Here is a 72,089-nt window from a genome sequence, read left to right as displayed (position 1 = left end):
TTGACACTCTAGTGTTCTCGGAAGAGTTATAGCCGCTTTTTAATTGCAACTATTCTCTCTCAAGTCCTCCATTGTTGGTGGTGTTGCGTGATTCCATTTAAGGTGCAACATTTAGGGCACTAAGTTAATATGATAACTTCCCTCACAAGTCTTAGTGAATACAAGTATTATGTTATTTTTTCTATATAAGTTCTCTCATTTCTTATGGGTTTTTTCCTCTTCGTACAAGATTTGACGACTTCACTATCTTTCAACAATTTCGTGCATATGTTCAAAATCAATTTAAAAAAAATATACAACTTTTTCAGTGTGATAACAGTCGTAAATTTGATAACCAGTTTTCCCTTAATTGTTTTAAAAATAATGGTATTGAAATATGGTTTTATTGTCCATATATCTTTCAACAAAATGGAAAAGTTGAATACACCACTCGTATCATAATTAACATTTTCTATACCCCTCTAATCCAAGCCTCTCTTCCTCCCAAATTTTAGGTTGATTCCTTACTATGTTTGGTTCACACATATAAACTTTTTCCCACCACCATTTTATCATATAAAACATGTTTGAACTTATGTTTGGGTTTTCCCCTACATGCACTCAATTGCGTGTGCCAGGCTATTTGTGCTACCCCAACACTACATCTACTTTGACTCATAAACTAGCTCTTTGCTCTTCTGATTGTGTTTATCTATGTAACGCCCTGATTCTCAAGTATTGTTTTAAATAAGATGTATTGGGTTAAGCTCTACTCGACGAGTTGATTGCCCTACTCATCGAGTAGCAGCGGGTTGGGTCGCGTGTTAAGTGACCTACTCGACGAGTCCATATTGGGACTCGACGAGTAGGAGCTGGCAGATGAAACCCTAAATCCCGGGGATTGTACCCCTATGTAAAGGGACCTCAGCCTCCCTTGGACCTCTTTACGGTTCTAAAGAGTACTTGAGAGCCCTTATTCGTGTGTGTGTGCCTTGTGTATGTGTTGAAGCTTGAGAAGAGCATTTTTGGAAGGACAAGACTTGGAGGAGAAGGAGATTGGAGCAATTGGAGTGTGGAAATCAACATTTATCTTAGATATCATCTTCCAGAGGTACCTAAAATGTCATTTTCCTTATATATCTTCTCTATTGGTTGAGTTTTAGGGTTTTCTTGGAATATCAAGTTGGTATGATGAGCTATGGGCTAGATCTGAAGTTGTAACTTCAGATCTGGACCCTCTTCGGATTCTAGAAGCATAAAGTTACAGTTTTGGTCGTGATTGAGGTCCCTCTTGGGCATGAAGCCCCATTAAGAGCATAGATTTGGCATTTTGAGCATTTAAAGGCATGCATGCACGTAAACTTTGCAACTTTAGGTGATAAGCATGCCCTAGAAGCTTGGATCTATGAGTTGGAGCCGCTGCATGGATTAAAATAGGTCTGTATGGAAAAAGGACTGAACGGACTCGGCGAGTCGCATGGTTGACTCGGCGATTCACATGAAGATGACCATGAACTCAACGATTTGGATGAACAACTTGACGAGTCCGATGATGATTGCCATAGACTCGACGAGTTGAAGAACAACTCGGCGAGTCGGATGAGTTTTCTCCTGGATATGTATGCATGTGTATCCGTTGAGTTGCAAGGAGGGAACTCGACGGGTGGCCTTAAAGTTTGATCGAGAATCGAAGGAACTCGACGAGTCACCCTAATGACTCGGTGAGTTGGAATGTGCTTTATGGAACTCGGCGAGTCGAGGTCAACATGGATTGTTGACCTTGACTAAGGACTTTGACTTTGATCAGGAGTTAACTAGTGGGTTACGGAGTACCTTATAAGGTTAAGGACTCACGAGCATATTGTGCTATAGGTGGTGGAGCCTATGTCAAGTGACTCGAGAGTTGGAGCTTACCTTCCGATTCGACATCTGCGAGGTGACTTATCCTCACTATATCGATAGGGTCTATGGCACCAAGGCCGACCCTTTAGTTGTTATTGTTATGTTATGCTATATGTGGTTATGATATGTAAGATCGGAATCATGGTAGACAATATGCTATGATCTTATGATCCGTAGGGATTGGTATGTTACTGACGTGTTAGGTCGGTACTCTAGTTACGAGAGAATTCTATGATTGACGACCGGTGGTAAATATGCTTGATGTTTATATGTCAGTATATGATAGTTATGCGCACATAGTATTTGCTTGTTGGTTGGGTTGAGGAGGTCCTGCTTTGTGTTGTAGGCCAACACACCCTATGAGCGGTCGGAGAAGACTGTAGGCCCGCGTGGCGGACCAGTCATGCCGAAGGCTCGGGATTGATCCAGATAGACTGTAGGCCCTGTAGGGAAGTCCAGTCAGGCCAATGGCCCAGTATGCATGTTGATTGATTGATTATTACTGATATGGTATTGTCAGTGTGGTATTGGTATTTTGGGGGTAGCTCACTAAGCCCTCGGGCTTACAGTTCTCAGTTTATTGTTTCAGGTACTTCAGGAGATCATGGAAAGGAGAAGGCATGACCGTACCGCTCCTCATCCTTATGTTATGATTTTTGGGACACTCTGATGGAAAATGATTTGAAAACATTTTGTAAACAATTCTATTTGGTTTTTATTTATGATTGAAAAAGTTTAAATTTGGCGTAAAATTTATGGATGTTACAAGTTGGTATCAGAGCCTTGGTTTAAGTGAATTGGAGGAACACTCGTGTGAATCCAGTCTCAAATCAAGGAGATTTTCGGAAAGTAAGTTTTAAAATGGTTTTCAAAATTAAGGGTAGAGGATGCAGAGGGTACGATCAGCCGAATCCTGTAAGTAAACCCCAAAATACCACGCAGCTATTTGATATTTTGATATGTTAGAACAGCATGCTAGTGCTAGGCTAGGGGTCTTCAGGAATCGCATGATAGATTTGCCTGATTACATGATGCCTATTAGCCTAAGGTTTTTTGTACGTGGAATTGACATCATAACTGTAAATGTGTAGTGTATGCATCACGGTTGTGCATAATAAAGACCTTATAGCCTGAGAATGTTGATTCGGCCTTCAGGTAGGATTGGATATTCGAAAGTCTATTGGGTCCAGCGTTATGTGCAGCTAGCGTGCACTGGCGCTGCAGGGGATGATGGAAGTTTCATGGATGTGTGAGTCGTGATAAGTGGTGAGACTAGATGCGAGATAGTTGGTATTCCCCTAAAAGTGAGAGTTGAGTGCATTTCCTATGTTGATGATATTGTTAGGGAGTTGTGGTCATACTTGAGACAAATATGGGTAGGTGAGGAAGGTAGTATGGGCCCATACTACTAAAAGCACATAACCCATATACATACCAAGGAAATCACAACCCCTAGTGTTTGTGGGTTTTGGCCTCCCGACATTATGTTATTTATCTGATGACTTGTATATATATTTCAGTATGGTGGTGACGACACGTGTTGCTGCTGGATCCGGATCAGGATCAAGATCAGGATCGGGGTCAGAAGACGGAGGGTTGGAGGTGCCGGTAGCACCTGAGCCCGTGGTACAGATAGGGACCAAGGAGTTGGATGCCAGGATCTGGGAGATCATGCACGACGAGATTGCTGCTACGTTCCGAGCGCAACTGCCAGAGATGTTTGGGTCGATTAAGACCGCGATGGTTGAGTACTTTGATGAGCGATATGCAGCTCTAGCAGAGACAGCTGCCGCTGCAGCCACTATGGCTGTAACTGCGGCAGGGGTTGCAGGAGGTTCGATAATATGAAGCCCTCGACATTTGATGTTACATAGGATGCAATCGGGGCTATGCAGTGGTTGTCTGACGTGGAGGGCTGTTTCTTCACGTGCTCATGTCCTGCTGACCAAAAGGTCATGTGTGCTCTGAACCTGTTTAGGCTCGGGGCAAAGGACTGATGGAGATTGACGACATGTTCATATTCTGATGATCAGCGGGCTGCTATTACTTGGGAGCATTTACGTGATATGTTTCACATCCGCTACGTTCCACGCGTGGAACGGGAGCGGCTTGCTCAGGAGTTTTTGACATTGAGACAGGATGGGGAGTCTGTGATGGAGATCACCTGGATGTTCACTGAGAGCACTATGTTTTGCCTGGAGTTTGCGCCAGAGCAGTCTCATATGACTCGTTATTTAAGTATGCTCAAGACGGATATACAGCAGTTTGTGGCTACACAGCGTTGTGATACCCTCCTGGACCTTCAGGAAGTCGCGAGGCGGCGTGAGTTGAAGATAGAGTTGCAGCTGAAGGAGCAGCGCCAGGCACCGGTACAGTCTTAGCCGGTGCCTAAGCAGTCTAAGACCGCTGATACACGGTCTAGGGGCCATCAGAGCCGCACTTGTGGAAAGTGTGGCAAAGCTCATTCGGGGGTTTGTCGAGCAGGAGGTGGGTGCCATAAATGTGGCAAGGAGGGGCACTATGCTAGGGACTGCCGTTAGTCCACCCCTCCAGCATATATGAGGATTTGTTACCAGTGTCATTAGGTTGGTCATGTGAAGACCAACTGTCCGTAGCTCGCCGCCAAGCCGGCATAGGGTTCCGCACCAGCCACTGTGAGGATTCGAGATGGGGCCAGTCAAGGTGGAGCCTCCGAAGGCTCAGGTCTGCGCCTTGTAGCTCACGGCCGAGGAGGCCAAGTCAGCACCGGATGTGGTTGCTGGTACATTTCTTTTCCCGGTCTCAATTATTGTATTTGTGTTATGCTTATCGATCGTACCTATGATTAGGTACGTTTTTAGTGAATTCTTTGCCCGCTTTGGTATTATTTGACTCGGGGGCGAGTCGATCGCTTGTATCTCAGACCTTCTCTAGAGGGTTCAGTGTGCCAATGGATGATCTTGAGTGCCCGTTGCGAGTTTCGATCGCCAACGAGCATGGGGTTTCTGCTTTTTCGGCCTACCGGGGATGCGAGTTGGAGATTTTCGGGGTGTCCTTCCCGATAGATTTGATTCCTATCCCCATGGGGAATGTATGCGTGATTGTAGGGATGGATTGGCTTAGCCGTTTTGGCACCATGATCGACTGTGAGGGACAGCGGGTGGTTGTTAGAACCCCAAGTGGGGGAGAACTTGTAGTATATGGTGAGGGCACCAGGCTGGGATCAGGGTTTTGTTCGGCAGCCAGGGCTCAAGAGTATATTCAGCACGAGTGTGCCGGTTATTTGGCGTATGTGGTAGATACGCGGGTTAGAGAGTAGCTATCAGTTTCTGAGGTCCCGGTAGTGAGGAGTTTGCTGATGTGTTTACAGAGGAGTTACCCGGAGTGCCTCCGGAGAGGCAGGTTGAGTTCAGGATTGACCTAGTGCCAGGTGCGGCCTCTATCGCCAAGGCGCCGTACCAATTGACACCGACTGAGATGCATGAGCTATCATCTTAGTTGCAGGAGCTGCTGGGTAAGCAGTTTATTCGTCCGAGTAGTTCACCCTGGGGAGCACCGATCCTTTTTCGTCAGGAAGAAGGACGGTTCACACAGGATGTGCATTGACTATAGGGAGCTGAACAAATTAACGGTGCAAAACCGTTATCCGCTCCCGAGGATGGACGATCTTTTCAATCAGTTGTAGGGTGCATCTTGGTTTTCCAAGATTGACTGGAGATCACGATATCACCAGGTAAGGGTGAGGGAGGAAGACATGGAGAAGACCACGTTTCGGACTCGTTATGGTCATTACGAGTTCATGGTGATGCCCTTTGGGCTCACCAATGCGCCGGCAGTGTTCATGGATCTGATGAACCGAGTCTGCATACCGATGCTCGATCGCTCGGTAATTGTGTTTATAGATGATATCTTGGTGTATTCCAAGACCCGAGAGTAGCATGAGGAGCATCTCAGGGAGCTGCTGGAGGTTCTGCGACGAGAATGGTTGTATGCCAAGTTCTCGAAGTGTGAGTTTTGGTTGTGAAAGGTCCAGTTCCTCGGACATCTCGTAAACCAGGAGGGGATTTTGGTCGATCCGGCCAAGGTTGAGGCAATTATGCAGTGGGAGACTCCAAAATCTCCCTCAGACATCAGGAGTTTCCTGGGTTTAGTAGGGTATTATCGGAGATTCATTCGTGATTTCTCCAAGATTGTCGTACCCCTCACTCGTCTAACGAGGAAGGGGGTAGATTTTCGGAGCGGCCCTGGGTAGCAGAAGGCATTTGAGACCCTACGACGATGTTTATGCGAGGCGCCGGTGTTGACACTCCCCGAGGGAGTTGAGGATTTTGTGGTGTTTTGTGATGCGTCCATCACAGGTTTGGGGGCAATCCTCATGCAGAGGGGACGAGTGATAGCTTATGCATCGAGGCAGTTGAAGCCACATGAGACGAGATACCCCACACACGATCTTGAGTTGGGAGCGGTGGTCTTCGCTCTCAAGATTTGAAGGCACTATCTGTACGGGGTCCATTGCACTATATACACGGATCACAATAGTTTGAGACATATCATGGATCAGCCGAACTTGAACATGAGGCAGCACAGATGGCTGGATGTGGTCAAGGACTATGATTATGAGATCCTTTACCATCCTGGTAAAGCGAACGTGGTTGCGGATGCTCTGAGCCGCAAGTCAGCTGGGTCCTCTACCCCAACCAACTGTATGAGGATAGCGGTGGATTCCCCGCTGGTGGGTTTTATCAGGGATGCTCAGATTGAGGGTATGAGGCCGGAGAACTGGAAGTTGGAAAGGACTAAGGATGAAAGCACCCGGTTTGTTCAGGATAGCCGCAGATTGTTGACCCGTTACGGTCAGGTTTGGGTTCCGATGTCCGGAGGGGTCCGGCAGACAGTGATGCAGGAGGCTAATAAGTCTCGGTTTTCTATTCACCCGCGAGCCACCAAGATGTACCGAGATTTGACTTCGAGTTATTAGTGGCCTGGTATGAAGCGAGATATCGCTTGGTTTGTTGGGAGGTGCTTGACCTGTAGGATGGTCAAGGCCGAACATCAGAGGCCGCACGGTAAGTTGCAGCTTCTGGAGATTCCCGTGCGGAAATGGGAACGGATCGTAATGGATTTCATCATGAAGCTGCCAAAGACGGAAAAGGGGTTCGATGTTATATGGGTCATCATGGATCAATTGACCAAGAGTGCCCATTTCCTAGCCATACGGGAGAGTTCGTCGGCAGAGAAGTTGGCCGACCTGTACGTCCGCGAGATTGTCTCTCGCCATGGGGTCCCAGTTTCCATTGTGTCCGATCGGGATGTCAGATTTACTTCCCGTTTTTGGCAGAAGTTCCATGAGGAACTAGGTACGAGACTGCATTTTAGATCGACGTTCCATTCGCAGACTGATGGGCAGAGTCAGCGGACCATTCAGACCATCGAGGATATGTTGATAGTGTGCGTCATTGATTTTGGTGGGGGTTGGGATTCCCACCTACCGCTTGCAGAGTTCGCCTACAACAACAACTATCATTCCAGTATTGGCGCCCCGCCTTTCGAGCTGTTGTATAGGTGGAAGTGTAGGACTCCAGTCTGCTGGGAGAGGTTGGGCACAGGGTAATGGGTCGGATAGAGGTAGTTCTGCATACTACCGAGATTATACAGCAGATTAGACAATGACTGCAGACCGCTCAGATCCGGCAGAAACGTTATGCCGATCGACGCCGATCCAAGCTGGAATTTCAGGTGGGTGACATGGTCCTCATGAAGGTCTCGCCCTGGAAGGGTGTGATCCGCTTCAGTAAGAGGGGAAAATTGGGTCCCCGTTACATTGGGCAGTTCAAGATTGTTGCCAGGGTTGGCAGGGTGGCTTATAGGCTAAATCTTCCGGAGGAGCTCAGCCGGATCCACAACACGTTTCACGTTTCACAATTGCGAAAATGCATTATGGATCAGGAGGCAGTGGTATCGTTGTACGACATTCATGTCGACGAGCGCCTGAACTATGTGGAGACGCCTGTGGCTATTTTGGAAAGGAAGAAGAAGATTTTGCGGAACAAGGAAATAACTTTGGTAAAGGTACAGTGGAACATCGGAGGGGATCCGAGTGGACATGGGAGCTGGAGGCAGAGATGCGCGAGCATTACCCGGACTTGTTTATTCCAATGGACTTCAAGGGCGAACTCTAGTTCGAGTGGGGGAGAGTTGTAACGCCCCGATTCTCAGGTATTGTTTTAAATAAGATGTATTGGGTTAAGCTCTATTCGACGAGTTGGTTGCCTTACTCGTCGAGTAGCAGTAGGGTGGGATCACGTGCTAAGCGACCTACTTGACGAGTCCATATTGGGACTCGGCAAGTAGGAGTTGGCAGATGAAACCTTAAATCCCGGGGTTTGTACCGGTATATAAAGGGACCTTAGCCTCCCTTGGACCTCTTTATAGTTCTAAAGAGTCCTTGAGAGCCCTTATTCGTGTGTGTGTGTGCCTTGTGTATGTGTTGAAGCTTGAAAAGAGGATTTTTGGAAGGAGAAGACTTGGAGGAGAAGGAGATTGGAGCAATTGGAGTGTGGAAATCAACATTCATCTCGGATATCATCTTCCAGAGGTACCTAAACCATCATTTTCCTTATAGATCTTCTCTATTGTTTGAGTTTTAGGGTTTTCTTGGAATATCAAGTTGGTATGATGAGCTATGGGCTAGATCTGAAGTTGTAACTTCAGATCTGGACCCTCTTAGGATTCTAGAAGCATAAAGTTACAGTTTTAGTCGTGATTGAGGTCCCACTTGGGCATGAAGCCCCATTAAGAGCTTAGATTTGGCATTTGGAGCATTTAAAGCCATGCATGCATGTAAATTTTGCAACTTTAGGTGATAAGCATGCCCTAGAAGCTTGGATCTATGAGTTGGAGCCGCTGCATGGCTCAAAATAGGTTTGTATGGAAAAAGGACTGAATGGACTCGGTGAGTCGCATGGTTGACTCGGAGAGTCACATGAAGATAACCATGAACTCGACGAGTTGGATGAACAACTCGACGATTCTGATGATGATTGCCATAGACTCGACGAGTTAAAGAACAACTCGGCGAGTCGGATGAGTTTTCTCCTGGATATGTATGCATGTGTATCCGTTGAGTTGCAAGGAGGGAACTTGACGGGTGGCCTTAAAGTTTGATCGAGAATCGAAGGAACTCAATGAGTCACCCTAATGACTCGGCGAGTTGGAATGTGCTTCAAGGAACTTGGCGAGTAGCCGAGGGTACTCGGCGAGTCGAGGTCAACATGGACTGTTGACCTTGACAGAGGACTATAACTTTGATCAGGAGTTGACTAGTGGGTTACGGAGTACCTTATAAGGTTAAGGACTCACGAGCATATTGTGCTATAGGTGGTGGAGCCTATGTCAAGTGATCCGAGAGTTGGAGCTTACCTTCTGAGTCGACATCTGCGAGGTGAGTTATCCTCACTATATCGATAGGGTCTACGGCACCAAGGCCGACCCTTTAGTTGTTATTGTTATGGTATGCTATATGTGGTTATGATCTGTTAGATCAGAATCATGGTAGACAATATGCTATGATCTTATGATCCGTAGGGATTGGTATGTTACTGACCTGCTAGGTCAGTACTCTAGTTACGAGAGAATTCTATGATTGACGACCAGTGGTAAATATGCTTGATGTTTATATATGCCAGTATATAATAGTTATGCATACATAGTATTTGCTTGTTGGTTGGGTTGAGGCGGTCCTGCTTTGTGGTGTAGGCCAACACACCCTATGAGCAGTCCGAGAAGACTGTAGGCCCACGTGTCGGACCAGTCATGCCGAAGGCTCGGGATTTATCCAGATAGACTGTAGGCCATATAGGGCAGTCCAGTCAGGCCGATGGCCCAGTATGAATGTTGATTGATTGATTATTACTGATATGGTATTGGTATTTTGGGGGTAGCTCACTAAGCCCTCGGGCTTACAGTTTTCAGTTTATTGTTTCAGGTACTTCAGGAGATCATGGAAAGGTGAAGGTGTGACCGTACCTCTCCTCATCCTTATGTTATGTTTTTTGGGACACTCTGATGGAAAATGATTTGAAAACATTTTGTAAACAATGCTATTTGGTTTTTATTTATGATTGAAAAGTTTAAATTTGGCGTAAAATTTAAGGATGTTACAATCTAGGTCCCTTGTTGGAGTATCGTAGATATCAATTCCTATATCTTATCACTTAGAAAGTGATTTATTTCATGGCATGTCATATTTAATGAAACACACTTCACCCCACCCACATCTTCTGTAACACCGTAAATTTCAAAACAATTTTTCGCATTTTATAAAAACAGAATTCATTTATTACTCATAAAAACATCATTGTTTAAAACTCAATTCATAACATATAACAATCCCAAGATCTCATAGCATAAAAATCCCGTGTGTGTACTGATCAGGCCGGCGCCTTCCCGCGATCCTCACTAGTACCTGAAATAAATAACACAAAACACTGTAAGCACGAAGCTTAGTGAATTCCCCAAAATACCATATATAAAACATATTAGCCACTCGAGGCTATAACTCTGTGGGTCCGTGCACCCAACTCTGTGAACCCTCATGCTCTATCTCTGTGAACATTCCGGTTCTAACTCTGTAGCATGCACAACATAAATCACATAGAATAATTCAGTGCAACACATAACACATATATAACATACAACACTGTATCACATAACTCCATTTACCTAATTAAGTTAAAGTATAGTGAGAAGACTCACCTCGCGTATCTCGGTAACTCGTAAATCCCGGAATCACTAGTGCTCGATCTCCCGAGCTATCGTCCTCCTATAACACAAGTATATCTCTACTTAACACTATCCCAACTATTGTTGACTAATTCTACCAACTCAACACCGGTCAGCTCTGGTCAATGGTCAACGGTCAACCCAACTCGTCGAGTCTGGCGTGGACTCGTCGAGTCCCTACGGGGACCCGATTCCTCCAAATCCCTTCCGACTCACCGAGTCACTCACCCAACTCGGTTACTCAACCCCTGGTTCGAAAACACAGAACAACCCGCTCCAACTCGTCAAGTCTGCCCATGGACTCGACGAGTGCATTCCATGCACAACCCCAAACAACCTCCTGAGGTTAGATCTGTTCCTTTAACTCATAGATCTAGTCTTTCCAAGCTTATTTATCACGTAAAGTTTATGTCTTGGCGCTCATATCACACCTATTGACTCATAAATGGTGTTTTAACCTCAAATACAATGATCCCAAACCAAAACCTCCGTAGACTCATATAAAACTTGGACAAACAGGCACTCTGGACCTCCATGGGTCCAGATCCAGAACCTTAACTCACTAAGGGACCATGGGAGCACTACATCTAGTCACAAAAAGGGCTCAATAAGCCCTAAATTAACATGAACATCGCCACAACAACAAATGGTTCGAAAATGGTACCTCAAATGTGATGTTCTGGACCTTAGATCTTCAGGAAATTAACTCGCTTGCTTCCTCTTGGCTAGAGCTTCCTTTTTCTTGCTAGACAACACCTCCAAGGTCAACAATTGCTCCTTCTCTCACTCAAATCACTCAAGCTCACTAGGGTTTCGCTCTGGGAACTGATGAGCAAAAATGATGGCCATAAGGCCCTATAAATAGGTCCCAAACCCGAGAAATGAGGGTTCATTAAACAGCGCGGACTTACCGAGTCCACCAATGCGACTCGTCGAATCCGGTCATTAACCTGGGTGAGAAATCGTGTCTTTACTCGGCGAGTCTACGCACCAACTCGCCGAGTTCTTCCATAAAACTTGAAATACAATGAATAAATATAATACCTGAAATTCCGGATGTTACAATTCTCCCCCACTTGAATCAGACTTCGCCCTCAAAGTCTCATCCCTGAAATAGCTTCGATGTTGCTCACGCATCTCCCACTCTGGCTCCCAAGTCAACTCGGATCCATTCCGATGTTGCCACTAAACCTGTACCAGAGGCACCTCCTTGTTTCTCAGAACCTTGATCTTCCGATCCACAATCGCAATTGGTCTCTCCGCGTAGTTCATGCTCGCATCCACCTGAATGTCCTCTAACGGCACTACCACCGACTCCTCGGCTATACACTTCCTCAACTGAGACACGTGGAAGGTATTATGAATCCGCTCCAACTCCGCAGGTAGCTCCAGGCGATACGCTACCCTACCCACCCTCGCGATTACTCTGAACGGCCCAATATACCGAGGCCCTAGCTTGCCCCTCTTCCTGAATTGAATCACTCCTTTCCAAGGAGATACCTTCAGGAGAACATAATCACCGACCTCGAACTCAAGCTCGGATCGTCGCCTATCCGCATAACTCTTCTGGCGGCTCTGAGTGGTCAACAATCTCTTCCTGACCCGCTGTATCTGCTCTGTCGTCTGAAGCACAATCTCCGTGCTACCCATCACTCGTTGCCCTACCTCTCCCCAACAAATGGGAGTCTGACACCTCCTCCCATACAACAGCTCAAAGGGTGGCATACCAATGCTCGAATGATGGATGTTGTTGTAAGAGAACTCCACTAAGGGAAAATACGTGTCCCAACTTCCGCCAAAATCCAACACGCATGCTCGGAGCATGTCCTCGAGCGTCTGAATCGTCCGCTCGCTCTGACCGTCAGTCTGTGCGTGGTATGCGGTACTAAAATGCAGCCTCGTACCCAACTCATCATGGAATTTCTTCCAAAATCTGGAAGTGAAACGCACATCTCGATCTGACACAATCGAGATCGGCACCCCATGCCGCAATACCACCTCTCTCACATATACCTCTGCTAACTTCTCCGCAGAAGAGCTCTCACTAATGGCGAGAAAGTGAGCGCTCTTTGTCAAACGGTCTACTATCACCCAAATCGCATCGACAACCATCGCCGTTTTTGGCAATTTGGTGATAAAATCCATGGATATCTGCTCCCATTTCCATTCTGGGACTTCCAGTGGTTGCAACTTACCATGCAGTCTCTGATGTTCGGCCTTAACCCTACGACAGGTTAGGCACCTCTCAACAAACCACGCCACATCTCTCTTCATACAGGGCCACCAATACTCTCTTTTAAGATCCAGAAACATCTTAGTGGCCCCGAGATGGATTGAAAATATCGATCTATGTGCCTCCTCCATCAAGATGGTACGCGTTCCTCCAACAAACGGTACCCAAATCCGACCCTGGAAGGTCATAAGCCCTCTGCTATCGGTTACGAATTCTGAAACCTAACCGATAACTCGCTCTCTCTTACGGTTCTCCGGTCTTACTGCCTCAGCCTGAGCCCCTCTGATGGTGTCCAACACCGGAGTCATCACCGTCAATCTCATACAAATATCCCGAATCGGGGCACTCTCTACCCTAGGACTCAGGCGTCGGCTACCACATTAGCCTTGCCCGGGTGGTACAGGATCTCACGATCATAATCCTTTACTACATCCAACCATCTTCCCTGACGCATGTTTAGGTTTGGCTGATGCATCAAATACTTCAAACTCTTGTGGTTTGTGTATATCGTACACTGAACCCCATACAGGTAATGGCGCCAAATCTTGAGGGCAAACACCACAGCCCCCAACTCTAGATCGTGGGTGGGATACCTTTCCTCGTGGGGCTTCAGCTGCCTTGATGCGTACGCGATCACATGCCCTCTCTACATCAACACCGCGCCCAACCCAGATATCGATGCATCACAATACACCACGAAGTCCTCCATTCCCTCTGGAAGAGCCAACATCGGGGCTTCGCACAATCTCTAGCGAAGAGTCTCAAATGAGGCCTGCTGCTCTGGGCCCCAGCTGAACACCACACCCTTCCGAGTCAACCTGGTGAGAGGAACAACAATCTTGTAGAAATCCCTGATGAACCTCCGATAATAGCCGGCCAACCCTAGAAAACTCCTGATCTCGGAAGGAGATTTCAGCACCTCCCAGCTCAACACCGCCTCGATCTTGGCCGGATCGACCAAGATCCCTTTTTGGTTAACGAGGTGACCAAGAAATTGCACCTCTTGCAACCAAAAATCGCACTTCGAGAATTTGGCATAAAGCCTCTCCGATCTCAGCACACTGAGGATTTCTCTCAAATGCTCCTCATGCTGCTCCCTGGATCTCGAATACACCAAAATGTCGTCAATGAACACAATCACTGATCGATCCAGCATCGGTCTGCATACCCTGTTCATGAGATCCATGAACACTGCAGGCGCATTGGTGAGCCCGAATGGCATTACCATGAACTCGTAATGCCCATAACGAGTCCTGAACGCGGTCTTCTGGATATCCACCTCACACACCCTCATCTGATGATATCCAGATCTCAGATCAATCTTGGAAAACCAAGATGCTCCCTGCAGCTGATCGAACAAATCATCGATCCTCGCCAAAGGATAACGGTTCTTGACCGTTAGCTTGTTCAGCTCTCGATAATCTATGCACATTCGGTGCGAACCATCCTTTTTCTTCACAAAAAGGATCGGTGCTCCCCACGGCGAGCTGCTCGGCCAAATAAACCCCTTCCCCAACAGCTCCTGAAGCTGCGAGGATAACTCCTGCATCTCTGGAGGTGCAAGGCGATAGGGCGCCTTGGCAATAGGTGCTGCCCCCGGAACCAAATCAATGCGAAACTCAACCTGCCTCTCAGGAGGCACACCCGGTAATTCCTCAGGAAAGACATCCGGGAATTCCCGCACTATCGGAACCTCCTCAACCACACTCGGTCTCTCTGCACCAACTTGCATATCCATCACATATGCTACAAAACCACTACAGCCCTGCTGTAGACTCTGTCTCGCTCTAGCAGCCGAACAAAACGCTGAATCGGGACAGGTACCCTCACCGTACACCATAAGAACTCCCCCACTTGGGTCTCGTATAGTCACCAGCTGCCGCTCACAATCGATAACGGCTCCAAATCTGCTCAACCAATCCATGCCTACGATGACACAGACGTCCCCCATCGCAACCGGGACCAAATCAATAGGAAACTCTACACCGAAGATCTCGAGTACACACCCTCGAATCACCTCTGTGGCATACACTGCTCTCTCGTCGGCGATGGAGACTCTCAGAGGTCGACTCAACGCCTCCCGACTAATACTGATGTGCTGACTAAAAGCCAACGATATAAAAGATCGACTCGCACCCGAGTCAAATAACACCAAAGCAGGTACAAAACTCACAAGAAAAGTACCTACACATATCATTATATAAGCACAAAATCTCAAACATTAAAATAAATACATGAAAGAATACATACCAGCCACGATATCGGGCGCTGTGCGGACCTCTTCCGCAGTCAACTGGAAGGCTCTCCCCCAAGCCTTTGGCGTCTCGGTCTTCACCGGCTGACTATCCGAAGCTCTAATCGTAGCAGGGGCAGACCCCTGAGAAGATCCCTGTGTTGAACCTCGCAGCAGCGGACACTCGGCCTTCCGGTGTCCGGTCTGGTTGCAGTGGAAACACACTGCAAACCCCTTGGAGCAGTCCTTGGCCATATGCCCCTCCTTGCCACACTTGTAGCAAGATCCAGCTCTACAAACTCCATCATGACCCTTGTCGCACTTTCCACAAGTGCGGCCCTTCTGGCTCCCTGCTCTGGGATCAGCGGTCTTGGCCCGCTTGGCTGCCAGCTGGGACTGTGCCGGTCGCCGATCCCTCCCCTGGGACTCCGCCTCCTCCCTAGCCTGAGTCTGTAGCTCGATCTCCCTATTCCGTGCATTTGCCTGAAGCTTGGCAAATGTCCGGTACGATGAGTTCGCCACGAACTCCCGAATATCTCTCCTCAAAATACTCAAATAACGACTCATACGTGCCTGCTCAGAAGACACGTGCTCAGGGCAGAACATCACCCTCTCATGAAACATCTTGGTAATAACCGTAACAGAATCCGTACCCTGCTTGAGGGTCAAAAACTCCTATACCAACCAATCCCGTTCCACCGGGGGAACGTATTCATCACCAAACATGGCGGTGAACCTCTCCCAGGTCACCGCAGCAAGCTCTGCTGGAGAATAGTGTGCTGTCGTGAACTTCCACCAATCCTTCGCCCCCAGGCGAAGCTGGTTCAGCGCAAACCGAACCCTCAAGTGCTCCGGGCACAAGCATGTATAGAAACACCCCTCAATGTCAGATACCCATCTCATCGCTGCAATCGGATCCTGCGTCCCATCAAACTCTGGTGGCTTCGTGTTGCTGAACTCCCTGAACAACAACGAGTCACCCCCTTGCGGCCTAGCAGCAGCGATGGCTGCGGTGGCCGCTGCAACAGCTGCCTTAGAAAGAGCGGCATAACGCTCGTCAAAAGTCTCAATCAGTGTGGTCTTGATAGACCTGAACATCTCTGGTATCTCTGCCCTGATGGCCGCAGCCACCTCCTCATGGATGATCCGACGGATCTCCTCATCACTGGTCTCGGTGCTCTCTGGCGCATGACGTAACCTCACAATGATCTACCTCTGAATACAACATACGATATATTAGAAACTCACTCGAGCTTACTCGCACTCGATAACTCACCCCTCCTTGATCCCTGGCATCCCGAAGATTCTTACTTGAACTGTACACCGTCCCGGTGTTTTCAATAGTACGGGCCGAATACTACCGTCCACACTGCGTCAGTATACACCCTAAGTCCTCCTCCTAGAATCCCAAGTCCCAAGTACTCTATTATGCAAAATCCTTTCTCTAACAGATCTCTCATAAGCTCCTCACTGCTACCTACTCACTCTCAAGCATCTCAAAGCAGCTCACCTCCCCCTAGGCTAAGGCATCACAAATCAGGCCACTCTAGTCCTAATAGGAGAACCTAGCCCACTCTAGCACGAGAATACATCATATCAATATCGTAAGCATATAACATAAAGGTATCTTGGGAAATCACCGTTCGGGCGCTGACTGATCGTACACACGACTCTGCTCTGCGTTTTCCAAAAATCTTTTACTCTCTTTCAAAACTTGGTTCTCTTTTGAAAATATTTCTCAAATCCTCAGTTTGAGTTCAAATACGCCCGAAGGTGTACTCGAATCCCTCAAACCAAGGCTCTGATACCAACTTGTAACACCGTAAATTTCAAAACAATTTTTTGCATTTTATAAAAACATAATTCATTTATTACTCATAAAAACATCATTGTTTAAAACTCAATTCATAGCATATAACAATCCCAAGATCTCATTGCATAAAAATCCCGTGTGTGTACTGATCAGGACGACGCCTTCCCGCGATCCTCACCAGTACCTGAAACAAATAACACAAAACACTGTAAGCACAAAGCTTAGTGAGTTCCCCAAAATACCATATATAACACATATTAGCCACTCGAGGCTATAACTCTATGGGTCCGTGCACCCAACTCTGTGAACCCTCATGCTCTATCTCTGTGAACCTTCCGGTTCTAACTCTGTAGCATGCACAACATAAATCACATAGAATAATGCAGTGCAACACATAACACATATATTGTTGGAATAGTGTCTAAGGCTGCAACTATATTAGGCAAGTATTTGACCCGGTTGTGCATAGTCCTTTTGGGTTGCCTTCACCATAGCAACTTGATAGGATGATTTATTAAGAGAGAATAAATATTATTAATATATTATGGGAATAATATAAAGAATAATAATACTGTTATTTGATTAATATAAGTCATAGAATTAATTAGAATTAATTTGGCGACTTAAAGAGATTAAGTAAATAAGAGGGTATAAACTGTCAATTGTTTGATAGTTAAACTTTAGACTATAAATCCATATTGGATAGATGGTGGACGGATTCTAGAAGCTATGGATAGCTTCAAATCGTCCAAGGCTATCTAAGGAATGGATTTGGATTGCTTTAAGAGAAGATTATCCAATTAGGGTTTAAGTTGTAACCCTTAAGGAGTCTACAAGTATAAATAGACCCTATGGCAAAGGGAAATCGGCACTTGATCTAAAGTAGAGAACCCCTGGCCGAATTCCCTCCCCTCTCCTCTCTCCCAAATCATCCTCCTTGCTATTTGGTGTTTGTAAACCATTAGAGGTGTGACAATTGTGACTCTAGAGCTCCAAGACAACAAGGTGAAACAAGAGATTCAAAGGTATGATTCTAGATCTGATTTAGTATTGTTCTTATTCCTAATTAGTTATTAGAAGTCTTGGATTCAAAGCATGTTTAATTAGAAAGCCTAGATCCAAGCATTAGGGTTTTGCATGCGCACATAGGAAAGTTCTTATGGCTAAAACCCATCAGTGGTATCAGAGCCTAGCTTGGTTTCTATTAAATTGTTGCTTGTTTGTTTGAAACTTGTGTGCAAAATTCGAATTTTGTGTTTCTGAGTCGTAAACTCGACGAGTCCCATGGTGGACTCGACGAGTTGGCCTAACTCGACGAGTCCAGTTGGGAACTCGACGAGTTCAAGCGTCAGGAAAGGCCAGATTCGGGATTTTTCCATACTTATCTTATGGAAACTTACCTTTATCATATTAGATCAATCTTAATCCGATTTTTTGATATATATGACTATAATCTTGATTTAATTAAAGATATTTATCAACTAATAAAATATTTAATTTCCTTATGTGATAATTAATTAATTATTTTGATTAAATTGGTAATTATCTTGCAAGAAATAATTAAATAAATCAAATATGGATAATTATGGAATTAATTGTTAATTGATATTATTTGTTATTTGATCCTCCATGTTTTAAATGTTTAAAACATGTCCTCAAGTTTTGAAATTTATGTTTTGTGATTAAAAGTTTTAATTTAGACAATTTAAATTTCAAATCCTAGATTTTTAAAAGGTTTAAAATACAACCCTATACTAATATAATATTACAAGATTAATATGTATATATGTATATCTAAATGCTAGTCTTACCGTTAGTAGACCTCATTCACGAAGCCGATCTATAAGGTGGGTATAAGGTTGTGGCCTATAAAATGGCGCTTAATGGGTGTACACTCACACCCACCGATTGCTTGATCGGTGGAGGGTCGTTAGCCGAATGGATAGGATAGGGCAACCTCATCCTCTCATTAAAAGTATAATAAGTAATACAAAGTAACTACACACATTTTAAAATTTCCCAATCTTAGTTACTTTAGGAAAAGTGAATTGATGCAATCCCATGAAATTACACTTTGCACCCTTGCTAAGAAGTTAGTGGAGCGTGTGTGGTTTACCGGCACACTAATTGGTTCTAAGCAAAGGTGGAAAAGGATGATTCATTGTTTATCATAGTTCGATGGAGCGTGTGTGGTTTACCGGCACATCGAATAGGTGATCGTTACAATGAAGGCACCATGTGAATTTGCATGGTAATTCACACCCACTTTGTGATCCTCGGTATCCCAGTCACAAACAAGAGGGGCATATCGAGATTTAAACATGCCATTGAATAGTTTCAATGAATCTCATCCGAACCTAGGAATTCTCAATACATTTAAGACTTAAAGTTGTGTTTTTATGGTGGAGAATTAGTGAATCGTCATTCACTTACCTTCAATTTATTTGCATGTTAGATTACGGCATCCCTCTTCTAATATGTAGATATTGTTGTTGGATCCTAGCCCTAATTTTTCTTATTGGGTGATAATTAGGGATTCATATTCTAATCTATCTTTGTCCTTTTTCTATTTGTAGATGTCGAACGCAAACAACGCTGCTGCTAGTTCTTTCATGTTGATGAGCCTTTGCCAAAAGGTCACCTTCGATGGAACGAACTTTAGCGAATGGATAAGATACATTCGCACCATTGCTCGCTATGAGGATAAGGAGTATGTCCTCAATGAGAAGCTCGGGAAAATCAACCCCGAAATCGCTACTCCGGCAGAAATGACCACTTTTGAAACTCATGAGCGTGATGCAACGAAGGTACATTGCATCATGATAGCCACCATGAACTCCGAATTCCAAAAGTCCTATGAGGACATGTACCCGTACGAGATGCATCAAGACTTATTGGAGAGATACCACCAAAACGCGAGACAAGAGCGTTATGAGATTTTTACTAACATGATTTCCGCTAAGATGGGTCATGGAGAGTCTCTTACCGTGCACCTGAAAAAGATGCAAAGGTATGTCGACCGCCTTCGCAAGTTAAATGTTGACTTTGGGGAACACTTGGCGATCGACATGGTGCTTCACTCTTTGCCTCCGATGTACAATCAATTTAGGATGAACTACCACATGAACAAAGAAGAGGTCACCCTAAGCAAACTCCAAGGTCTCTTGAGGGTCGCTGAGAGCAATTTCAAAGACAAGTTTGTTGCACCAACTCCCAATCCACCCGCTGCTCCTGTCTTGGCTATTGGTCAAGGAAAGGGAAAGAAGAGGAAGGCTTCGTCTAAGAACTATCACAAGGTTAAAGCCCGAGATGGTGCCTCTTCTAGTGGGACCAAAGTTGATCCCACTAAACCCTGCCCTAACCCTAAGGAGGCAAAGTGCCACCACTGCCATAAGATAGGACATTGGAAGAGAAGCTACCCAGAGTACCTGCAAGCCATCAAGGAAGGAAAGATCAAGCCATCTTTCGCAGGTATATACACAATTAAATCTAACGATTCTAATCATGCTATTTCTTGGGTTCTTGATATCGGTTGTGGTTACCACATTTGTTCTAATGTGCAGGGACTAAGAAGAAGTAGGGATGTGGAGCAAGGAAGGATCAATCTAATCATGGGGAACAGAAGATCGTCGCCTGTGACCAAGATTGGAGTGTATTCTTTAGTGCTTAGGAATAATTTATGTTTAGATTTGAACAATTGTTGCTATTCGCCAAAAATGGCTAGAAACATCATTTCATTTCATGGTTTGTTTAGACAAGGTTTTAGATTTTCTTTTAATAATGAGAATGGTTCTATTTTCGCTTATCTGAATGGTGTCTTTTACTTTGAAGCTATACCATGTAATGGAATTTATGAAACCATTATGATTGTTGATAACTTAGGAAATGATGTTTAGAACACAGATTCTTCCACTAGTATGGATAAAGCATCCTTGTGGCATTGTCGTCTTGGACATGTCAACAAGAAACGCATAGCCCAACTCCAAAAGGATGGAGTCTTGGATTGATTCGACCTTAGGGAAGATGACACATGCGAGTCTTGTTTTCTTGGAAAGATGACTAAGTCACCCTTCACAAGTACGTGTGAAAGGGGTGAGGGTCTATTGGACCTAATACATTATGTGGACCGTTTAGATCAACCACGAAGGATGGGAACCGCTTCTACGTGACCTTTACCGATGATTATAGTAGATATGGGTATATCTATTTAATCAAGAAAAAGTTAGAAACCTTTGAAAAGTTCAAAGAATTCAAGAATGAAGTGGAGAATCAATTGGGCAGGAAAATCAAGATGCTTCGATCCGATCGAGGAGGAGAGTACCTAAGTCTTGAATTCCACGATTATCTCAAGGAGTGTGGAATAGTTTCGCAATTGACGCCTCCTAGGACACCGCAGTTGAATGGTGTGGCAGAAAGGCGTAATCGAACCTCATTGGATATGGTTCGCTCTATGATGAGTCGTGCTTCACTAACAATCTCTTTTTGGGGGTATGCCTTGGAGACTGCCGCCCATATCCTTAACCGAGTCCCTACTAAGAAGGTTGCCAAAACACCTCACGAGATGTGGATAGGGAAAGCTCCCTCGTTAGCACATATCAAGGTTTGGGATTGCGAGGCTTTCATAAGACGAGATACTCACGACAAGCTCGAACCTCGAAGTGAGCGATGTATTTTCATCGGCTACCCGCATAAATCCTTTGGATATCTCTTCTATAGACCGAAGGACAATGTTGTCTTTGTTGCGAGGAGAGGAGTTTTCCGAGAGCGAGAACTCATAGGCCAAGGAGACAGTGGGAGGTAAATCGAGCTTAAAGAAATTCAAGAGCCGATAGATGAAGGAACCTCTACCGCTGGCACTCAACCCGAGGAGGAAACTCCGGTTGAACCGATTGATGAGTCCTTACCTCTTTGACGTTCCGATAGAGTTAGAGTTCTACCCCAGTTTTATGGTTTTCATATTACTACCGAAGGGGACACGTATATTAGTGATGGTACACTAATAAACCTTGATGAACCTAATAGCTATAAGGAAGCCATGGCAGGCCCGGAGTCTGCAAAATGGAAAGAGGCAATGGATAGCGAGATCCAATCCATGTATGATAACCAAGTTTGGAATTTGGTTGATAATGTGCCCGGACGTAAGACCGTTGGGTGCAAATGGATCTTCAAGAAGAAGACCGACGTGGATGGGAACGTACACACATATAAAGCGCGATTGGTCGCGAAGGGCTTTAATCAAACTCCCAGAGTTGACTATGATGAGACCTTCTCAACAGTTGCGAAGATAAAATCTATTAGAGTGATGCTAGCGATTGCCGCATTTCATGATTATGAGATTTGGCAAATGGATGTCAAGACCGCTTTCCTTAACGGAAAGTTGGCTGAGGATGTTTATATGGCTTAGCCAGAGGGGTTTGTGGATCTGAAGCATCCAAATAGAGTGTGTAAGCTTGAGAAGTCAATTTATGGACTTAAGCAAGCGTCTCGCAGATGGAATCTTTGCTTCGATGAGAAAGTCAAAGAGTTTGGATTTGTACGAAGCGAAGATGAATCATGTGTATATGTCAAAGCCAGTGGGAGTATAGTTAGCTTCCTCGTTCTATATGTCGATGACATATTACTCATAGGAAACGACATCCCGACTTTGCAGGAGGTTAAGTCCTGGCTCGGGAAGTGCTTCGCTATGAAGGACCTCGGAGAGGCTTCTTACATTTTGGGAATAAGGATAGTAAGAGAAAGAAGTAAGAGACTAATTGGACTTAGTCAGAACACTTACTTAGAGAAGGTACTAAAACGTTTTAGTATGGAAAACTCGAAGAAGGGAGAATTACCGATACAAAGTAATGCCAAGTTGAGTAAGACTCAAAGTCCGAGTACCGAAGCTGAAATAGCAGAAATGAGCCGAGTACCATACGCTTCCGCAGTCGGCTCAATCATGTACGCTATGACTTGTACTCGCCCTGATGTAGCCTTCGCTTTGAGCATGGTTAGCAGATATCAAGGGAATCCTGCCAGAGCCCATTGGATTTCGGTGAAGAATATCCTTAAGTACCTTCGGATGACGAAGGAATGGTTCTTAGTCCTTGGAGGGAGTGATGACTTGAAGGTGCGAGGGTATAGTGACGCCAGTTTTAAGACCGACAGGGACAACTACCATTCGCAGTCGGGCTGGGTCTTTACCCTGAATGGAGGAGCAGTGACGTGGAAGAGTTCCAAGCAGGAAACCATAGCTGATTCAACGTGCGAATCAGAGTACATTGCATCGAGCAAAGCATCGAAGGAGGCAGTATGGCTGAAGAACTTCATCGGTGACCTTGGAGTTGTACCTGCCATAAAGGAACCCATGGAGATTTTCTGTGATAACGAATGAGCGGTTGCCTTGACAAAGGAACCGAGGGATCATGGTAGATCAAGACATATCGACAAAAAATATCACTTTATTAGACATCGTGTAGAAGAAGGACAACTCGTAGTTAAGAGGATATCATCAGAAGATAACCCAACAGATCCGCTTACGAAGAGACTGAGTAGGGTTAAGCACTTGCAGCATGCTAGGAGTATTGGGCTGAAGGATGATATTAGCATAGATTAGATAGTATTAGAAACATGTAATAGATAAATGTAATTAACATTTGATGATTAAATAAAGGAGTTTTATTTATGAGTAATGTTACTATCTTCTGTTAATTGTTTAACTATTGTTTCACTTTGCATGTTTTGACTTCCAGAATAATTGAGTTTATTAGGAATAATCGAATTATTCAAATTGTCCACAATCGTTCGTATGTTGGAAGTAGATATGAATGAAGATTGTTATGAATTGGTGTGTAGATTGTCTAAATGGTGTTAGACATAGCAATGGGTTGCTGCAACGTTCATGAGTGCTTATGAACTAGTTTTGAGCATTGGAACAAACTCGCGCTTGCTGGCATCACCTTATGGAATATGATATAAAAGGGTGATCGCAGGACGATAATATCATATAGTCTTAAAACCTAGATATATGGTTTGTTATTTGTTAATTGATTGTACATTGATAATGCGAAAACGCATCAGTAACTCGGTGTTATAAAATGTATTGTTGTGTATAATTGGTTAATGAATAAGTAAATGCATATAAGTCGAAGTTTATCTGTAACTTTTATCTAAGAAGGTAAAAGCGATATCTCGGCCGCTCGATGATTTGATTTGACTTATGTGTCGGGCCCGGTCATAACTGAATTGATGTGTTCGATTAAGTTCTATGTCAAATAAATCAGAGATCGAGAAACCTAAATGCTTGACTAACCATTCCATAGGATTGTCAGCATGATATCTAACAGCGGACTGTACGATCCCTTATCTAAAGGACAAGATTGATTAAATCAAAGTTTGACAACGTCTTTGAGAGCTACGATTGCAAATCGAATTGTACTTTTGCATATAGTTACTAGACTTATCCAAGTGGGAGACTGTTGGAATAGTGTCTAAGACTGCAACTATATTAGGCAAGTATTTGACCCGGTTGTGCATAGTCCTTTTGGGTTGCCTTCACCCTAGCAACTTGATAGGATGATTTATTAAGAGAGAATAAATATTATTAATATATTATGGGAATAATATAAAGAATAATAATATTGTTATTTGATTAATATAAGTCATATAATTAATTAGAATTAATTTGGTGACTTAAAGAGATTAATTAAATAAGAGGGTATAAACTGTCAATTGTTTGATAGTTAAACTTTAGACTGTAAATCCATATTGGATAGATGGTGGACGGATTCTAGAAGCTATGGATAGCTTCAAATCGTCCAAGGCTATCTAAGGAATGGATTTGGATTGCTTTAAGAGAAGATTATCCAATTAGGGTTTAAGCTGTAACCCTTAAGGAGTCTACAAGTATAAATAGACCCTATGGCAAAGGGAAATCAGCACTTGATCTAAAGTAGAGAACCCCTGGCCGAATTCCCTCCCCTCTCCTCTCTCCCAAATCATCCTCCTTGCTATTTGGTGTTTGTAAGCCATTAGAGGAGTGACAATTGTGACTCTAGAGCTCCAAGACAACAAGGTGAAACAAGAGATTCAAAGGTATGATTCTAGATCTGATTTAGTATTGTTCTTATTCCTAATTAGTTATTAGAAGTCTTGGATTCAAAGCATGTTTAATTAGAAAGCCTAGATCCAAGCATTAGGGTTTTGCATGCGCAGATAGGAAAGTTCTTATGGCTAAAACCCATCATATATAGCATACAACACTGTATCACATAACTCCAATTACCTACTCAAGGTAAAGTATAGTGAGAAGACTCACCTCGCGTATCTCGGTAACTCGTAAATCCCGGAAATCGCTAGTGCTCGATCACTCGAGCTATCGTCCTCCTATAACACAAGTATATCTCTAATTAACACTATCCCAACTATGGTTGACTAATTCTACCAAGTCAACACCGGTCAGCTCTGGTCAATGGTCAACGGTCAACCCAACTCGCCGAGTCTGGTGTGGACTCACTGAGTCCCTACGGGGACCCGATTCCTCTGAATCCCTTCCGACTCACCGAGTCACTCACCCAACTCGGTTACTCAACCCCTGGTTCGAAAACACGGAATAACCCGCTCCAACTCGTCGAGTCTGCCCATGGACTCGACGAGTGCATTCCATGCACAACCCTAAACGACCTCCTGAGGTCAGATCTGTTCCTCTAACTCATAGATCCAGTCTTTCCAAGCTTATTTATCATGTAAAGTTTATGTCTTGGCGCTCATATCACACCTATTGACTCATAAATGGTGTTTTAACCTCAAATACAATGATCCCAAACCAAAACCTCCATAGACTCATATAAAGCTTGGACAAAGAGGCACTCTCGACCTCCATGGGTCCAGATCCAGAACCTTAACTCGCTAAGGGAGCATGGGAGCACTAGATCTAGTCACAAAAAGGGCTCAATAAGCCCTAAATCAACATGAACATCACCACAACAGAAAATGGTTCGAAAATGGTACCGCAAATGTGATGTTCTGGACCTCAGATCTTCAGGAAATTAACTCCCTTGCTTCCTCTTGGCTAGAGCTTCCTTTTTCTTTCTAGACGACACCTCCAAGGTCAACAATGGCTCCTTCTCTCACTCAAATCGCTTAAGCTCACTAGGGTTTCGCTTTGGGAATTGATGAGCACAAATGACGGCCATAAGGCCCTATAAATAGGTCCCAAACCCAAGAAATTAGGGTTTCATTAAATAGTGCGGACTCGCCGAGTCCACCAATGCGACTCGTTGAATCCAGTCATTAACCCGGGTGAGAAATCGCGTCTCTACTTGGCGAGTCTACGCACCAACTCGCCGAGTTCTTCCACAAAACATGAAATACAATTAATAAATATAATACCTGAAATTCCAAATGTTACATCTTCACTGCCTATGACTCTCTTATACCTGAGGAGGAGCAGAGTCTCATTCATCTGTTCTAATAACCACTCCATTGAGTCCTCATATATACCTAATACCTCTAACGATATTAACTCCAATGTTAGTCATACTTTATCTAGAGATTCCTCGCATCCCTCACTTCATATACCCCCACCTCCTTAATTCTCGTACCTGCTCATCCACCAAGTCACCCAATGGTTACTCTGTCTCATATAGGATACCTTAAACCAAAATTAATCTTCAAACTCTCTATTATCTCTGATGTTTCTCCCATTCATCGGTCCACTCCATAGGCTATGTGCGATACAGATTGGCGTTCTGCTATAGATGTTGAGATATCATCTCTTCTCTCTAATCATACATAGGAACTTGTTCCTAAACCTCCTTCGGCTAACATCGTTTGTTTTCGGTGCTTGTATCGTCAGAAATTCGAAAATGATGAGAACAAATCTCAGATCGATTAGATCTTTCACAGGTAAAAATATGAAGATCAAACAAGACAAACACAATAATAATATGAACACATAATAGAATCAACGTTGTGCTTATGATTCAAATATAGTTACGCCTCAGCAGAGCTCGATGAAGAACTTCCACTGTAGAGGCGAGCTAGGGTTTACAAAACTCAATGAGAAAAAATAATGAAATCGTTAACTACAAAGACTGCATGCATGCAACTGAAATAATAAACCCTAGAACAAAACATGTACGGGTGGACAGGCCCAAACCGACAACCAAAATTGGGCTAAGGACCGAGCCCATGACGCAACATAATAATCCCAACAATCTTCCCCTTTGCGTCAAATGAGGCGAGAGATTATTTCTTCTGTGTTGGCTTCACAGTCTTTACCACCGTGAACAACCGAGGGATTATCGCAAGAAGTGTCTGCCGAAACTGGATATACCACCTCAGCATATCAATGAACAACTTCTTGTCAGCTGCAGTGTTCTGATCACATCTCTGAATAATCTCCAAAATATGCTCCAAGCAAGCAGTTGAGAAGAGGTGTTTGTCAACAAGAGCGTACAGGCATTTCTGTCCTTCGCCCTTGACGAACATCACAGTGTGGTACTTCGAATCAATCTTGCCCTTGACCATTGTATTAACATTGCCTGCTCTGCCCATAGTTTTGATCGTGGTTCGCTTGTGAATGGCAGAAGCAATCTCTTGGTCCATCTTCGCTACCTTGTGAATGTAGCACACAAGCATTCGCTTGACATGGTCAATGATTGGCTGGTACTCATGTGGATTTGACAATAAAATATTGTTGAGAAGTATCCAGTCGTGGGGATTGAGGTTCGGTAGATCAGCAAGAGTGAAGCTATGAATTGAGCCTTCAGAGCCTCGAGTCACTTTGAATTTAACATTAATAAACTTCCCTGCTGAGTAGGGCTTCAAAACCTTGACAGTTGTAATTTTCTTCGAACTCCAGGTCAAGTACTGGGGTTGAGCAAACTCTAATTAGAACTCCAACAGGTCCCTATCCACCTTCAGGCCTGGAGATGGAATGACAACAGTCGAGTTAAAGCAGTGAAAAATGAATGCCTTTCGTGTGATCATCATGTCAAATTGTGCATCCTTTGAGTTATCAAGCCCAAATGACATCACAGGCTCAAGCCAAAGTGTGCTTGGCTCATCAATGGCACACCTTTGAAGCGAATCTAGAGTCCGGTCAGGAAAAATGGACTTCTTCTTTTCCAGAAGCTCCCTTTCCTTTTGCTTCTGCTCCAGCTCAGCCTGTTGTACCTTGAATTTTTCTGCTAGCTCTTTATCAGAAGGTTTTGTTTTCTGAAAAGGCTTAGCAGGATTCTTTTCGTAAACATCTTCTTCACTGTCAGTGTCATCTTCACCGATTTTCTTCTTCTTCTTGTCTCTGGTACTGACCGAAGCTTCATTACCCTTCAGTTCAGCAGTTGATTTCGGTTCAGGAGGAGGTTGAGTTTTTGCTACCTTCTCTCCCCCTTGTTTCGGCTGGACACCAGTCACCAGAACACCCTCAATATGACTAAGGATGTCCAATGCTGGCCTGAGTTTGTCAGCCAAGTGCCGTCTGATAGTAATGGTAATGATGGGATCATGGGCTTCAAGGAGATGAAGTAAAATAGAGTGAATATGAGCAGCAGAGCTTCGTATAACCTCCCTCTCGGACTTCAAGTCATTGAGTTCAGTTGTGCCGGTTTGAAGTTTAAGATTTTGCATCTTCAGCTGAGAGGTTCTTTTGTCGAGTTCATCCATAATGCGATTCTCAACAGCCAACTCTGCCTCTAGTTGGGTCAATTGATCATTAACATTATCATGCAGAGTTGCGTTGGCAGCTTCGATTGCTTGGCGTGCAGCTTCAAGGTTGGACTATTCAGTTTGAAGAGAACGCTGAAGGTTATCCACCGAAGCATTGACAGTTTGAGAATTCTTCTGAGCAGCCGCCGGCAAAGAGTCTAAAAATAAGTGAGCCTCAGAAATTAGTTTATCAACTTTTGCGGTCACTTCTTTGCACTCCTTCGTGGAAGCCTCAACAGCAAGGGAGGCTTTCTGACATTGGGAAGTGGAGGCATCAATAGCCTTAGCTGCAGCAGAAAGCGAGGCGTTGTGTTCTTGAACGACAGAGGATAACAAAGCCTTTAAAGCAGCTTCAGAATAAGCCCCAGAGGAAGAGGAGGAAAGCAGTTGATCGAGTTTTTCGCTGACTGCTTTGAGATGACGCTTGGTAACAGGCTCATCATCATCTTCATCACTCTGTACACAGTAAGTACTAAAATAAGTGGAATCAAATTCCAAGTCCTCACCGCCTAGAACTGGGGTGGTGTCGGTAGATGGACTAGGAGATAAGGGTTTGGTAGTGGTAGGAGGTTCGATTGTTAATGGTGGTTCGGTTGTAACGGGTGGAGTGGGATCTGTAGAATGAGCCCCTGTGGTAGTGGTAGTGGTAGTGTCTGTGAATATAGGAGTCGGGATGGGAATAATGGTGGATGGTTGAGTGGTGGGGATAGGGAAAAACTGGAGGGATGGATACTGGGATGGTAACAGGTGGAGGAGAAGGAGGTTGAGAGCGAACCAGAATTTATGGGGTAGGGGAGCAAGACGGGGTTTCACCATGACCCAAAGCCTCATCTTCAGAGCTTTTGCTTTCAGAGTTTGAAGGAGGAGCAGATTTATGTTTGAGAGGAACATACTCGGAGTCTGAATCACTGGAAGATTGGAGTATAAGTTTCCTAGCGGGCTTCTTCTGCTTCTTTGGTTGAGGCTGTGATAGAGCACCCTTGTCAGACTTTCGCTTCTTAGGGGTTTACCCCTTGGTTGGTTTGGAAACCTGCGTCTCTTTCTGGGTATCAGTTTTCTTTCCCCTTTTCGCTGGCTTGTCAGCCTCTTCAATGGAGCGAACCATGGCTGGCGTAAGCTCCCTTGGACCCAAAGACGGAATCTTCCTATATTGTTGCAGAACATTACTCGCTTCAGAGACACGAGCGAGCATGGTGTCAGGGACAGATCCAATGAAGGTGTACTTGGTGGAATTTGTGACGATTATCTTGGTTGTGTGAAAAGTAGCGATGGAGGAGAGAAGAGAATTCGCCATGATTGGAACGTGAAGACGATCCATTGCCCACTTAGTGATTATAGACCAATATCGCCCACAGGAGATCTCTGAGTGCCTGGATGAAGAAACCAAGCTTTAAACCAGTTGTTGCCAGATAATGGTGCCATAATCCAAATCTATCCCATGATATAAACCATAAAGCATAGTCATAAATGACTTGCTCGCCCCATCTGATCCGGCGCTGCGCTCAGAGAGTCCTTTGAACAGCAAAGTGAAAAGACCACTCCATTGAGGAGGAAGGCAGGAATTCTTGAACTTGGTAATGGTGGTGAGGGTTTCAGTATACCCCATTTGATAAAACATAGAGAATAGTTGACCAGTAGTGATGGATTCAGGGTTTACCAGGGTTTGTTCTTGAGAAAGACCAATTAGGGAACAGAAGCGGTGCTTGGAGATGGAACTCTTCTCATTGTGGATTTTAAAGTGAATTCTTTCATGAACCTTGTCGTAGTAAGCAGTGGAGTAGACAAGTGAGAGGCTTGACATGGGAACAACCTCGACTTTGGACAGAGCATCGACCAAAGATGAGTATTTGAGACACTCGACTACATACAGCATGTAGGGTTCATAGACAAAAGGGGTGAGATCGATGATCAGGTTTTGTTGAGGTTTGATAGTGAGGAGTGTTTGGCGAACAAAAGTGTCATGAACTGAGGAAGATTCTGCCATTTTTGAAGCTTGGAGAAGATGATGAATAGTAATAGAAATCACATTTATTCTTTGAGAGAGTTTTGTAAGTGATAAAGAGGTAATGATCAGCGTGCCAAAACCTTTTATACTTACAAGGAGGAGAGAGAAAAATCCGGCTGATATCTTGGATTATTTCAAAAATAGTGCCTGAATTGACGAATGAACAGTTGTCATACCCGATGATGACACATGAAAGAGAAAGGACATTTCCTTTTTTCATGCCATTCCATAAAAATCGCTTTTTCTAATCAGCAAAACGATTGGATAATCGCTGAGTCAGTGTTCACTTTATTCCAATCATCACCCCATAATCCACTTGAATCGTCATTGCCTGTTGTACTTTATTGAACAACATTAAAAGAACCAGATTGTGAAAAATTAAAAAATTTCGTGCATAGGGTGTAAAAGATAAAGAAATAAAGCAAAATTTTTGTGATAATTTGTGATGCCTTAAAAAGACATAAAACGACTGATTCTGGGCACGAATCGCTTCCTTCAAAGTCAAGAGAGACATTAAAGTGCTTGTTTGGTTTCCCAATAAACAACAATCAATAACTTGTTAAGAAGTATTGAAAGGCATCTTTTTAGATTATATAAAGGGTGGCTTTCACTTCAATTCATGATTTCAATACTTGACATAAGACCGAAACTGAATGAAGGAGAACAAGTTGGTAGGATATATTTTATAATGACAGAAGAAATTATAGAAATCTCAAAAAAAAACTGGATCTTTAGGGGAGGAAAAGCCTTGGTTTTAGATAAATTCATAAAAGATCACTCAAAAATAAAAAGAGATTTCAGTAGGTAACAAGTAAGATCTTGAATATGATAATTCACAGTCAATTCATTATTGGTGTTGAATTGTAGGTTTCACTAAGTACATAGTGGCACGAAACTAAGATCATTAACACAAATTTTGAATAACCATAAACCTCAGTGGTAAATGCTGAAAGTCTCAAGGGTTATATTGGTGAGATGAAGCATGATGAAGAAAAATGTTGTAGGTGGTATAAGAAGCAAATGTACCTCTGCAATAAAAGAAGGACCAAGCAGAAAACTCTAAACTCAATTTGAGAAGAGTAAGGTAGCTCATCATGAGAGTGAATATAACAGCCTAGATTGGGAAAACATGATTTGTATATATCATATTATTAAGACTTCACTCAAAATCTATAGAGACTTTGGTCAACATGCAGCAGCATGCTTCTAGGGACACTTAACTAATTAATGAAAAAAAAATTTATTTTTATTTTTATTTTGTGAGAGTTATTTAATTGAACTAAACAGAAAAATATTTTTGGAGTTTGATGAAAGTACAAAAGAAGTAATTAAAAGAGTGTACAGTGGAATACAATCAAAATGCCTTGTTAAGAAAAAGAAGCGAACGAGTTTAGAAGGACTGAACCCGAAATAGAACGAACGTTCGGTTCATTTCAGTTGGTGGTCGATCTTCACCCGAAATAGACCGAACCCGAAATAGACCGAATGCTCGGTTCATTTCGGTTCGCTTTATTTTGCTTCTTAACTTTATTGAAGCGAAGGCGATTTTGGTACGGATTCTGCTTCCATCATTCCTAGGCCTTCTAGAATCTTGTTGAAGCTCGCTTCAGGTAAATCCTTAGTGAATATATCTGCCAGTTGATCAGTTGTCCTGACGAAATGAATTTCCACGTTGCCATCTTCCACGTAATCTTTGATGAAGTGATACCTCAGTGCTATATGTTTAGTCTTTGAGTGTTGCACTGGATTGTGACAAATCCTAATTTTACTTTCAGAGTCACAATATAGTGGGATTTTCTTCATGTTTAGCCAGTAATCCCTAAGCTGACTTTGTATCCATACAACTTGAGATGTGCATGATGCTGCAGCGATGTATTTAGCTTCTGCAGTGGAGAGAGAGACACAAGTTTGTTTCTTCGATTGCTAGCTAACCAATTTACCGTCTAGAAATTTGTGACAACCCAAAATTTCCATTTGTATGAACGTTATCTATTCAATAGAAGCTAGTCCAGTTTCAGTGGATTTCATACTCTTCCGAATGAGTTTGTGTACATTAGGGTCTACGTTTAAGGAGATATCAGGAGAGTGGATGCTCCTGGGTTTGTGAAATTTGAACATTCCAAGTTTCATAATGTTACAGTCCAAGTTCGAGAATAAAAATATTTTCTGTCAAAATATTTTAGGACTATAAATAGATTTCTGAATTTAATTAATTCATTATTCACAATTCCAACTAGAGAAAAGCCATTTTCTCTCTCACGGATCTTCGGGTTTTCATCCCAGAATGTGAGTCTGCTTTCCTAGATGTGTTTCAATACTTGTTATATGCTTAATAACATTATTTACATGTCCAAAATACAAGATCCGGGAGCTTACGGCCCAAGAACGTTCTTGGGGTGTAAACTCCAAAACAAGGCCTAAAAGCTACCTAGTCTCATTTCCATGTTAGGTATCTAGTTAGGGACTTTATGTATGAACATTAGAGGCTAGAAATCAATCAAAATCATATAGTTTTAGGAGTTTATGGCCAAGGATATGCTCTTGGGCCGTAAACCCCTTTTTCAAGGGCTAAGAGTGCCTAAACACCCCTAAGGCTTAAAGACAATTACCCTTTAATACTTATGACTTGAATGGGGAGTAAATTACATCAAAATCATCCCTTAAAGGGAGTTTACGGCCAAGGAACATCTCTTGGGCCGTAAACTCCAAGTGAAGGCACAAATGAGTGCCTAATGTCCCCTTTAGCCTTAAATAAAAACCTAGAAGCTATCCTTTATGTGCAAGGGACTTAAAAGAATTAAAACCAACACCCCATAGGAGTTTACGGCCGTAAACTCTAGGGGATATGGTCTTTAGGCCGTAAACTCCTCTATGGAGCATTCTAGGGCCTTAAACTACTTCAAGGATTATTCCAATAATGCTAGGCTTATTCTAGGGTTAGTATAGCACCTTAAAACACCCAAAACCACCAAGTGTGGAGTTCACGGCCGTAAACTCAAGGGTTTACGACCGTAAACTCCAAGGGTGGGGTTTTTTGGGTGGTGAACTCTTATTCAAGGTCTTTTGGTACATTAAACCCTTTTGCTTTGTCCTGTATCGACTTAGATGCAACCCTTAGGACCTATAACATTTATACAAAGTGTTTACATGTTCCTGAGTGTCCCAACTTATTTCATTAAGTTATTATTTGGCTAATTAGTTATATATATGCTTATTATATGATAATTAGGCTCGTGCGTGTAAACAAGTCTTCGTTTGACACCTAGCCATCCTATACCGTTCAGTTCATCCCAATCACCAACTACAGGTGAGTTCATACCCCTAATCAATATTTTAAATGATTTTAAATGCTTTAATGGGGGGGGGAATACAAGTAGAAACCAACATGTTATTGAATCATTGATATGTATCTTATAACTATGTTTGTCATTTAACAGATTTCACATACTACAAAATGTGATGCATGAAATGGTTTTACATCTTAAAAACACATTGTTACCAAATGTTTTACCTTTGAAATGTTTTATTAAAATGACATCAAGTCATTGTTAATTGTTGTTCAAAACCCATAAGATGTCTTACAAAACCATTTTTTTACATTCTTGAACTAAACTATGCATATACACTTATATTCTTATATATGTATTGAGGTTATAGTTTACATCTTTCATTCAGTTTCCCACACCCTTGAGTAGTAAGAGTGTATAAACCTACTTGATCAACCAGTTATATTATAGTAGATTATCATAGGGATAATTTGAAGATATCAAACATTACTTCTATTACAAGGAATCACACAAGAGTCAGTTCATTCATGAGTTCTTACTAGAACCTTACCTGATACATGAGTACCTTTACATATGCTTATATGATACATGAACACATTACAAGAGTACCTTTACATATGCTTACATGATACATGAACACATTACAAGAGTACCTTTACGTAGATACCTTTACCTGTGTATACTTGTTTATAGTGAATATTTGTATCTCAAATTGCGAGGATGATTTATTAGTACCTTCTGTGTAAATCTTCCTGCATATCCCTAGTACCTCGGGATATCTAGACAAGACCCTATCCCTAGTACCTCAGGATACCTAGATGGGTCCCTATCCCTAGTACCTCGGGATATATGGACGGGACTAACCATTCCGGAACCCATCTGTTAGCAACAGTGGGTGATGAACATCTACGGATGCCTACGGTTATTACTTATACTAGGAGTACCTTTACGGGGACTAACCCTTCCTTCGCCCAGCTGCTGCTACAGAGGACAATTGGACAATCTTCGGATGTTCATTAGGTTATATAAGTACATGTTAGCACCAGTACCTCCGGCTAACATTTACTTTATTACGTATTTCCTATTACTTTATTTTGTGATACCTTTCACATAAACGATGAGTTAGACTAAGCACTTTTAGTACTAGTCAATACAAAGGAAAAACTACACTTCATACTTACAAAACATTCGGGTCTTGGTAGAAGACTACACTTCATACTTAGAAAACATTCGGGTCTTGGTAGAAGACTACACTTCATACATACAGAACATTCGGGTCTTGGTAGAAGACTACATTTCATACTTATAGAAAATAAGGGTTTTTCTAGGGGTTTCATACTTACCTCAACATTTTCATTTAAAGGTTTACATGGCTTTCATAATAAATTTTCACAAACAAGGCAATGACACTTATATATTTATGAATTCACCAACTTTAAAGCTGATACTCGCTTTCAAAATAACTTGTATTCTCAGGTCATCAGTAGACAGGTACGGAGGCCAGGTTTTGAGAAGACGGAGCAGACAAGTCTCGTCTTTTATTTTGATTGTATATTTTTGGTGTCTTATTACACATAAAGAACACACATGTATTAAACTTTACTTATAATGCAATGGATGATGTTGTTGCTTGTTTATTATATTACACCGTTGTGATACTGTACATGACGTCCTCCACCCCTAAACGTTTCCGCCGTTCGTGGTTTTAGGGTGTGACAAAATTGGCATCCTCCAGTGGTGCTTTTACGATCTAATCCAGAGCCACCTAAGTCAGCGTCTGAGAATGCTTGAACAAAGAATCCTGAGTTGGCTGGATACCACACACCGAGAGAAGAGGTTCGCTTCAGATAGCAAAAGATGTTTTTCACGGCTTGCAGATAAGGTTCGCGGGGGTTAGCTTGGAATCTGGCACAGTAACAGACTGAAAACATGATGTCAGGTCTACTGGCTATGAGATACATCATAGACCCAATCATTTGACGATAGAGTGTCATATCAGCAGCTGGCTTTTCCAATGAGGGTGTAAGATTTGTCCCAAAGGCCATTGGCACTTTAACTTTGGAGTCTCCCGTCATACCAAACTTAGTCAATAGTGTCTTGGTGTATGCCTCCTGATTAATAAAAATGCCTTCGGGTCCCTGTCTAATGTTTAAGCCAAGGAAAAAGTTAATTGGACCCATTGATCTCATCTCAAATTTAGTTCCCATCAACTTCCTAAATTCAGGTGTTAAGCTGGGATTCGTAGAGCCAAAGATGATGTCATCAAAATAAATTTGGACTATCATAAGGTGGTTACCTTCTCTCTTACGAAAGAAGGTTGGGTCAACCGAACCTTGTTTGAATTTAGACATTTTTAAGAATCGAGTTAGAGTTTCATACCATGCTCTGGGAGCATGTTTTAAGCCATATACCGCTTTGTCAAGTATGTAACAATGATTTGGATACTTCTCGTTCACGAAACCTGGTGGTTGCTCAACATACACAGTCTCTTCAAGTTCTCCGTTGAGAAAGGCACATTTGACGTCCATCTAATAGACTTCAAAGTTCTTGTGTGCAGCATAGGCAAGAAAGATAAGAACAAACTCTAATCTTGCAACAGGAGCGAAGGTCTCTTCATAATCAATGCCTTCTTCCTGACAGTAGCCTTTGACAACCAACTGAGCTTTGTTACGAATGACATTCCCCTCCTTATCCATCTTGTTTCTGAATACCCATTTGAGACCGACAACCAAAGCGTCCTTTGGAGTTGGAATAAGTCGCCATACTTTGTTTCTTTCAAACTCATTTAACTCATCTTGCATGGCTTAAACCCAATCTGAATGATCAAGTGCAGAATTAACGGTCTTCGGTTCAACTTTGGAAACAAAGGAGTTGAACATGCAAAACTCTACTTGTGAAAAGAGTGCAGCTTGTTTCGCTTTGATTTGAGATCGAGTTAACACCTTTTCTGAAGATTCCCCAATAATTTGGCTCTTAGGATGATCTTTGGTCCATTTGATAAGCGGTGGGTAATTTGGATCGCAGGTGGGATCCAATTCTGCATTGATTTCTTCTTCTAATTCTGACAGAATGTCATCATCATTGACGTTGGTGTTCTCCCCCTCGAAGGATGACGCATGTTTAGAATCTGGATTGGTATCACCTCCTTCGATTGGATTCTCATAGGAGCTTGAAGATTGTGACGATAGACTCTCCCCCTGGAACGATGAATCTTGATCATGTTGAAGAGATGGACCCTGCCCCTGGACATTAGGACGGTCATTCAAAGGTTCTCTTGCTTCTGGCCTCTCGGTTTCTTTGGGTTGATCATTAGCCATCTTTTGAGCAGCATCATCGATGATTTGTTTTATATTATCAACCTTGTTGTCTTTCGCCGTTGACTCAGAATCAATTGCTTTTTGAGGCTCATTAATAAGAAGCAAATATTGCTCGAAAAGATTTGAAATAGAGGCAGTAACTTGACCATTATTTGGAAAGATTTCTTGCGTTGCCCCTTCTTTGGACTTCATCTTCTTAACATAGCTATCGTCAAAAGTGACATAGTATGTTTCTTCAGTCTTCTTAGAGCGCTTATTCAGAACTCTGTACGCCTTAGAATTCAAGGAGTAACCTAAGAATATTCCTTCATCAGCCTTAGCATCAAACTTATTTTGATTCTCTTTGGAGTTGAAGACGAAGAATCTTGACCCGAACACATGAAATAATTTCACATTCGGTTTACGATTGTTCAAGATCTCGTAAGGAGTGATGGAGAATCGCTTGTTTAGATATGATCTGTTCTGAGTATAACAAGCAGCAGCAATTGCATCAGCCTAGAAATACAAAGGCAAGGATGCGAAGCATAACATCGTTCGAGCTGCTTCACACTGAGATTGCTTTCGCCTTTCAACGATACCATTCTGCTGTGGAGTGTATGGGGTTGAGAAATTATGATTCGTTCCCTTCTCAGCAAGAAAATCTTCAAAATCTTTGTTTTTAAATTCCAAGACGTTGTCGCTCCTAACGTTACGAACAACTTTCCTTAACTGAATTTCTACCTATTTTATGAAGAGCTTAAGCTTTGGAGTAGCTTCAGATTTCTGCTTCAAGAAGAACACCCATGTGAATCGAGAGAAATCGTCCACTATAACCAGAATGTACTTTTTTCCACCAATGCTTTCAATGGAAGAGGGACCACACAGATCAATATGTAACAGCTCCAACGGTTCTATCACCTTTGTGTTGATAATAGAAGGATGACTTTGTCTACTTTGCTTTCCCATTTAACAGGCTGCACATAGATGTTCTTTGTCAAATTTGAGAACTGGAAGACCTCGAACATGATCACCTAAAACCAGCTTGTTGATATCCTTGAAATTTAGATGAGAGAGTCTTCGATGCCATAACCAGCTTTCATCTGAGTGAGCCTTCGTGAGTAGGCAAACTGATGGTTTACCTCGAATTGGGTTGAGGTTCAAAGGATACATTTCCCCATTTCTCTTAGATTTCAGCAGAACGTTATTAGACTTCTTCTCGACTATTTCTGAGCCTTCATCATCAAACAATACCTTCAATCCAGTGCCAACTACCAGCAGTGATACACTGATTAGGTTGTGTTGGAACTCTTCAACATACGCTACCATTCTTATTGAGAAATCGCCATTGGTAATCATTCCATACCCTTTGATAGTACCAAATGAGTTGTTGCCGTACTTCACATTACCACAATCCTTGAGAGACCGAAACTTCCTTTGTTCTTCCTTCCTCCCTGTCATGTGACGCGAGCAGCCACTATCAATATACCATTCTTCGTCAAACTGCTCGTCATGTATAACCTGCAAAATATTAAGCAGATTTAGGAACCCAAACTTTCTTGGGTCCTTGTGAGCCTTTTACAGGACAGGGAATAGTAAGAGAGATATTGTGACAACCCGAAATTTCCATTCTGAACCAACAATATCACTTCAATAGAAGTTATAATAGTCATAGTAAATTTTCAGACTTTTCGGATAAGTTTGAGTAATTCATGGTTTACACTTTAGGAGATATCAGGAGAGTGGATGTACTAGGGTTTCGTGCAACACTGTTATTCCAACACTCTGTCATATTAGAAATCATTTCGGGAATAAAAATATTTTCTGCCAAAAATATCTCAGGACTATAAATAGAATTCTGAACCAAATTCATTCATTATTCGCATTTCCAACTAGAGAAAAGCCATTTTCTCTCTCACGGATCTTCGGGTTTTTATCCCAAATCATGAGTACTTCAATCTAGTTGTATTATCTAGCTTAGATTGTGCTTAATAACATCAAAATCACGACAGAACAACAAGATTTGTGAGTTTACTCCCCAAGAACATCTTGGAGAGTAAACTCCTTTTCAAGAGCCAAATGGTGCCTAGTCTTTCCTTAAGCCATGAAACTAGTTTGGACTTGTACCCAAATGAGTTTAGGAATAGAAAACAAACTCAAAACAACATGATTTGAGAGTTTACTCCCCAAGAACATCTTGGAGACTAAACTCCATTTGGAGAGTAAACTCCATTTGGAGAGTAAACTCCGTTCTAAGGGCCAATAGTGTCCCAATGACCCTCAAAGCCTTGAAAATCAAACTAGAAGCTACCATTACATGTTTAGACCACCAAAACAATTAAGAATCAAGAGTGAAAGTGAGTTCACGGTCAAGGAAGTTCTTGGGCCGCCAACTCCATTTTAGGGTGTCAAAGTGCCCTAAATGCCACCCTTAAGCCAAGAGACTAGCATAGCTCTTTACCTTGATGTGTCTAAGACCCAAAACAACCAAAATACCAACACCCACTAGTGTTTACGGCTGCAAACACATGACCAAATGGTCTGTGGGCCGAAAACTCAAGTTAGGGGTGTTTTGGTGCCCCAAACACTTCCTAAGGCTTAGGCATGAATTTAGAATGCTTCCTTATGACCTTTAAGACCCTCCCAAACATATTTGGACATGAGTTTACGGTTGTAAACTCATTTGGGCCATGAACACCCCAAAAGTGCCAAAAGAGGTGGTCTTTCTCATCCTAGGCTAAAGCTAATGTCCCTAAATCATTCCCTAGCTTTCATACTTGCACTAACCCATGAGTAACCATGAGTTTACGTCCGTAAACTCCTTTGGGCCATGAACTCATGGTAGTAAACTCGTTTGTGTGCCTTATACCTTCCTATGTTGAATCACATGTGATTCCAACACTTGGTCAAGGTGTTTCCTAGTCCCGGAAGGTGTTATCTTTCATATAGTTGTTATGAACATTATATTCATGTCATTATGTGTCCTTAAATATCATTTAGGACTTATTGTGTCTCGGGACTTCATTCGTGGAACTTCTCATCCTTACACGCGTACCCGCTAGAACCACTCACAACAGGTGAGTTCATACCCCTTAATCAATGTTTTAAATGATTTTAAATGTTTTAATGGGGGGGAATACAAGTAGAAAACAGTATGTTATTAAATCAATCTTATTTATTTTATAACTGTGTTTTCACTCAGTAGATTTCACATATTTCAAAAGGTGACACATGAAGTGGTTTTCTATCTTAAAATACCTTGATAACAAAAGTATTAGTTTTGAAATGTTTATTAAAATGACATCAAGTCATTCTTAATTATTGTTCAAAACTCCTAGATATCTTGCAAAACCATTATTTTACCTTCTTGAATCAAACTATACTTATGCACATATGTTCATTTATATGTTAGAGATTATAGTTTTCACCCTTCATTTAGTTTCCAATACTCTTGGGTAGCAAGAAAGAATAAACCTACGTAAACAACCAATTACCTTTTAGTTAACTATCATAAGGATAGTTAGAAGATATCAAACATTATTACTACTACAAGGAATCACACCAGAGTCAGTTCATTCATGAGTCTATACCAATACATTACATGATACATGAGTACACTTACTTAGGATTACATGATACATGAATATGTTTACATATACTTACCTGTTACATGAACACACTTACATAAATACCATACAGGAACACTTTTACATAGGTGCATTATCCTGTATTCACTTACCTGGACAATTGTACTTAGAACTACGAGGATGATTTATTAGTACTTTCTGTGTAAATTATCTTTCCTATCCCGGTTCAATGGGATATCTCGGCGGGACTTACCATTCTGAACGCCACTGATTAGCACCAGTGGTGAATGACGATCTACGGAGGTCTAAGGTTACTACTTATACTAGGTAGATCGATAACCAGGGCTAACCCCTCCACCCACCTGCTGCTGCTACAGAGGACAAGTGGACAATCTTCGATTGTTCATAAGGTTATACCTTTCGCTTATTGCGATGTTGTGTTACTCCTAGTACCCAGCGATGACACTTACATTAATACTTGTTCTGGACAATCTTTGGATGTTCGTTAGGTTACATATTTCGCTAGATGCGATGTTGTGTTACTCCTAGTACCCAGCGATGACACTTACATTAATACTTGTTCTGGACAATCTTCAGATGTTCATTAGGTTACATATTTCGTTAGATGCGATGTTGTGTTAGTCCTAGTACCCAGTGACAACACTTACAGTAGTACATTTTCCTGTTTACTTTATTTTGTGATACTTTCACATAAACGATGAGTTAGACTGAGTACTTTAGTACTAAACAATTGAAGGGAAAACTATCATTTTACTTACAAAACATTCGGGTCTTGGTAAAAGACTACATTGCCATAACAAAACATTCGGGTCTTGGTAGAAGACTACATCTCAAACTAATAGAAAATAAGGGATTTTCTAGGGTTTTTTATACTCACATCAACATTTTCATTTAAAGGTTTACATGGCCTTCATAATAGATTTTCATAAGCAAGACAACGACACTTAATTACTTATGAATTCACCAGCTTTAAAGCTGATACTCTCTTTCAAAATAACTTGTATTCTCAGGTCATCAGTTAGACAGGTGCGTTGGACAGGTTTTTGAGAAGATGGAGCACAGACAAGACTCGCCTTATTTTGATTATTCATTTTATTGTTGTACATTATGAAAGAACACAAATGTATTAAAACTCTACTTATAATGCAATGGATGATGTTGTTGCTTGTTTATTATATTACATTGTTGTGATACTGTACATGATGTCCTCCACCCCTGAACGTTTCCGCCGTTCGTGGTTTTGGGGTGTGACAGATTGGTATCAGAGCATTGTTTATAGTGAATTAATTATATCAACCCATAAAAGATATACTAACTATAAATACATGGGATTAAAACACTCTGTCTAAGAGAATATACTTTTAAATAACAAAATATTTAACAAAGTATACGTGCCTGCATTCATACTAAAATCAGTGTCACAATGACAAGAACAAAAGTATTACGATTGTTGAATATCACAGGTAAGCTCGGGGATGTATGGTCAGTCTTGGGAGTGGCATAGCCTGCTCAACTATGCTGTTCCGAGGAGTGATTAGCACATGCCCAAGAATGGTTGTGATATGGCAACAAATCTAAAAAACTTACCAACATTACCACAATGAGAACATTATAGCAGAACCTAAGTCTAAAATACCATAGGGGTGTTTTGTGTTACTATAATTACTATATACTTGAGAACTAAAATGGAATCTTCATTCCTAAGTTGATAATTGCTAAGTGGATACGCTAAAGTTATATGTAACTAGGATGTTATAGACTTAGAATCGGTGAAATTTTTGCTTTACCCCTATTCCTTGTGAAATTGGAGTTGAGGTCACTTATTCGAAGGCCTATCATGTGTTGATTACATATAACTGGTATGCACTTTAGAAATAGCGATGGAACTAATGAAGATTTCCTAAGTAATTATCTAGATAGTTCGTCTAATAATTATTTTCTTACCCCAAGTTCTCGCATAGATAACATGGTTGGATTCCATCCCCACGACAACCTGTTCCTTCCGAACGCGGTTATTGCTGGATGGTTTGGAGAAGAACCAGTTAATGATCATCCAATCCCTCTGAATGATCACCATGTTGAAGACCTTTCAGACAATGCCATCTCCGAACCCAAGGTTGAGAACCTACCCCAGGCAGCTCCCTTTCCGATTCCTAACCCTCGTCCGGCTTTTCATGGCCCGACGCCTGAGTGGGTGGAATGTTTGGAAACATGGAGCCAAGGACAAGGTCAGCCCATGCCATTTAATGGTGACCGAATCTTCTATGACCTGAGCAATGGGGGCTCAGCAGACAGAATCATGCCAATTCTGATCCGAAGAGTTGCCCGAAACGAAGTTCAAGGCAGGACAGCTCTACAACGTATCACAGAAGTTGATACAAATGGAGAAATGCATAAGCTTTGCACCAGTCGCCTTGAACATGCTTGTGAGAGGTCTGAGAGAGACCATGAAACCCTGTTGCAAGCACTGGCTGAATCACGAGCCGAAGTCATAGAACTTCGAGTATGCCAGAGAGTGTACGAAAGGCACCTACTTGATGTCGAACGCCAACTGGCTGAACTGAGAGTTCACCAGAGGGATGACCGTCGCTAGTAGTAGATACTTTACTTTATTTTTCCTTGTTAGAAAGGAATCGTCTTTCTGCCTATGCCCGATGTGGTATTTTCTATGAAACTATCTTGTACTGTAAGTACTTTAGTTAGGCCCTTTACGCTGTCAAGAACTATCTTCTCTGGATATGATGTAAGACCTTTTTACAAGGTCATTTTCCCGAACCTGTACGTCATGAATATCAAAGATATCGACAGTCGGCTAACTTCTGAGTCATTCTTTATTCGAATACTCTTATCATACTTTCTTCAGAGTCTATTTGAAACATGCTCTAGTCAAGTCATTGGACTATAGCAATTTAACTCCGGCGACATCTCCAAGTCTCTTTCAATGGTTGGATCACGTTATTCTCCAAACAACGATACCTCGGCTAGAACGACAAACATCTTGAGACCATTGCATGAACTTACTTCCGATCTTTGCTAAGACTGCATCATAGGGATGTAGGTCAAACCTTTGTGAACATACTTCCATTCCATACTAGGACTGCATCATAGGGATGTGGGTCGAACCTTAGAGAACATACATCTATTCTTTACATGAGCGATCGAACTACATTTAGATTCAACCATTTTCGCTCACAAATTCATCTTTTTTTCGGTGTAACAAAATCATGTCTCCCAAGAAAAGCGATCAGCCCATCAACCAAACACCAACTCTTCAGATTGATGCAGCTACCTTTCAAGCTGCAGTCTCGGCTGCCGTGTCAGCCATTCTGAACCATCTGAACGCTAACAACGCAAGTGTTAGCGGGATTGTTAACAACTATTCCCATCCAAGTAACAATCCAGTACCTCAGAAAGAAACAAACTACCACGATACCCCGAGTCCTAAGACCAAGAGTAACAAACGAAAGTATTGGACTAACTCTAAGGACAAGTCGCTTCGAAGGGCGAAAAGGAAACAACCACCAGTAACAACCTTCACAGCTACGACATCTACACCTTCTACTACCATCCCTTCTGGTATCCCAGTTAACCATAACCCAGTCAGGCCATATGCATGCAGACTCCCAAAATGCATCAAATGCAATTATCACCACCATGGAGCTTGTTGGGAGATGCAGTGCTTAAACTGCAACAAAAAGGGACACACCATCCGTTATTGCAATATCTCGATCCAACACATCACTTCAACCACAAATGTCGAAACTTCTCAAATATGCCATCTATGTGGTGTAACAGGGCACTTTAAAAGGGATTGTCCATCGGAGAAGGACAACGACAAATCCGGAGGAGTTTGACCTCAGAATGCAAAGAGGCAGTTAAGGACCCTAATATAGTTTAGGTTCCCTCCAAATCTTCAGTATTTAGTATGTTCAAAAACATGTTTAAAACTAGTGCAACCAGAGTCTTATCTGTTGCGAGATTCCGTCCGTTAGGGGACTCTCGTGCTGCGTATACTTGTCTTTTGTAGTATACCTTGTTCGCAGCAATAGTCTTGTAATAAATCCTAAGTACAGTAACTTTGTTAATGGTTGCACTGTTGTGTTTTGTATGTAACGCCTTATATTCAAATCTAATGTCTTTAGTTTGCATATGTTTCCGACTTTATCATACGACTCGAGTAAATTTGATCCTCGCAATACCAGCTCCATACGTGCATCTCTTTCTCAGTAAACGTCTTTTAGCGAAGCCGTCATATCAGAACTCCGAGGTACTCGTGCATGAAGTACCTATTATTTCCTTTCCTTTCCGAAGGAATCCCCATAGTATTACTCATGCAGTACATCAAGTTCAATTCCAGGATTCATACGGTTGATCTATCACTGAAGAATGTATACATGAGAGTGATATGTAATCAATGTTCTACAGGTTTAGAATTGATGATTCCACTTTAACTTCTTTTCCCTCGATGGGATGTGAGATTAAGGAAGAATCAGTTATTCGACTACCTTTTCAGTCTTAATTATATACGACTCATATACACGAAATTGTGATCATTGAATCACGTATGAATTCTAATATGAACTTTAGGACGAAGACTGTCCAGGAGTACGAGTAATTGCATTGGCATAGGACCAAACTTAGAACCCAGTATGACTCTTATAACCAGATCGCCTTTAGTCTAAACACCTACGGAAGATATAAGAACAGCTCGGACAACACAACGAACTACTCAACAATAGAATTAGGAGACCAGGCTTCTCACCCTTGAGAGCTCCGGTCTTATTATTACCAGAAGTCGACGGAGTGCATCTTATGTACCTCGAAGACCGGAGACTTCATTAAGATTTCCTTAGAAACCATTATCTCTTCCTCACATAGACGAGTTGATTGAGCAACCACAGGGAGAGTGTTACTTTCATAAATGAACCTGAGATCCGAATATCAGCAGTTTGAGTGTTAGGGAAGGATGTCCTAAAGACTACCCTCCAAACTCGATACGGACACTTCGAGTCCGTAGTGATACTCCTCGGATAGGACCAATACACCCTTAGTATTCATGAGCTAAATGAGTGGAGTACGCCTTTCTTACTGGGATTAGTTCGTCATTGCTCCAGGTAATGACTTACTTATCTACCCTCGTAGTAAGAAAGAACCCATAGAAACATTACCCTCGGAGACACTTTTCGCAAAGTTCTCTAATCAAGAGTTTTGGAATTTAGAGTCAGATTTCCTAAGACACACTATTAGTGTTGTGGAAATTCTTGAGTACTCTGTCAAATTATCCAAAACCATTGGGAATTTATTGGCACCGTAGTAACCGACGGAAAATTCGCCAAATTCTAGGTCTTACAGACCTACTATCATAGTCCATTCGGAACTCCCCAGAAATTTCAGAAACCCTTTCGACTTTGACCCAGCAAGGGATGGCCCTTGAATGGGAAGTAAGCGAGAGAAAGAACCTTTGGAATTCCAAGTGAGAGACCAAATTCTTTAGGAAACCTCACTCTGGGAATGGCTTAATACGCTTCGTAAAGCGTGGAAAGCTAAAATCCAATATAGTTAGGACCTCCGAGATTCTTACCAGAATCAGTCCTGCATTTCACAAACTAGACCTACTCCGCGAACTCAGTAACGTACATTTTCCCCTTCGCGTCTCGAACTTGAAACAATATCTTTCCGTTAGGACTTTTGTAATCCCTCTCGACGAGATCGAGAGTTACGAGATCCTTGCCTTCGTATTAGAACCGTAGTGACCCCCGACCGAGTGGTCAAACGGACGAAGCAACGCCGTCGCTCGTTAGTGAAGGTTCGTTGGGATACCAACCGAGAACCCGATTTCACTTAGGAGTGCGAGAACCAATCGATTAGGAAGTTTAAATAACGACTCGATCGTTCGTACACATTTCCTTGCCTAAATTCTAATTTCAGGACGAAATTCCCTTTAACAGGGGGATGATGTGACAACCCGAAATTTCCATTCTGAACCAACAATATCACTTCAATAGAAGTTATAATAGTCATAGTAAATTTTCAGACTTTTCGGATAAGTTTGAGTAATTCATGGTTTACACTTTAGGAGATATCAGGAGAGTGGATGTACTAGGGTTTCGTGCAACACTGTTATTCCAACACTCTGTCATATTAGAAATCATTTCGGGAATAAAAATATTTTCTGCCAAAAATATCTCAGGACTATAAATAGAATTCTGAACCAAATTCATTCATTATTCGCATTTCCAACTAGAGAAAAGCCATTTTCTCTCTCACGGATCTTCGGGTTTTTATCCCAAATCATGAGTACTTCAATCTAGTTGTATTATCTAGCTTAGATTGTGCTTAATAACATCAAAATCACGACAGAACAACAAGATTTGTGAGTTTACTCCCCAAGAACATCTTGGAGAGTAAACTCCTTTTCAAGAGCCAAATGGTGCCTAGTCTTTCCTTAAGCCATGAAACTAGTTTGGACTTGTACCCAAATGAGTTTAGGAATAGAAAACAAACTCAAAACAACATGATTTGAGAGTTTACTCCCCAAGAACATCTTGGAGACTAAACTCCATTTGGAGAGTAAACTCCATTTGGAGAGTAAACTCCGTTCTAAGGGCCAATAGTGTCCCAATGACCCTCAAAGCCTTGAAAATCAAACTAGAAGATACCATTACATGTTTAGACCACCAAAACAATTAAGAATCAAGAGTGAAAGTGAGTTCATGGCCAAGGAAGTTCTTGGGCCGCCAACTCCATTTTAGGGTGTCAAAGTGCCCTAAATGCCACCCTTAAGCCAAGAGACTAGCATAGCTCTTTACCTTGATGTGTCTAAGACCCAAAACAACCAAAATACCAACACCCACTAGTGTTTACGGCTGCAAACACATGACCAAATGGTCTATGGGCCAAAAACTCAAGTTAGGGGTGTTTTGGTGCCCCAAACACTTCCTAAGGCTTAGGCATGAATTTAGAATGCTTCCTTATGATCTTTAAGACCCTCCCAAACATATTTGGACATGAGTTTACGGTTGTAAACTCATTTGGGCCATGAACACCCCAAAAGTGCCAAAAGAGGTGGTCTTTCTCATCCTAGGCTAAAGCTAATGTCCCTAAATCATTCCCTAGCTTTCATACTTGCACTAACCCATGAGTAACCATGAGTTTACGGCCGTAAACTCCTTTGGGCCATGAACTCATGGTAGTAAACTCATTTGTGTGCCTTATACCTTCCTATGTTGAATCACATGTGATTCCAACACTTGGTCAAGGTGTTTCCTAGTCCCGGAAAGTGTTATCTTTCATATAGTTGTTATGAACATTATATTCATGTCATTATGTGTCCTTAAATATCATTTAGGACTTATTGTGTCTCGGGACTTCATTCGTGGAACTTCTCATCCTTACACGCGTACCCGCTAGAACCACTCACAACAGGTGAGTTCATACCCCTTAATCAATGTTTTAAATGATTTTAAATGTTTTAATGGGGGGGATACAAGTAGAAAACAGTATGTTATTAAATCAATCTTATTTATTTTATAACTGTGTTTTCACTCAGTAGATTTCACATATTTCAAAAGGTGACACATGAAGTGGTTTTCTATCTTAAAATACCTTGATAACAAAAGTATTAGTTTTGAAATGTTTATTAAAATGACATCAAGTCATTCTTAATTATTGTTCAAAACTCCTAGATATCTTGCAAAACCATTATTTTACCTTCTTGAATCAAACTATACTTATGCGCATATGTTCATTTATATGTTAGAGATTATAGTTTTCACCCTTCATTTAGTTTCCAATACTCTTGGGTAGCAAGAGTGCATAAACCTACGTAAACAACCAATTACCTTTCAGTTAACTATCATAAGGATAGTTAGAAGATATCAAACATTATTACTACTACAAGGAATCACACCAGAGTCAGTTCATTCATGAGTCTATACCAATACCTTACATGATACATGAGTACACTTACTTAGGATTACATGATACATGAATATGTTTGCATATACTTACCTGTTACATGAACACACTTACATAAATACCATACAGGAACACTTTTACATAGGTGCATTATCCTGTATTCACTTACCTGGACACTTGTACTTAGAACTATGAGGATGATTTATTAGTACTTTCTGTGTAAATTATCTTTCCTATCCCGGTTCAATGGGATATCTCGGCGGGACTTACCATTCCGAACCCCACTGATTAGCACCAGTGGTCGATGACCATCTACGGAGGTCTAAGGTTACTACTTATACTAGGTAGATCGATAATCGGGGCTAACCCCTCCACCCACCTGCTGCTGCTACAGAGGACAAGTGGACAATCTTTGATTGTTCATAAGGTTATACCTTTCGCTTATTGCGGTGTTGTGTTACTCCTAGTACCCAGCAATGACACTTACATTAATACTTGTTCTGGACAATCTTCGGATGTTCATTAGGTTACATATTTCGCTAGATGCGATGTTGTGTTACTCCTAGTACCCAGTGATGACACTTACATTAATACTTGTTCTGGACAATCTTCGGATGTTCATTAGGCTACATATTTCGTTACATGTGATGTTGTGTTAGTCCTAGTACCCAGTGACAACACTTACAGTAGTACATTTTCCTGTTTACTTTATTTTGTGATACTTTCACATAAACGATGAGTTAGACTAAGTACTTTAGTACTAAACAATTGAAGGAAAAACTATCATTTTACTTACAAAACATTCGGGTCTTGGTAAAAGACTACATTGCCATAAAAAAACATTCGGGTCTTGGTAGAAGACTACATCTCAAACTAATAGAAAATAAGGGATTTTCTAGGGTTTTTCATACTCACATCAACATTTTCATTTAAAGGTTTACATGGCCTTCATAATAGATTTTCATAAGCAAGACAACGACACTTAATTACTTATGAATTCACCAGCTTTAAAGCTGATACTCTCTTTCAAAATAACTTGTATTCTCAGGTCATCAGTTAGACAGGTGCGTTGGCCAGGTTTTTGAGAAGATGGAGCACAGACAAGACTCGCCTTATTTTGATTATTCATTTTATTGTTGTACATTATGAAAGAACACAAATGCATTAAAACTCTACTTATAATGAAATGGATGATGTTGTTGCTTGTTTATTATATTACACTGTTGTGATATTGTACATGACGTCCTCTACCCCTGAACGTTTCCGCCGTTCGTGGTTTTAGGGTGTGACAGATATCAACCAAGTAAGTACGTTCAATTAAAGTCGTTTCATCTTTTCTTTTTATGGTGAAAACTTTAATTTTGGTTGGTTTAGATTCAGTAGGCTTGGGATTTGAGGTGTTGACGTCAGCATTCTTTTGTATCTCTTCTGGACGTCTTTTATCTTCTGGAAAGAGCTTTCCTTTTCCCTTTAAATCTATTGAAGGAAGAGAATTAGAACGTGAAGAGTTGGGTTCAGAAGTGGCATTTGATCTTCTGTGCGTCTGATTGAACTTGTAGGGTTGAGGACCGAAACTGCTGTTTCGGTTGCTATTGGGTGGAGAACCGAAATCGCTCTTTTGGTTGATGTTGTTCCGAGGACCGAAACTCTCCTTTCGGTTCCTTTCGGTGGAGGGACCGAAACTACCCTTTCGGTTCATGTTGTTCTGAGGACAGAAACTCTCCTTTCGGTTCCTTTCGGTCGAGGGACCGAAACTACCCTTTCGGTTCCTTTCCGTCGAGGGACCAAAACTACCCTTTCGGATGATGTTGTTTTGAGGACCGAAACTCTCCTTTCGGTTCCTTTCAAGTGTGGGACCAAAACTACCCTTTATGTTCCTTGATTCCTCTTGAGATTTGTGCTTCCTTTCGATCCTTACATAGTGAGGATTTTTCGATTTCCAAAACTGTTTTCTTTCTGAGAGATTCTTCTTGTATCTCAGATTTCGTTGGTGTTTTCGATCAGCCACCTGTTTTGGATTTTTGTGGATGTTTGCTTTTTTCTTTGAAGCAGGAGCATAGTTATCGCTCTTTGTTGAGGTTGTTTCACTGGTGGTTTGCGCAGGTTCGTCCAATGATGTTTTGGTTCCACTTGTGCTTGGCACATCATATCTTGCTGGCTCATTTAGTGGTTCGGGCACGTATCTACCTTTCACTCTTCATGAGGTCTTCTGAGATAGGCCTTTCGTCTCATCAGCATTGTCTATTGGTGCTGACAGAAGAATTCGTCACATCCGACTGCATTATCTTCTTCCACCATAGCTGACAATTCTGCGGTTTGTTGTGGAGTGACACCTGGGACTGCGTAGACTTGATTTGGAGTGGTTTGTACCTTTCGATACACAACAGCTTTTGCTTTGAGAGTTTTAGTCTTATCTTTTGACGAGCGAGCGAACTCAACAGAATTTTCAGAAATCAAATTTTTACGTGTTTCAGGTTCGCTCTTGACAAATTCTGAACAGTCCACCAAATCTTCTACAGAGATTTCACTCAGATCATCATCCTCATTAAGTTCAGATGCATTTTCAACATCAATTTTATTTTCTGAACTTCACTTGGCATTCAACGAGTCAAATTTCTGTACAGTTTCGTTTCTTAACTTCAATCTATCATTCTCATCTAACATATTTTTTAGCATGTCCTTATGGTCTTGGGATTTTATGTATGACTCAATTTTGTCAAGTCCGATTTTTTATGTAGGTGAAATCTCATCAGAAGAAACAACGTTTTCACAGTTGTAAGCTTCAGCATCATTTTCATCCTCCTTTAACTCAAGGAAGGGTAAAATCATGTGATGTATCTTCTTTCCTATTTCACAATCGAGATGCAACTGAGTGATATTAAAATAAAGTCTTTTAGCAATCTGTAGTGACAAAGAACATGGTTTGGCATGCGGAATTAAAGCTTGCACAATTGAACATGGTGATTTGGGTGTTTAAGAGATATATTGAATGTATATGGTGTTACAAAAAGGACATAGATCTACATCTACATAATTAACACACACTTACACACTCACTTCTACATCTCTCAAGCACACCTCTACAAGTGGACAAACCCACCTTATATAGAGGTGTTTACATGTCTCTCTCTCACTCTCACTAACAAATGGGTCTAAAGGCTAAAGCACCACATGCAAGTGGGTTTTACAAAAGTCAAACATTTACAAAGTCATGAATGAAGAACTTTGTACCCCAACATTCTCCCCCTCAAAGTTAGGAATGAATGACCCACTTCAAATCTTCCAAAATCAAACACTACGCGGTTCGAGCCTCAAAGGTGACACATGTCGAAACGAACTTCAATCTTCAATTCTTCCATGACTCTTCAATTTGGGCTCTAGGATGTGAGACCTTACAAACCAAGCAGCAACGAATGATTAAGAGTATTCCAAACTCCAAATAATCACCCAAAAGTTACGCATAAAAACACACCCCAAAAATCTTCAATAAAACCAAACCCATTTCGAATATATCACTTCCGAACATCTAATTGCATCATCTCGTAGTCTTCAAAACTTCAAGATCACTTCGGTCTTCAAATTCGCGTAATATGAAAAATTCAAGTTCGAATTTCCATATAAAACTTCTCCCCCTTTTTATAATCGAAATTTGATTATAAAACTCCAAAGGAAAAAGAACATGCTCTATTCAGAATTTTTCGTGTCAAAACTCCCCCTTAACATGTGGCATAAACTTTGTGCTTCAATCCAGAAAATCCAAAAAATAATGAATTTTTCTCTTCGTTTACGGATCGCCTTTGACAAATTTTCTCAAAAATGGGTAGAAATTGTCAATTCCAAAATTCTGCAGTGACCCGTTGCGCCCAAAACAGCAAAATATGCAAAACTCTCCCCCTTTTCCAAATCTGGGTAGAAAACGTCATTTTGCACAAACTTCAGGGGCCTGAAATGCACAATCTTCAATTTTCAGCAAAAAATAGTCCTTTTTCGAATTTGGGTGCAAACTACCAAAAATTCGAAGTCTCAGGGACCATCTTCGTAAATTCTGCCCTTTTTGCTCAAACTTACGAAGACTTGTTCCAAAAATGCGAAGCCTCAAACAATTTTCGAAGTTGGGTGAAAAGTGTCAAAAATTCGAAACTTGCTTTAATTTTTGAAGTGTCAAAAATTTGAAGGTTCGGGGGCTGTTTTCGAAAATTCTACTTTTTCCATGTCAAAACACGAAGACTCCTCCATTTATACGAAGAGTTGAAAAAATTGTTAAACATCCAAAGCTTCAGGGACTGAAGTTGAAAATTTGATTTTCTTTTTCAATTCATACGAAGAACGAAGGATACGAAGACTTGTTCATGAACAATAATGAACAGTAAAACTCTTCATATGTTCAATCAGTAACCCTTCGTATATTTAGCCATACCCTTCGAATCTAAATCCAAATCACTGTCTTCGTTCATTAACATCAATCCAAAACACAGGAACCCTTCGTATAAATCCCATAAAAATACCCCTTCGTTCCATTAAAAAACCCAATGTATTCTTCGTATATCAAACTTACTGTATTCTTCGTATATCAAACTTCTTGACCTAGTTCTTCTTTGTTCCAAAGTAAGTACCCTTCGAATCGATCGACTTAAACCGATCATTAACCCTTCGTTAATTTCAAAAAAATTCGACTGTTTCACATCAAATCCATTTGTTCGTCAATTCTTCTCAAATCAAAATTATCATTCATCACAGCAAAAGCTTCGATCGAACAACTTCAAAATCGAAATCGCAACTAAGAGCATTCATCCACAAATCAAACATAACTCATCACTTGCTTTCCAAACCATTATCAAATAACCAATGATTCGTTCACCCCAATTCAAATCCAATTTCGTGTTGTCAATACCGATACAAGAACCCTTCGTTTCTTGACCTCAAAATGTCAAACAACCAGATATACACATTGAAATCAACTGTGTCCCAAATCAAATTCGCTTTCCAGACCTTCGATTTCCGATACGCGTTCCCTTTTTAAAGCATTCAACCATCAATTCATCAAATCTGTTCGTCACTATAAATTTCAGTGACAAACAACCAAATCCGACTTTGACCAATCGATTAAAAATTACTCCTACGATAAACTTCAAAACATCATTTAAGCATTTCGATGATGTATTCTAAATCCAATTTTGACTTTCAATACATTGAATCAACTATTGTAAATCTGATTTTGACTATACGTGTTTGACTTTTCATCCATCTTCAAGAACATCATTTAACCAGTCAAGAACATATTCAATCATCGATTTAATCATTAAGCATGAAGAATCGACCTCACCATTCAAGTCAATTTTGATTATCAACAAATCAAATTGAAATGGAATTCGGAAGATGGAAGATACGAAATGTACAGATTTGAAAATATGATCACAAAAACAATTGGATTGAATCACTAATAAGTTGATTTTTGATGTTTTACGAAGAATGTAAATCATAGTGAAGACAAATCTTGAATCGAATGAATAGATAGAACATACAGATCAATTACACTCGAGAAATAAGAACAAAAAGAAAGATTGGAGCAAATTAACCTGTATTATGAATTGGGCTTCAGATGAACAGTGCTCAAAAGTTTTATGGGCTCAAACAATCAAGAATAGTATTTGAATTATGATTTTGGGCTCATATCACAATCGATGAACAGTTAAGCAACGAAAATTGTTTTGGGCTAAAACTAGATTAAAATGAACAATTGCAAAATTAGAATTGAATCAAACAAACAGATTTGAGAATGGATTGGGATTTGATCAACGAAAAAATTATTGGATCACAACAAATGGGTTTTTCAAAGAAAAATTGATCCAATGAGTCAAACGATCAAAAATCAAGAACGCAACGCACGATTCAAATATTACGAGAGATCATAGAGAGAGACTCACCAAAATTGATCAAATTGCAACAAAAATTGCCAAACCGAGAATCGTTCTTCAAATATCACCTTGATCTTGAAGACCCGCTCTGATACCAATTGTAGTGACAAAGAACATGGTTTGGCATGCGGAATTAAAGCTTGCACAATTGAACATGGTTATTTGGGTGTTTAAGAGATATATTGAATGTATGTGGTGTTACAAAAAAGGACATAGATCTACATCTACATAATTAACACACACTTACACACTCACTTCTACATCTTTCAAGCACACCTCTACAAGTGGACAAACCCACCTTATATAGAGGTGTTTACATGTCTCTCTCTCACTCTCACTAACAAATGGGTCTAAAGGCTAAAGCACCACATGCAAGTGGGTTTTACGAAAGTCAAACATTTACAAAGTCATGAATGAAGAACTTTGTACCCCAACACAATCAAACAAAAAACATTCCTTTGTTTCAAAAGTTTAAGATTGTCTCGTTGCAAATAAATTAATTCATCCTTTGACCTAATCAACTCTTTCTCGTTCTGCTCAATCCACATCCTCCTTTCGTCACTCTTCGACGATATCCTGCTAATTTGATCAGTCAGGTTAGAGTTTGTGACACGGGTTTGGGAAAGACTGATGCTTATACTTAAGAATTTAGTTTTTAAGTTATTTAATTCCCTTTCATAGTTAGTAACAGGCATATTTAGAGAAGCAAGAATATTTTGTACCTTCTTGATCAACTCATCACATTCATTGATCTGTGTACTGATAGGTTTCGCAGCAAAACACTTGTCCTCTCACTCCTTCTCGCCTTCTATCCCACCATCAGTTGTATATCCTCTCATCTGAGAAACACCTTCAGTCACCATCAAACACCTTGCTGCACCCGGTTCTTCATTCACCAGCATTGCCTTTCCGCGAGTGGGTTTTCTGACTTCTTCATCCTCTGAATCTGTGGACCATACTTCCACACCACTAAATTCATCACGATTGTTTGTATCCTGTACAATCAAAGCATTCATAGTAATATTGTTAGCAACAGACTTTCTTTTCTTGATTTCCTCCAGCCATCTCAGGAGGCTCGCTTCCTCATCGTCATCATCTATCTTTTCTGCTTTCCTTTTCAGCATACAGTCTTTTGCAAACTGGTTCTTGCCTCCACAGCAATGGCAATCAAATCCTGAGTCTCCACCAACTTTCACTTCTTTCTTTGACTCTTCAGACTTCGACCCCATCTTCGGTTCCTCCTTAACCTTTTCAACGCTGTAACTTCCCTGCCAATTTCGGTTCTTGTTGGCTGGGAATTTCCTTTTAATGAATTTTCTAGGATTGGATACCTTCATGGCATATTCTTCACCGGTTAGATCGTAATCGGCAAGATCCAATTCCTCTTCTTCTTCAATAGAGATTTTTCGTTTAGAGACAAGGGCTAAAGAACCCAAACTGGAAACCACACTCGTTTCCTTAAACAGTGCACTTTCATGGGATTTCAAAATTCCCACCAGTTTCGCTAGAGAATACGATTTGAACTGTTCATGTGCTTTAACAGTGGATACAACAGCCATCCATTCGGGTCTTAGACCGTTCATGAAAGTGACCTTTTGTTCAATAACCTTCCTTTTGATCCCATGCTTTATCATCTTACTTAAGAGATGATTCAAGCGATCAAAAGCCTGAACCAGTTTCTCTTTGGGCTTCTGTTTGAAATCACCAAATTCAGAAAGCAAAAGAGTTTGAATCGAGTGTTCTAGATCTTCATCAGTGGAATACAATTCTTTTAGCCTGTCCCATATCTCTTAAGCAGTAGCGCATGAACTTACCAAACGAAACGTATCTGACCGCAGAGCAAACCTAATCATCCTTATTAAAACTTTTCTTTCTCGTCTTGAGGAATATCTTTAACATCGTTAACAAGCTGATTGTACTCCTTCTGATTTTTGACAATCTTTGAGGTGCTTGAGTGAGCAAATGGGCCAACAGTGTGCTTCCCAGATCAAGTACCCATTATCCTCCAATCCAATCACATAATCTTCAAAGTGATGCGTCCAAACTTCATAATCTTGAGTATACAAGATTGGAATCCTTGTCGTAGAACCAATGTTGTTGGAGATATTGATTGGATTGGTTTGAGAATCATCCATGGACATTGTAATGACGTTTGATTGATTACCTATTTAAGATCAGACTTGTAATATATCGTTAGGGTTAGATCGACGATTAATGAGACACGTCAATATGGAATGACGGCTCAATTAATATCAATCAATGCGGAATAAAAACCCTAATAACTTCTTCGACATAAGATATGTATATGAATTACACAGTCTCCTGCTCTAATACCAATTGATGAGAACAAATCTCAGATCGATTAGATCTTTCACAGGTAAAAATATGAAGATCAAACAAGACAAACACAATAATAATATGAACACAGAATAGAATCAATGTTATGCTTATGATTCAAATATAGTCACGCCTCAGCAGAGCTCGATAAAGAACTTCCACTGTAGAGGCGAGCTAGGGTTTACAAAACTCAATGAGAAAAAATAATGAAAGCGTTAACTACAAAGAGTGCATGCATGCAGCTGAAATACAAAACCCTAGAACAAAACATGCACGGTTGGACAGGCCCAAACCGGAAACCAAAACTATGCTAAGGACCGAGCCCATGACGCAACATAATAATCCCAACAGACAATAATGGCCACTTAGATTACTATAATGGTCACCGCATGGCCCTAGGTTTCTCTTAGCAATCGAGTCTTGATTTCGATGACACTTTTTGTCTTGTTGTCAAACTTGTCGCGATTCGCACTATGCTTAGCATCCCTGTCTCTCGAAACTGGCTTGTCCACCAGATAGATTTTAAGAATTCCTTCATGTATGGTAACCTTGCTAAAATAGTTTTCATGAGACAATCGTTAGGTTATGTCATATGTCGGCTCCTAAAGGCTATTTATGGCCTTAACCATGCTCCTAGAGCATGGTAGCATCGGTTTGCTGTTATTATTTCATCCCTTGGTTTTCATGGCATTAATTGTGACACCTCCTTCTTTATTTATCATAACAACTCTTATACCACTTACCTTCTCTTATACGTCTATGATATCATTCTCACTGCATCTTCTCTACCTCTTATCACCAAGGTCGTCTCTGTTCTCTCCTATGAATTTCCTATGTCAGATTGGCCCTTTGTTTTCTTTCTCGGTTTCTTCGTCCCATATTTCATCTAGGTTGTTTCTATCTCAAAATACCTTTGTTCAGGAGATTTTTGCACGTGCTTATATGTCTACGAGTAATCCCTATAACACTCCACCTGACAAAAACCAAATATTTACGTTGAAGGAGAGTCGCAGACTAACTGTACTCTCTATTACAAACTTACATATGCTCTTTAATATATGACTTTTACATGTCCATATATTGACTATGTAGTTCAACATGTCTACCTCTTCATGCATGATCCATGTGTTCCTCATTTCCATGCTTTTAAGCGTATCTTACAATATCTTAAAGGTACTCTTTTGCATGAATTACATCTTCGTCCGACAATTGCTGGCCATTTGCTCTCTTACTTTGATTGTGATAATTTTAGTGTAAGTTACATAGCGTCAAACCCAATTTAGTACTAACGAATCAAATATGTGGAAATTGATTTACATTTTGCTGGGGAACTTGTTCTGATTGGTCAGATGCCTGGTTTGCATGTCCCATTTGCTTCTCAGTATATATATATATATATATATATATATATATATATATATATATATATATATATATATAATGCCTGCATATACAACTACTTTTAAATTTTAGAGAAGTCTTCTGTTTTAACTCTAAAAATATTTTAAAATATAATTGTTCTCTTATTTTTTTTGTTTTGTATAGTGCAGAAGTCTCATTGCAACTTACGTATTTGTATATATTTTTATCAAAATTTTGAACTATAATTGTTCTAATTAAAATGGTATTCATACATATTTTTATCAAAATTTTACACTTTAAAAGTTTATAACATTGCATTTATATATGTTTATATCTTATTAGTATATTTTCTATTACTGAAATATATAATAATAATAATAATAATAATAATAATAATAATAATAATAATAGTTGTTTTTAAATGACATCGTGGTAATTAAAAAGTTTATAAAATTTAATATTTTCTAATAAATGAAGATTTTTTTGCCACATGACACAGTTTTATTCAATTTGTTAAATGTCATTTTTTGATTATTTATAATTAATTTGTTTTCCACATGTCAGTTTATGAGTTTTTCTATTTTAATAAATTTTACATAATACTTTAATGTAATAATTACAATAAATATAGTAATAAATGAATATCAATTTCATTAATGGACTTACATTCTTATTTTAAAATTCACAAATTAAATCTCATTAGTTTATTTTGTGTATTTATTTAAATTTAAAAGTAAAAAAATCAATTTTAAGAAATCATTATTTTTCTTATATAAATCTAAAGTTTTTAAATATTTAGACATATATATATATATATATATATATATATATATATATATATATATATATATAGAGAGAGAGAGAGAGAGAGAGAGGTTCAGATATTCTAACTAAGTATTGTATTATTGTATGCATGATTGTGGACCAATCAAAAATTAATAGAAAAAACAATAATTAAATAAATCAATAAGGATAACTAGGTAATTTGACAAATAACTTCCACAAATACTCCCTATAATTTTGCTAGTTACGTTGATTTTAACTTAATTCCCCCTTTTATATAAGGCCTACGACTGATCTGATTAATCTTCATCACTGGTGTAGGATCAATCTTCATCACCGGTTGAAGACTCCTTCACGCCGACCTTCCAATCGGCTGCTGACCTAATTTCCCGACGACATTGAAGAAGATACTGAGAACCCCACTCCCGTCATTGAAGATGCCATCACCCAATCGCTAGTAACAGTAGCAGCGACGGAGGCACCGTAGCAGCGATAACCGACGCCGGTGATCGACGGTGATCGACGAGCGGTGGGTTTCCTTCGACGGTGAGCGACGATGCAGTCGATGGGAACAACAGAGAAGGAAGAAAACGAGGGGAAAAGGGAGGACCTCTGGGGTTTGGCTAGACTGAAGGAAGAAGCAACAAAGATGCGGTGGCCTTCGGTGGGTGCAGATGGGAGTTATAGGGCGGTAGTAGGTCGTCTAGGGCGGTAGTAGGTCGTTTAGGTTTGTTTCTGTTTTTTTTTTTTTGCTTGTTTTAGACAAAAATCTATAGAGGGAAAAGATGGGTGTTTGGGTTTGTTGTTTTTATAAGGAAGAGAACATGAAAATGGGGCTATTGACCAATGAAATAGAAAGGGGAAGGGGGATTTGCAGTGAAACAAGTGAGCAGGGGGTTGTTTTTGCAGCCCCTTCGTTCTTCATCTTTTTTTTTGTTTAATTTTTAATGGTAATGGAAGCAAGAAATCAGTGGCTTTTGCTTGTGGAATCGGTGATGAGCAAGGATGACCAAGAAAGGGTTGTTGCTCTCTTGATTTACCTATCTCTAGTGGTGTTCTTTGGCAGGAAAACAAAGGAGAAGAACAGGGAAGACTTTGGTTGATTCATTTGACAAAAAAGAGGAGGAGGAACAATGGTGATGATCTTTTCTTTGATTGGGTTTTACTAGTTAAATAGATAAAAAAAAATCAATTCTCTTGATGATCTTATTGTATAGTTGTGAATTTTGATAGATATGGAGTACATTGTGATCTAAGGGAAAGAAAACATAAATGTGTGGTACAATTCTTGAGATTAACATACAGAAGATAAAAGGAATCATGAATTCCAATTCTGTTGGAATGGAGTCATGAAGAAGATAAAAGGAATCATGAATTCCAATTCTATTTGAATGGAATCATGAATTCCAATTCTGTTGGAATGGAGACATGAAGAAGATAAAAGGAATCATGAATTCCAATTCTGTTGGAATAGAGTCATGAAGAAGATAAAAGGAATCATGAATTCCAATTCTGTTTGAATGGAATCATGACTTCCAATTCTGTTGGAATGGAGTCATGAAGAAGATAAAAGGAATCATGAATTCCAATTCTGTTGGAATGGAATCATGAATTCCAATTCTTTTGGAATGGTGTCATGAATTCCAATTCTATTGGAATGGAGTATGAATATTTTCTCACTGATTTATGCATGTTAAACAATTCTTGTTTATTGGTTTTGGTGCAATTCACAAGTCCACATCTTTTTCCAAAGGAATTTAGTTTTTTATTTTTCATTTGTTAATGCATTATTGGAATCTAAACTACAATTTTGTTTTATTTTCACAGAAGTTGATGCTTGAAGAACGGACCACAAAATTGAAAGTGATTCTAAGAACCATTATTCTTTTAGAATGTATTAGTGTCGTTGTTAGATTTGATGTTTTCTTTCCCATTTTGAAAGTTTTTTTAGTTTTATTCATTAAAAATAAATGTAATTCTTAACAATCGTTACCCGTATTCTATAAGAAATAATGTATTTTTTGTTTTTATTCATTAATTGATTGTTCAAGAATTTGTTATTCTATAAGAAGTTTTTAAAGTCATGATCAACAAATAGGTTCAAAAATATTTTTATTATTTATGGTTCAAGAATATTTTTATTTTTGAATATATACTCATAAACATATTCTGTCAGAATGTCCGAATTAACAGAATTATAATTCATACAATCCGATTTTTAAAATTAACAGAATCTATGATCCCTAAAAAAATGCAATTTTTCTTTATTAAATCTATATTAATTAACTAAATTACCTTTGTAATTAATTAAGATAATATTTTTCAATTATATTTAATTTAATAATATATATTAATCACTTTCTTAAAATAAGTAAATTTAATTGGCCCACATTTATGCATACAATAATACAATAATTACTTTGAATAAAATAACCTAACGCTATATATATATATATATATATATATATATATATATATATATATATATATATATATATATATATATATATATTAACTTATGTAATAAATAGCTCTTGCACCTACACCTAGTATTATAGTAAAATAGTGTAAGATATCTTTATAAACAAACTAATAAGAAATATTTTTACCTATCGTATTTAATTATTTTCCAAATTACCACAAATAAGTTATTATGATTTATAAAAGCCTTTTTTAAAACAACTAAAAAAACTCGAACGTTTATAGTGGATTTGTTGTTTAAAGTTGGTATATTACCGTTGACATGGATATAATGATAACAAACAGAAGCAACATTCTTACCCTCCTTTTTCCACGTGTCTCTGCTCAAGATACCTTTATTCTTTACTCTTTTTGTATGTATTTATAGTGAAAATAGATCTTGATTTTGAAATCTCAAAACATTATTAAAAATAGTATTACACTTTCCAAAAATATTTTAAAAATTATTTTAAAATATCTTTCTATTACACGCAAACTGAGTACTAACTTTGATGTAGAACATATATTTCAAATTGTTTAAAGATTTGTAATCTAACATGATTATTCCAAATATAAATTGATTTAGTAGTCACTAGGTAACTTATTTGATAATTCATGTATCATAAGCCGAGACATGTTTGAATGTTTGTGTCGAAATATATTTTTTAAATTAAAATTTGATTCTTGTATTAGTTTTTTGTCAGAAAAAAATAGTATTACTTATTTAGAGGAATGTAAACGAACCGAACGCCGACGAATCGTTCGGTAAGTTTATTTATATTTATTTATTTAATAAATAAACGAACACGAACAAAATTATCGTTTTTTAGTTAAACGAATGAATATGAACAATTGTCTTGTTCATTTATTTATGTTCGTGAACGTCCGTTTACAATGTTGGTTTAGGCTCGTTCGTTTAAGTTTAATTATATTCATTTATGTTCAATTTTTTTTATTATATAATTATATTATATGTTTGCTTATGTTCATATATGTTCAATTGTGCTTTTTATATTTGTTCGTATATGTTTATTCGTTTATGTTCGTTTAACATTTTCACGGACATAAATAAACAAACATGAACAATGTAATTTTTTAAACGAACGACTATGAACAAAAAAATCCGTTCGTTTATTTGTTTGTGTTCGTTCATTTGTTCGGCTAACTTAAACGAACGGATATTAACAAACCCTTGTTCGTGTTCGTTCGGTTCGTTTACAACCCTAGTTATTTACACCGAGATAGAAATATATATTTTAGATAAGCAAACACAACATATTTTTTATAAATAACATATTTATTTTGTCTCCGACAAGACTTAAGTCCTCAATCCATGGATGGTGAAGACATTTTCATGGGCACTTAATACCATTAGGCTAATGAAAATTTTATTTTTAAATTTATTTTTGAAAACATTTATAAAGAATATAATATTATTTTATATTTTATTAAATTTAAAAACAACTAAATAACACGACCCATTTACTATATGTTCGAGGGTGTGATATGTAAATCTTTCAATTCTGTGTGCAAAAAGAAACCCATAAACAGTTGGTAGTAATTCTGTTTACCTTGTTTATATATATATATATATATATATATATATATATATATATATATATATATATATATATATATATATATATATATATATATATATATATATATATATATAGGAAAAAGTGAATATACCCTTAAGGGTATATAAGCTTAGGTACCCGAACGTATTATAACACATCATTTTGTTTGATATATTCATTATAATGTTCTTAAACATCAATCCTAACTTGATTTACTTTCAAGATTTTCAAAATTTCACTATTATCTTCTTCTTACATCACATTTTTTGGACGAACACCTATTAGGTTATATATTATAGTTTAAAATGAAAATTATATGAGAGGAAGATAAATGTGAAATTATAAAAATTTTGGAAGTAAATCAAGTTAGAAGTTTAATTATAAGAACATTGGACAATTACAAGGTATATATATGATACAAAATGACATAGTATAGTGAGTTTGGGTACCTAAACTTATATACCCTTATGGGTATATTCACTTTTCCGATATATATATATATATATATATATATATATATATATATATATATATATATATATATATATATATATTCCAATAATAGTTATGCTTACATTGTATACATACTTGTATAGTTCAATCAATATTTAAATATTAAATAATGACCACATTAATTTATAAAAGGACTATTTATCTATATGGCATATGTCATATGTAGCATTTAATTTTTTTTCAATACACTAAAATGATATTTTTAAAATAAATACATTAAATGTCTAAAACTATGTTTATCAAGTCATTATAACATCTTATTTTCTAAAAACATTTTTAAAGAGTATAATAGTGTTTTATATTGTATAAAATTTAAAAGCAACTAAGAACATGAATCATTCACTATATATTCAAGTATTTTGATACGCCAAATCTTTCAATCAAATGTGCAATATATAAAAATAAAAACCTTGTAAAGATTGCAAACAATTAAGAATCTTTATTGTATGAGCGTTCAATCTAATAGGCGTGACAAGTTAAACGGGTCAAAGTAATTAACATCATTAATTAAAACTTATGTGTATTGAATCGAACTCATTTCTAAAAAAAACCTCAAAAATGGCAGTTTACCTCACCCCTCTAATAATTTAAGGTCGCTAGTTAGAGTTCAAAACTTTGAACTAAAACTAAATTATCACATCATTAACATCTCTAATTCGTCAATTAAGGAATGATCTTTGTCATCTTCCAATTAAAACTTCAAAAACTTAAGATATGACTACTAAGTTGAAATCTTTCTAATGATTTGAAGTTTGTAACAAGAATTTGAAATGAGAAAACTGAAGATTCTATTTCTCTCTCTTCTATTACAATGATCGGGAAACAATATATATACTATATAAGGAATGCTATAATGAACCATTAATCTAAGCCTAACTAACTGTAACAGAAAGAAACATCTAGCTAACTATTTATAGTTGCTGACATGGCATTAAGAACACATGTACATGGCTTGATAGTCCCAACATCCTCCCTCAAGATGGACTTTGAAAAATGTCTTGAAGAGCCATCTTGGACAATAAAGGCAACATATTTGCTTTAGGTAATGGGTTAGTAAACAAATCGAAAAGTTGATATTGACTTCTTATAGGCATGAGCTTGATTGTATTATCGACTTTATCTCGAATGAAATGACAATCTAGCTCTATATTCTTAGTATTTTCATGAAATGTTGGATTATTAGCTAGCTTTATGGTTGACTCATTATTGCAAAATAAAAGAGTTGATGCAGTAGTATCAGTGTTGAAATCTTGAAGAAGATGTTTAATCCAAATAATTTCACTGGTTGTAGCAGCTAATGCCATGTATTCTGATTCAGTGGAAGATCTAGAAACAATTGTTTGTTTCTTAGATTTCCATGAAATCATGGAATCACCAAAGAAAATGCAAAAACCAGTGACATATCTTCTAGTATTGGGACAACCAGCCCAATCAGAATTACTGAAGGCTCTTAATTGAGAAGATGACTTAGATGAAAGGAAAAGACCTTGACAAGGATTAGACTTCAAATACCTTAGAAGATGAGTGACATCTGCCATGTGAGGTATTCATGGTGAAGTAATATATTGACTTAATCTATGAACATAATATGTGATATCTGACCTTCTAATATTGAGATACATAAGTCTACCAATGGTTCTTCTATATTGAGTTGGATCATCTAAACCATTTCCTTAAAAATTGGAAAGATTGAGCTTTGGATCCATAAGATATTGTGTTGGTTTGGAAGCAAGCATACCAGTGTCTTGTAAAAGATCCAATGTATATTTTCTTTGAGAGACAATTATGCCCTTTTGTGATCTAGCAATATTAAGACCAAGAAAATGCTTTAAATTTCCCAAATCTTTGAGTTTGAATTCAACACTTAATATTTCTTTGACCAAATAAATTTCATGTAAAGGGGCTCCAGTAAGTACAATGTCATCTACATAGATAAGAAGTGCTACATAATTTGAACCATGTCCTTAGTAAAATAGAGAGTAATCAGCTTTTGATTGAATAAAACTTTCTTGAAGCAAAAAGAAGAGAACTATACATACCATTGTCTACTTGCTTGTATTAGGCCGTAAAGAGAGTTTTGTAATTTACAAGCAAGTTTGGTATGTGCTGGAAAAGTTTGTGAAATTGTGTAGCCTTGAGGTATTTGCATATAAACATCTTCAACTAGATCCCCATTAAAAAGGGGTTATTGACATCCAATTGGATTAAATTCCAAGAATGTTGTATTGATTTTTCCAATAGGAGCTTGACTGTAACTAACTTGGCAACATGTGAAAATGTATCCACAAAATCAATCCCTTATTGTTGGTTAAACCCTTTAGCCACTAAGCCTACTTTGTGCCTTTCAATAGTACCATCAACTTTCCTTTTGATTTTAAATACCCATTTGCATCCTAAAGCTTTTCTGTCTTTGGGTAAAGGAACTACATCCCAAGTATTACTGACTTCTAAATTATGTGATTCAGCATTCGTCGCTTTTGTCCATTCTTTTGAAAGGGCTGCTTCTTTATAAGATTTAGGTTCAATTTCAATAGAAAAGGCTAAAGTGTATGCTTTATGTTATGGAAATGGCCTTAGATATTTAACAAATTATGAAATAGGACAGTTGAAAGTTGATGATGCAAGGGTAGAATTGTCATTTTGAACTAAATAACAATGATAATCTTGTAAATAAGTAGGTTTTAGGCGATTTCGTTGAGGCCTACTTCATATTGGTATGGGATTATCAGTTTCATCGTTTGGGGAAAAAGATGATTGATCATGAGATATAGAATTATATACCTCAGTATTGTCATCCATACAAGGATGCAATACAGTGGGAAGGGTATGAAAGGGAAAATGATTGATTGTTTCTCTATTTTGAACTTGGGTGAAAGGAAATATGTCTTCATGAAAAACAATGTCACGGGAGTTGAAGACTTGTCTGGTTTCAAGATCAATGAATTTATAGGCTATCAGGCCAGGTGCATACCCTATGAAAATACATGATCTAGCACGAGAATGAAATTTTGTACTATTAGAATTGAGTGTGGATACAAAAGCTAAATAACTAAAATCTTTGAGATTGATAATCAAGTTTGGTCAAATAAAGCTTTTCAATTGGTGAAATCTAGTTGAGAATTTTACAACGAGTTCTATTTATCAAATATGTTACATGTAACACACACTCAGACTGTTAAATGATTGGTACTTTGGATTAAAAGTACAACACTCTAGCAACATTTAAAATGTGTTGATTCTTCCTTTCAAAAACTGGATTTTGTTGTGGCCTTTCAACACAAGAGAATTGATGTAAAGTTCCTTGTTCGTTAAAGAATTCAGTGAAAGATAATTCTTCGACATTATCTGATCTAAATGTCTTAATGATAACACCAAATTGGGTTTTGACCATTTTAAAGAATCTTGGAACAATCAATTGAGACTTTGATTTTTTTTTCTAATGAGATATATCTATTGGAACCTTGAGCAGTCATCAACCAAAGTGACAAAATATATATATACCCTTGATGAGAATTAATACTGTAAGGTCCCCAAAGTCACAGTATACAAGATCAAATGGTTTTGATGTAATATTGTTCAAATAAGGAAAAGAAAAATTCTTTTGCTTAGCTAAAGGGCATATATGAAAATGAAATTTATCTAAATCTTTATTTGAAACAATAATATTATCCAACATCTTGAGTTTATTCGTAGATGGGTGCCCAAATCTTTGATGCCACTTGTGACAAGAAATAGCAATAACATTAATAGACACAGGTAATCTAGAGGGTAAAATATTAAAAAAATCTTCCTGCAACACATAAACTCCAGCTTGCGCTTTACCCTTGCCAATCGTCAACTTGTTCTTAATCTACTTAATTGAATCAAAATCATGATAAAATTCTACTGGAATTTTCTTTTCACTAGTCATAGATGAAACCAAGATGAGATTAAGTTTAAATTGTAGGACAAAATGTGATGGGTTTGACACAAAATAACATCCTATGTGCACATGCAAACCCTAATGCTTGGATCTAGGCTTCTCTATTGTACATGCAATTCATCCAAGACTTGCAAACCCTACATCTAGTGTATATAATTCGAAATTTACATAACAAAACAGATCTAGATGATTACCTCTTCTTGAAAGCTTGAATCTTTTTTTCCTTGGAGCTTAGAGTCACAAATGTCACTACTCTAATGGCTTTCAAACACCACAAGCAAGAGGATGATCTTGGAGAGAGGTTGGAAGCTCTTGAAGTCGGCTCTGGTACTCTTAGAAGTAGGGTTAGCCGATTTCTGAAGCCTAAGGGGTCTATTTATACTTGTGCTGCTAGGGTTTCAGTCAAAACCCTAATTAGATAGCTTAGGCCTTAAGCAGTCCAAAGAGCCTTCCTGCATAAAGGCCTTGGATGAAATTAGATGTGCTCCCACTCAAATTTCCATCCACCTCTTAAAACCAAAAGGATTCTCAGCCCAAATCAACTATCACACAATTGACAGTTCCAGTCCCCTTTATTTAATTAATCTCTTTTAGCCACATAATTAATTCTTAATTAATTCTTGTCTAATATTAATTAAACTATATGATTTCTCTTTTAATATATTATTCATATAACATATTAATAAATCATAATAACCTCTTTATTCATAAATTATACTATCATGTTGCTTTGGTGAAGGCAACCCAAATGGACCATGCACAATCGGGTCAAATACTCACCAAATATAGTTACGGGCTTAGACACTAATCCAACAGTCTCCCACTTGGATAATTCTAGTAACTACAAATGTAAATACAATTCGATTAGCAATCATAGCTCTCACAGACGCTGTCTAACTCTGATTCTATCAGTAACCTGTCCTTTAGATAAGGGATCGTATAGTCCTCCGTTCTAGATATCATGTGGATAATTACATGGAACATAGTCATACTTATTGTCTAGAAGTTTGTTTCTCGATCTCATATTCGTTTGACATAGAACTTAATTGAACACATCAATTCAGTCTTGATCGGGCCCGTCACATAAGTCAAACCAAATCATCGAGGGGCCCTAATATCGCTTTTACCCTCTTAGTATAAAAGGAACAGATAAACTTCGACTTATATGTATTTACTATCCACTAATCAAATCATACACAACAATGCGTTTTATAACATCAAGTTATTGATGCGTTTATGCATTATCAATGCACAACTAATTAGCAAACAATAAACCATATATCTAGGTTTTATCAGTAACCTGTCCTTTAGATAAGGGATCGTATAGTCCTCCGTTCTAGATATCACGTCGACAATTACATGGAACATAGTCATACTTATTGTCCAGCAGTTTGTTTCTCGATCTCATATTCGTTTGACATAGAACTTAATTGAACACATCAATTCAGTCTTGACCGGGCCCGTCACATAAGTCAAACCAAATCATCGAGGGGCCCTGATATCGCTTTTACCCTCTTAGTATAAAAGGAACAGATAAACTTCGACTTATATGTATTTACTATCCACTAATCAAATCATACACAACAATGCGTTTTATAACATCAATTTATTGATGCGTTTACGCATTATCAATGCACAACTAATTAGCAAACAATAAACCATATATCTAGGTTTTAAGACCATATGATATTATCATCTTGCGATCACTCGTGATAAATTCCATGAAGTGATTCCAGCAAGCATGGGTTTAATCCAATGCTCAAATCAAGTTCATAAGCACTCATGAACGTTGTAGCAAACTTTTGCTATGTCTAACACACTTTAGACAATCTACACACCAATTCATGACAACCTTCATTCATACCTACTCCCAACATATGAACGACTGCGAAACGTTCGAATAATCTTATTATCCAGGAAGTCAAAACATACAAAATGAAACAATAGGTTAACAATTAACATAAGACAGTAACTTTACACATAAATAAAACCCATTTATTTAATCATCGAATGTTAATTCCAATTTATCTATTACACGTTTCTAAACTATCTAATCTAAAATAATCTCGTCCTTCAGCCCAATGCTCATAGTGTGCTGCAAGTGCTTAACCCTACTCAGTCCCTTTTTAAGCGGATATGTTGGGTTATCCTCCGACGATACCCTCTTCACTACGAGGAGTCCTTCTTCCACCCGATGTTGAATAAAGTGATATTTTTTGTCGATATGTCGAGATATGTCATGATCCCTCGGTTCCTTGGTTAAGGCAACCGCTCCTTCATTATCACAGGATATTTCCATAGACTCCTGTATGGCCGGTACAACTCCAAGTTCTCCAATGAAGTTCTTCAACCATATTGCCTCCTTTGACGCTTCACTCGTTGCAATATACTCTGATTCGCACGTTGAATCAGCTACAATATCTTGCTTGGAAATTTTCCAAGTCACTGCTCTTCCATTTACAGTAAAGACCCAGCCCGACTGCGAACGGTAGTTGTCCCTGTCGGTCTGAAAACTGGCGTCACTATACCCTTGCACCCTTAAGTCATAACTCCCACCGAGGACTAAAAACCATTCCTTGGTCCTCCGAAGGTACCTAAGAATATTCTTGACTACGGTCCAATGCGCTTTGTCAGGGTTCCCTTGATATCTGGTGACCATGCTCAAAGCGAAGGCCACATCAGGGCGAATACAAGTCATAGCATACATAATCGAGCCAACTGCGGAAGCGTATGGTACTCGGATCATTTATGCTATCTCGACTTCATTACTCGGGCTTTGAGTTTTACTCAACTTGGCATTACTTTAGATTGGTAACTCTCCCTTCTTTGAATTCTCCATACTAAAACGTTTTAGTACCTTGTCCAAGTAAGTATTCTGACTAAGTCCTATTGGTCTTTTACTTCTGTTTCTCACTATCCCTATTCCCATAATATAGACAGCCTCTCCGAGGTCCTTCATAACGAAGCACTTCCCGAGCCAGGACTTAACTTCCTGCAATGTCGGGATGTCATTTCCTATTAGTAGTATGTCATCGATAGACAATACGAGGAAGCTTACTATATTCCCAATGGCTTTGACATATACACATGATTCATCCTCGCTTCGTAGAAAAACCAAAATCTTTGACTTTCTCATCGAAACAGAGATTCCATCTGCAAGACGCTTGTTTCAGTCCATAAATGGACTTCTCAAGCTTGCACACTCTATCAAGATGCTTCGCATTAACAAAACCCTCTGGCTGAGCCAAGTAAACATCCTCAACCAACTTTCCATTAAGGAAAGCAGTTTTAATATCCATCTACCATATTTCATAGTCATGAAATGCAACAATGACCAGCATCACCCTAATAGACTTTATCTTCGCAACCGGTGAGAAGGTTTCATCATAGTCAACTCCGGGAATTTGAGTGAAACCCTTCGCGACCAATCGCGCCTTATAAGTGTGCACATTCCCATCCATGTCGGTCTTCTTCTTTAAGATCCACTTGCACCCGACCGTCTTACGACCTGGTACATTGTCAACCAAATTCCAAACTTGGTTGTCATACATGGACTGAATCGCGCTGTCTATTGCCTCTATCCACTTCGCATACTTCAGGCCTGCCATGGCTTCCTTAAAGCTTTTAGGTTCGTCCAAATTCACTAGTGTACTATCACTAATGAACATATCCCCTTCTGTAGTAATATGAAAACCATAAAACTGGGGTTGAACCCTAACTATTTCGGAACATCTAAGAGGTAAGGACTCGTCAATCGGTTCAACCAGAGTTTCCTCCTCGGGTTGAGTGCCAGCGTTAGAGGTTCCTTCGTCGCTCGACTCTTGAATCTCTTCAAGATCGATTTGCCTCCCACTGTCCCCTTGGCTTATGAGTTCTCGCTCACGGAAAACCCCTCTCCTCGCAACGAAGACAACGTTGTCACTCAGTCTATAGAAGAGATATCCAAAAGGAATTCTGCGGGTAGCTGATGAAAATACACCACTCACTACGAGGTTCGAGCCTGTCATGAGTCTATCGTCTTATGAAAGCCTCGCAACTCCAAACCTTGATATGTGACAATGAGGGAGCTTTCCCTGTCCACATCCTGTGAGGTGTTTTGGCTACCTTCTTCGTAGGGACTAAGTTAAGGATATGGGCGGCACTCTCTAAGGCATACCCCCAGAATGGGATAGATAGTGAAGCACGACTCATCATGGAACGAACCATGTCTAACAAGGTTCGATTATGCCTCTCAGCCACGCCATTCAACTGCGGTGTCCTAGGTGGCGTCAATTGCGAAACGATTCCACATTCCTTGAGGTAGTCGTGGAATTCAAGACTTAGGTACTCTCCACCTCGATCAGATTGAAGCATCTTGATTTTCCTACCCAATTGATTCTCCACTTCTTTTTTAAACCCTTTGAACTTTTCAAAGGTTTTTGATTTGTGCCTGATTAAGTAGATATACCTATATCTGCTATAATCATTGGTAAAAGTAACATAGAAGCGGCTTGCATCCCTTG

Source organism: Lactuca serriola, chromosome 8, assembly GCF_051521515.1.
Source record: "Lactuca serriola cultivar US96UC23 chromosome 8, Lser_US96UC23_V15, whole genome shotgun sequence".
NCBI lineage: Eukaryota > Viridiplantae > Streptophyta > Magnoliopsida > Asterales > Asteraceae > Lactuca > Lactuca serriola.
Note: the sequence above shows the minus strand (reverse complement) of the source record.